This window comes from Pantherophis guttatus, chromosome 1, assembly GCF_059756535.1.
Source record: "Pantherophis guttatus breed Tessera chromosome 1, ASM5975653v1, whole genome shotgun sequence".
In the NCBI taxonomy this organism is placed as follows: domain Eukaryota; kingdom Metazoa; phylum Chordata; class Lepidosauria; order Squamata; family Colubridae; genus Pantherophis; species Pantherophis guttatus.
The window spans coordinates 27186022-27258110 of record NC_142063.1 but is presented as its reverse complement, the minus strand read 5'-3'; the positions used below and the strand labels follow the sequence as shown (position 1 = coordinate 27258110).

General features: G+C 39.1%; 2 long non-coding RNA genes across 4 annotated transcripts; both read left to right on the top strand.

Moving 5' to 3' along the window:
- Positions 1–19913: 19913 nt before the first annotated feature.
- Positions 19914–25480, top strand: LOC148116367 (uncharacterized). Of its 2 annotated transcripts, XR_015733487.1 has the most exons (3): positions 19914–19939; positions 22456–22511; positions 25315–25480. It is a non-coding gene; the product is annotated as an uncharacterized LOC148116367 (long non-coding RNA). The 2 variants fall into 2 exon arrangements; XR_015733486.1 differs by lacking the exon at positions 22456–22511.
- A 7660-nt stretch (positions 25481–33140) lies between these two features.
- LOC117675013 (uncharacterized) lies at positions 33141–49158 on the top strand. 2 transcript variants are annotated; one of them, XR_009622852.2, is made up of 3 exons: positions 33141–33537; positions 33928–34039; positions 35679–35944. It is a non-coding gene; the product is annotated as an uncharacterized LOC117675013 (long non-coding RNA). The 2 variants fall into 2 exon arrangements; XR_015733485.1 differs by lacking the exon at positions 35679–35944 and adding an exon at positions 48974–49158 and having other exon boundaries at positions 33436–33537.
- The last annotated feature ends 22931 nt before the right edge of the window (positions 49159–72089 follow it).

The window sequence follows — 72089 nt, the reverse complement described above, 5'->3', positions numbered from 1 at the left end:
AGTGAACTAAAGTTGTTCTCTACAGCTTGTTGCAAGCGGCGTTCCTTCTTAAATAGGCTAAGAGAGTGGCCAATTAGCCCCAAGCCTTACTCTTGAGGAAACCTCCTCTTGAGCAGCCACTCCTGCCTTTTGGCAGCTCTGCGTGCCCGTGCATTGAGAAGAGGCTCCTCCTCTTCGTCCTCTTCACTTAAAGGAGCTTCTGGAGATTCTGAAGGCCCTGGCTGAATCCCTGCCTCTGGCACCACATCTTCTACAGCCTCCTCACTGTCCGACTCGAGTGCCAGCTGCACAGGCTGCTGACGCAGCACCACACCAGCTTCCTCGTTGTCGGAATCAGCTACAATCTGCACAGGCTGTTGACGGGCCACAACATGATCAAATCATGGGTGACTGTGAACAGTCATTGTCAAATGATTTGCTAAAGTCAAGATATACTGTGCCCATAGCATTCCCACATACGTGTATGTACCTTTGGGTCAGTCTTGACTCCTGGCAACTACTTGGACAAGTCCATTAAATTTTCTTGGCAAGATTTTCAAAAGTGGCTTACTACTGCCTTCTTCCCAGGGCTGAGAGAAGGGAACTGGCTCAAAATTAAGTAGCTGTGTTCACGCTAAAGGCAGAACTAGAAATCCAAACTTCTATTAATTACTGCATTGTTTCAAAGATGAAACAACCATGTTACTAATTTAACAACTGCAGGGATTCACTTAACAATTGTGGAAAGAAAAGTCGTAAAATGGGGCAAAACTCACTTAACAAATTTCTCACTTAGCAACATAAATTCTGGGCTCAATTGTGGTCATAAGCCAAGGATTACTTGTATAAATTCCTTTAAAAAAACCCATTAAACTTCATTAAGTTTTTCGTGTAGGTGCACTGGCTTCTGCTGCTTCCCCTCTCCCCACTCCAATTCCTCTTTTGAAATTATGCTTTTTTTTTGGTATCTCTTTCTTTAGGAGCTCCTGCTCCTTTTAAGCTCCTTTTCTCATTAGCTTTTTCTGTCAGAGTTACTTAACACAAATTGAGTAATTTGAATTTTGCAAACAGTTTTAGTTTCTCTCAAAATCAAGAAACTGTTCCTGCAATTTCTAATTCCTCAATTGTTTTTATTATTGATTAGTATCTAATCACAGTTTCTCCTGTGTCTTACTTGAACTTTTGGAGAGAAAGTTATCAGCAGGAAAGTCAGAAAATTCCTGGCAGAGTTTGTTTCTCCCACACCCAAAAATACAATGGTGAAAACTCCCATTACTATGATGGAAGTTACCTTATTGTCACATTTCAGCAGCACAATTTTGGGGTGCTCTGGGGGCTACAATTGGGATTCTCAAGACCCACATGCAACTCAAAATGCATTAAATTCCACACTGCTGAATTGGACTCTTGGTTTCTTTAAGAATGCTGTTCCCTTGAGTTGCAAAATTAAAATAGACAGTGTGAACATCTAAAAATATTCTAGACTAAATTATGCCCAAAAAAGTTGCGGGGGAGAGAAGGGGATTATGTAAGAATGTTGGATTTGCATCACTGACACAAGCTGCAGTTTCCAATTTTTTTTCAATCTACAATTGGAATTGCCTGAGTGCACCATTTAAATACTTTAGCACAGAAATGCACAAAGAGACATTCCTTCTTTTCACTCTAAGGAGGAATACTAACTACATCCCATTTTACAAGGAATGAGTCAATAAAAAGAACATCCATTTTATGCCAACATTTATAAGTCCTTGTGTGTCTAATCACACTTGGCCAAAGAAAGTATAAGCTAAAGTAAGTAAGTAAAGTCAAAGCATGCACATAGTGGCAAATTTGATGATAATGACAATGATGATGATGATGGTATTAATTGCCTTGCGCACTTTGTTTATAATTTTGATAATTGCCTTACTTTATTTCCCTAGTAAGCTGTATATTCCATTCCAACTGGAAGTATCAAAATCCTTGAGAAAACTCATAAGGCATTGAGTGGAATTATATTGTCAACCATTACTGTGATGCAATCAGATGTTGCATTTTTCAGCACCCAGTTCTTTTTTAGCATGGTTAAAAAGAAGGCATAACAGATGCCTACAATCATTGGCATTTGATTTCAGATTAAAGTTACTTCCCCATTTGCTTCTCCTGTTTTGTTCTAAGGAGTCCAGATTGGAACATCAGCTTCCTAACGGCTCTGCAAAATAGATTAAACTCTCTCAAATTTTCCTTTTGGGATTTCAAGCTGAGACAACTTTTTGAGTAGATGCCATTTTATGCTATAGGACAATGGGATTCATATAGCTTTTATTGTTGCAACTGTCAAAGATCCCCACAAGACCACACTGCCAAAATTCAGTTACAAAATTGTGATTTCCATTGGTGTATTTTCCTGTTGTGACCTAGGCTTCCTGAGTCATTAAAAGACACGAGTAGTCCCAAAAACCTCTTTTATTGCAACAGCTGTGAATTACGTTCATTCACAGCTGAATCCCAATTAGTTGCAAAAAATCCTTCAGGAGAAGTCCTTTGGGATAATCACCAACTTTTATCTCCCTTGACACTCTGCCAAGACCTACTTTGCAAAGCCACTAGGATTCCAGAATCAAACAGAGATGCCGACTGGGAACAGAATTAAAAACGCTGTGCCTTTACTCCTCTTTTAAGCCTTATGGGAGGGGCCAATCATCTCCAGGCCTTACTCCCTAGTTGTCCCTTTTGTTTTAACTGTTCATGCCTTCTGGCAGCTCTGCGCATGCCCCCTCTAGGAACAGGCTCCTCCTGTTCCTTTGCCTCTCTGCTGTCCAACTCTGGAGGCTCTGGAGTCCGCGCATCACTCCCAGGTGGCCCTGGCCCCATCTCTGCCTCTGACGCAGAGCCCTCGTCCGAGCCTTCCCCAGACTCCAGGACTGGCCCATGTTTCTCCCCAGCCTCCTCACTGTTTGACTCCACAAGCTGCTGGCAGACCACAACATTTCCCCCATTTTTGCTCTAAAGTAGATATCTTAATCCTCTCAGAAACTTAATGTACTCAATCTTGTGGTTTTTCTGATATTCTGATATATACTTAATAGTCTCTATCAACTGGGTAGTTAAGTGGTGCTACCCAAAGGGTCAATAACCAACTCGGAGACAGAACAGTTTACTAATATTGACCTACCCACTTGGATATATTAGACTTGTCTCTTTTGGGAGGTAGATCGCAAAGCCAAGAGTGCACCATGCAGAAGGCCCAAAAATGATCTCATCCATGTAATTTTAGAATAGCTCTTTAATCCATAGCTTTTCCATTAGGAGCTCATAGTAGGTTTGAGTAAGAGGTTCGTTCCCCCTGAAAGATGACCCCAAAGAAATGTTCTAATTCCTCCCAAAGGAAGAAATCAGGAGTGACAATATTTAAAGTACTACTAATTCTGGAATCTGAGTTACTTTAAATCACTGCAAACGCTGTCGGGAAACTTATATGACAGGAATTATAGTCAGTCATAGATCAAAGGGAAAAGTAAGTAATTTACTCCTAAGTACAATGTGACTAAATCATCTCTGAAGAATGACCCTTTTATCTCGATGGGTTATTCTACTTGTCACATTATGTAAGGGATTGCTTTGAATCCACTGAGCAAGGGAAGGAAGACACTGAAATCCATGATGAATTCATCATGCAAAGGCAGAAGTACATTTCCACGTGATCATATAAGACTGAATAATAGTTTTGAAGAAACCAGGAAGATGTTTTAGAGCTGTGTCTGTCTGTCTGTCTGTCTATCTATCATATATATGTTTATGTGTGTGTACTGTATATAGCAATAATAATAGCAATAGCACTTACAGTAGACTTATATACCTCTCCATAGTGCTTTACCGCACTCTGAGAAGTTTATTCTGAGAAGCATATTGCCTCTAACAATCTGGGTCCTCATTTTACTGTGGCTGGTTTTCCTTCCTCATCGTTTAATCATCATATTCAGAAGAAAAGTGTAGCGTGCTTATTTATATTCCATATTTGTCATTTTTTATAAATAACTCAAGGCGGCAAATATGCATAATACTCCTTCCTATTTCCTTGCAACAACAACCCTATGAGGAGAGTTGGGCTGAGTGAGTATGCCTAGCACAATTGGGTTACAACACCCATCAGTCACATCCACCCAGGATGTCTGTACTGTAATGATGATGATCATCATCATACCCATAGAATTAATAAGGATTGGGAAAATAATGCAAGATATCTTGAGGGGATTAGGTTAGCTGGTTTCTTAGTTCTTTAAATCCAAAATTAGAGTGAGAAACTGTCTCAAATTTCCCCTTTTAAGTCCCCAGAACCTCCTCTAGCTAAAATGTTTTTCATTTTGATGGGGAAGCACCTGAAAAATGTAGATCCACTCAACTGTGTGTTGCAGAGCTGTTCACTCTGTATCATCCCTTTGCCCTCAAGCATCCGGGAGCCCATTAAAGATGGTCACCAAGCACCCAAAAGGTTACTCTTCTCTGGTGTTCAGCAAAACTGCTACATTACCTCAGACTACAAGCTGAGGGGTGGAATAAACATTTATGTATTTTTATTTATTTCATTCAGACTACTAGGCCATTTCAATGATGAACTTTCAGCTGCTTACGTTTCCACTTAACAGTACAAAAGATTGAAAGAATAAATTCAGATTAGATTCAGATTCAAATTAACAGAGTTGGAAGGGACCTTGTATGTCATCTAGTCCAACCCCTCCGCCCAAGCAGGAGATCCTACACCATTTCTGACAAATGGAAGTCCAATCTCTTCTTGAAAGTCTCAAGTGATGAAGCTCCCACAACTTCTGATGGCAAGCTGTTCCATTGGTTGATTGATTGATTGATTACAAAGTAACCTTAATCCTCACAGACACTGCTTCAACAACCCATACCAGGAAAAAAAAGCTTACCGTAACATGTGTTTATTCACATCAAAGCCTACATATATTGCCCAAATAAAAAATAAAATACTTCAAGGCCTGTTGGCCCAAGTTAAAAGGACTGCCCTAAAATGCCACAGGATTTGTGCCAATCAAATCTCAGATAGGAAGCTGTTCCAAAGAAAGAGAATAGCAAGAAGGACACTCAGCCAACAGCACCTGCTGTTTAAATACAGTAGAGTCTGTAAATAACTCTCCTTGCAAGCCCAAAGCTACAGTTTATCAACCTGAAGCTCCGGAGCCGCATGCAGGTACCCACCACTGGCTGGCCCCGCCCCTCACCCTCCCCTCCCAGTCACTACTTGCTTGGCCTGAAAAGGTAAGGGCAATGTTGGGGGAGAGAGTGGGAGGGAGAGACGGGGAAGAGAGGGAAGGAGAGAGAGATGTCAAAAGGTTTTTGTGGTTCCCGGTACTTTTTAACAACCAGTTCTCTGCCCTAATGGGTAGGCGTGGCTGGGGGGGGGGTCATGTGACTGATGGAAGTGAGTGACGTCGAGTTGGCCATGCCCACCCAGGTTTTGTGGCTCCCAGTGTTTTCTTTTCTGTGGGAAATGGGTCCAAATGGCTCCTTGAGTGCTTAAGGTTGCAGACCCCTGGTTTAGGGAATTAATGCACATCCTATATTGTTTTGATTGAGATTAGTATCACTATGATCCATAGTATCTCCAGCAAAAAGATCAAAGGAAGTTGGCTGAGAATACCCTTGCCGTGTGTGTGTGTGTGTGTGTGTGTGTGTGTGTGTGTGTGTGAAGCTAACCAGCTGCAATATGTGGTGTTAGGCTAGATGAATCAATGACCAGACAGAATTAAGATTCATCAAACCTGTATCATATCATAAAGCAGTGCAAAGCTAAGTATTGTTTGATATATAAGGAAATCAGAATGCTATAACTTATAAAATTGCAAGCAAGCAATTTTCAGCTTGGTGGCTGGTTCTGAAGAGCTGCTCAGTGACTACATCCTAGGAAAGTCATACTGAAAGCCAGGCACATATGGAAAGACTTCTTCTACAGGTCCTCCTCCAACAATAAATTGCAATAGAATTCACCCAATCTGATACTTTCCGTATGTATTGGGCTATAAACACGATTGGACTATAAACATGATTATCTTCAGAAGCAAAGGTGCTGCCGGCAAGACTTCCAAATGCAAGGTGTTCATGCTGGGCTGAGGTTAATGGGAGTTATAATGACATTCAAAAACCAGGAAATTGGGGGAGTCATCCATACAGCCTTACAAAGGCTTGTGGGAAGGCTTCAGCTGCAAACACAGCTGCTGAATTCATTTTCCGCAGCTGTAGTTCAACAAAGTGGCATCAGACATTGCATGAAAGCACAGGAAGAGTGGGGGAATGTTTGAAATATTTCTGCAGAATGGCAGTTGAATCCCGCTGAAGTGCCGATTCTGCTTTTCTGCTTAAGTGGAAGGAAGAGTTTGTCTCTTTGTCTGAAATAGTATAGGGTTTCCTGCTTCAGCAAGGGATCGGACTAGAAGACCTGCAAGGTCCCTTCTAACTCCATTATTTTGTTATTCTGTTATTCATTAACATATAGGAATAGCAATAGCACTTACATACTGCTTCCCAGTGCTTTACAGCCGTCTCTAAGTGGTTTACAGAGTCAGCATATTGCCCCCAACAATCTGGGTCCTCATTTTACCCACCTCAGAAGGATGGAAGGCTGAGTCAACCTTGAGCTTGGTGAGATTCAATCTGCCAAACTGCTAGCAGCTGTTGATCAGCAGAAGTAGCCTACAGTACTGCACTCTAACCACTGCGCCACCATGGCTCATATAATAAAATGTCTTAATGGATTCTCTTCATTTTTCATGACATTCTTATTACGGTCTTGCAGCTGCCAGAAATTGCACTCAGGAACACAGGGCTGCAATGGCTGGTTTATTTAGCTCATTATTTGGTAGACCAATACATCAAATTCATCCAAGACCTGCCTGCTATGTTACAGCAGGCTCCTTTGGACCTAATTTATCAGAAAAGGATGAAGGAGCAGGATCTCCACGAGGCAATCCAAATCAAACCAGGAGGCTTCATGAATAATTTGCCAAGCATGTCAAAGCACTGCAGAAAGGGAGATATTGCATCTGCAAAATACTGTTCCCATTTCCCTGTAAATCATCAGGAGGAAGGATGAACAAAGGGGAAAAGAGATATAGGACTGAACAGAAGAAAAACAAAACACATTCAGTCCCAGACCCGTGATAGCCAGCGTTTTGATTCTCAAGATGCCTCTTGAATGTGTACAAGCTAGAAATGGAGACCTATCCCTCTTCCACCATTTTGTTGTTGTTGTTAGTTGCGAAGTCGTGTCCAACCCATCGCAACCCCATGGACAACATTCCTCCAGGCCTTCCTGTACTCTACCATCCTCTGGAGTCCATTTAAGCTCACACCTAACTGATATTTGAAAATATGCTGTCCTTGATTTTAAAGTAACACTGGATCTTCAATACTAATAACATCCAATAATATGCATTGAAATCCTCCATTAATTTATCTGATTCACAGCCAAGTTAGTAGCCATTACTATATCTTGTGTTCATCAATTCCACAAGGAGATGGACTTTCTTTTTCTGTTATAAATCTCCTTCCAGTCAGCTTCATTGGGTGATGACTAGTCCTAATCAGGGGTGGGTTCTACTTACCTTTACTACCGGTTTGCATTGTGCCCCTGCGCTTGCTTTACTCATGTGTGTGCGCGCTCTTCTGTGCATGCACAGATCACTTTTGATGACGTCCAGGTCAGTGGGTGGAGCCTCCCGCCGGCTTTACTACTGGTTCTTGCGAACCGGTCTGAACTGGGGACAACCCACCACTGGTCCTAATGTTTTGAAATGGGAAGAGAAACAAAAGTTCTCTCTGATCACTTCCTCCAGGCTGCTCATGCTTTCATACATTTCAGTCATGTCCTGCCTCAGTCCACCGACATGGATTGGACACAATATTGGCAATTTTATTTTCAGTCTTTTCATTAATGATTCCTAAAATTTTGCTTTTTCCCACATCTATTGCATCCATTAACTAGGTTTTATTGCTGGGTCGCTTCTGACTAACAAGTTTACTTAGTCAGCTCCATATCTTTTCAATTAGGTTAAGGTCTGGGCTATTCCCAGGCCATTCCAGCAGTGGAATATGATTATCTTGAAACTCCAAAAAAAAAAAAAGAAAGTGTATTATTAGCCGTCAAACCTCAAAAATACACTTTCCCCAAAATATTTCCACAATTTTGGCCACTACTGTAGTTACCACTCAAGCTAGTTACCACTCAAGCCCACTCAAAACCCATCTATACATATATGAAGATAGGCTTTTTGCAGGAAAATAAGAAAAACTGGCATTTGTCATGTTCTCATGCTGATCAATAAGAGAAATGGCTGGCAATATATTCTTCTCTTTGGGATTGTTTTTTTGTTAATGGAACTGTGATGTGTTTGGGTTTATATATAAAATTTTATTAAATTATAAAATTTATAAAATTCAGCTGTGAAATAATAGTTCTTCTTTAGAATTTCTGACCTGCTGACCTACTGTCTGAGGCTTTCTGATCTTGGCTAGTAACATGACTATGCTTAACAAGCATACCATGCTTCTTATTTACTGGATATGTTAGAGTGAAATGTGCCTCTGGAACCAAGAAGCAAAGATCTCTCTCCCCATTAGCCTTGAAGGATAGCAAGAGAGACAGCGATGGATCTGAAAGCTTCCTCAGAAAGGATAGGAATAAATTGGTAACCATTTTAGGAAGGCTGGAATTGTTCAGTCTGCAAGAAGCTGCCTTTTTAAATTAATCAATAATTCTTAATATAGAATTATGCTTCCTAAACCCTTTTTTGCTTCTAATTTGTTTTGGGCTAAGTTCTCCAAGAGCTGTGAGAGCTACAAAAAATAAGTCTATGAGTGTGGTTGGTCTAGGGCAGTGGTCACCAACTGGTGGTCCGTGAGAAAATTTTGGTGGTCCAAAGAAAAATATTGCACTAAATCAAGGGTCCTCAAACTATGGCCTCTGGCTGGATACGTGCAATGAATGTTTGTGTTGCTGCAGAGAGTCTCCCCCTTTGGGGTTTTTTTGTGAGGGTCAGAGGGGGGCAGAAATTCCAACTTGGGGTCTGCTTCAGCCTCCTGGTGCAGGGCTTTGGGTGAAGGCTGGAGGGAAGCACCGCTGGTGGTGAAGAGCTGCAGAGCCTTGTTTCAGTGGGACTGCATCATGTCCTGGAAATGGTTGACCATCTCAGCCCACTGAGCCTCCAGGTGCAGGTATCTAGCCTTGCACTCCCGCAGGTCTTCCCTCTGCTTGGAAAGCTTATTCTTGTAGTCCTCAGTGAGGTGCTTCTGCTGAGCCCCCTTCTCGGCCAGATCCAATTTGAACTGAGCTGTTTTGCCAACTCTTTCTCATAGTGGCTGCTTAGCTCCAACAACTGCTTCCTATTGGGGCCCTAAGGAGCCTGGGTGGGCAGGCGAGGAGTGGCTGGAAGGGGAGGGGCAAGTAGAGGCCAGTGAGATGCCCTTCGATGTGAGTGACATAAAATTGGCCACACCCATGCAGTCACATGACCACCTAGCCATGCCCACCCAGCCGGTCATTAGGCAGATCATATTAGTGGTCTGCAGGATTTAAAATTATGAAGTTAGTGGTCCCTGAGGTCCGAAAAGTTAGTGATCCTGGTCTAGGGGTTGCCACTTCCCTAATCCTGCACTACAGGTTGAACTTGGATCGTTGAATGCAGAGGCACCATTTATTCTTGGATTTGTCTCTGTTCAAAGCTTCTCTAAATTAGAGGAGAAAGATGTTACTGTTCTCCGAATCAGAGAGGAGAGTGATGGGATGGGATTCTGAATTATTTTTTAATGGCAACTCAGCAGTTGTTTTGTTGCCCCCCTTGTTGTTTTTATAAACTGTTTACAAAAAAACAACAACTAAATGCTGTGGTGAATATGATCCAAAGCTCAGCATTCCTTCCCAAATCTGCTCTTTTCTCTCTCTCTCTCTTTCTCTCTTGAGATTGTTTTGTGCTGAGTCGTGCAAAAAAATGAACATTTATTAGTGTGCTAAGGGCATTTGCCTCTTGGACCCTTGATTCCACTGTTTTTGCCACTAACTTGGAGAGGGAAGTCACTTTATTTACTCAGCAGCAGTCTGTGATACAGAACCTTTTAAAGCAATCTCAGCTACCGTAGATCATAGTAATATTTTTGTCTGCTTAAAGCAGTTGCCATCTCAAGCACCAAACCAAGTCAGAGACCCTGGCAATAGAGTAAATGCTACTTTTCAAGGGGGAAAATAAAAATAAAAATTGAGTGTTAAGATTCAGTCTGGCCCTATGGAAAACCATGCTTCCATCTGCATTATAATTAGCCACACAATGGAATCCACTTCAACTAGAAGGTGAACAAAGCCTCTAGTTAGGGAAACAGCCACTGGAGCAGCTGTGGATTAGATGCTGGAGATGTTTTGCTAAGTAAAAATCTCTGCAGAGGGAAGTTCTTGCTTGCTTTGCTTTTTTGGCTAATGAGGCTCACTTACAAGTTGATTGATGTAGCTGTCAATTTGTAAACACAGCAAGGGAGAAGGGTGAAATGCATGGAGAAACAAGCAAGGATTCATATGGATGATATCAGAAGAAAGTTGTGTTGATGCCCCATGGTAAACACAGAATGGTTTAGCATCTTGGTTGAGTGCAGACAAATATGATTTATATAGTAAACCCTGCTTAAGCAAAACATGGCTTAGCATGTTGCAAATGTAATATGGTCAGTGTTAGATGCAATATGGAAAGAACCTGTCAGGTCCCAGAAACTTCATATACAGATCACTCACTGGCATTTTGGTGGGAGGAAGGGGCGAGGAATGGAGTGATCTGTATATGAAGTTTCTGTTTCTGTTTCCTGCATTACTGTGCTAATCTCTATATGAAGTTTCTGTTTCTGTTTCCCTCCAATGATGTAGTGTGGGAGGGGTTGGTTAGCATTGCTTCAAATAGCTGGTTTTAAGTGAGAAGCTTCAGTTCTTGCCTAGATCTCTTGTTATCACAAACCTTTCAATAAAAGCTCCTTTTGGAACAACTGCAGTTTCAAGAGTCCTGCTTTCTTGGGAAGATTGGAGAGGCAAGACCTTACAGAAACCTGAAGTGAAAGGGCCATGATTACATATATGTCTAAGTTGTAAAGCTTAGTGACATGAGTCCAGAGATCATCTTGAAGCACATGCTGAACCATACATATATTTGGTTGAAAGAATCAACCTGGGTTGGTTACTTGGGACCAGAGAAACTAGTCTTATGAGCTTTTGGACTCATGCTGGAGCCCATCCTCAGGAAACTTCTCTCTATTGGAATATGTGCTTTGGGTTATTCTATGCATTATACTTATGTGATGCCTTCCTATTGGTTGATTGGTGTGTTGATGGCTGGTGATTGGCTGTTGTTTCCTTATGCCACAAAACCTCAGCTTTTAAGTATCTGATAAGTTTTAAGAGAAGAGCAAAACAATTGGTTGAGCTCATGCAAACCTTAATCACTGGTTAACTAAAAAACAAACCATTGTGTTTTGATAAAATAGCTCATGCTATCAGAAAATGTGATGCCTGGTACATACAGTGCTGTAAGACTATGACTGGATTCCCAAACTGAACACCAAATTCAAAGCTACCTGAGCCCAGTTTATCCTAGTTTATTATGGTGTACAAATACAGTTTTTTGGGGAGAGTGCTTATGAAATATGAAGCTGGTATTAAAGTAAATACATAAGCACTGCACTAAGGGATGCGGTGGCTAAGATGCTGAGCTTGTCGATCGAAAGGTTGGCAGTTCAGCAGTTCAAATCCCTAGTGCTGTGTAACGGGGTGAGCTCCCATTACTTGTCCCAGCTTCTGCCAACCTAGCAGTTCGAAAGCACGTAAAAAATGCAAGTAGAAAAATAGGGACTCTTTGATGGGAAGGTAACAGAGTTCCGTGCATCTTTGGCATTTAGTCATGCAGGCCACATGACCACGGAAACGTCTTCGGACAGCACTGGCTCTTCGGCTTTGAAACAGAGATGAGCACTGCCCCCTAGAGTTGGGAATGACTAGCACATATGTGCGAGGGGAACCTTTACCTTTACCTTTAAGAAGTAGGAGAAAAGGTGATTGCCTAGATAACGCTAATTTTTTTTTAAGATACTGAAAGGTGTTTGTTTTAAATCCACTTTTCTTAGTTGAAAAATAGCACTGTTACTTAATCTAAAATCAGCTCTTCTTACATTTTTCAAACTCAGTCTCTCCAATCTGGTTCTTCACAACTGTGGTGGACTATGCCTTCCAAAATTCCCAGCCAGCCTTTATGCAAGTCAACGGAACCCTCCAAATGAACAAATATATGAACCCTTTCCTGTCTAGCTACAGGAGCATTTTCCAACGGTGAAGCCGCAAAATCTCTGCAGATCTCTTTTGATCCTAAACCCATCACAAAAAATTCAATGCATTTATCTTTTATTTAATCAACCAGGAGGCATAAACCTGTCAGGAGCACCATGGAGGATATAAATGACACCTTAATGAAGAAAGTCAAAGATAAGAATTGGCCCATTTGGAAAAAGCTCCTGACATGGAAAGAAAAATGATCCTTGTGTAATTGGTGAGTTGCTGGCTGGGGACTGCGTTTCAAAAATGCAGGTGTTTCTACCCTCTTAGGATATTGTCTTTCCTAATTCCTCTCTGCAGCCACAAAGGGAATTTGATCAACTTGTTGCTGAGCTTATAATGGAAAATTAATGCTTTTATTGTGTCTTTTTGCTGACATTTCTCATTAAATGAAGACTGACAGCATTACTGTATCAGATTCTATGGGGAAGCCTGACAAACCATGAGTTATTCTTAGAGGCAAGAGGCAATATGGTGAGATTTCCTTAAAAACAACAACAGCATTTAATAAAACTGTTGCAGCTAGTGATAGCTATCTGAATATTAAAGATGGCACTTTTTAAAATATCTCTATCTAGTTGGTAGGTTGATCACATATACATGTATGTATGTGAAGTCTGACACTACTCATCACAAAATCTCCAGAACTGTAAAGCCTACAAACTTGAAATTTGGCACGTATGTTCCTCTTGGCTTCTAGGTGCTTGCTAAGAAAGGATTTTTCAAAATGACCATCAGATTATTAGTATTTCATAGACAGAATTATATTCACGTGCTCTGATGCTAAGGAGTTAGATGTTCTACTCCCCCATCGCACCTGAAAGGAACTCTGTCCCAACTGCCAGTTGCCTTATATTAACATGCTCTGATGCTAAGGAGCTAGACAGTTTACTCCCCCTCCCCACCTGAAAAGAACTCTGTTCCAACTGCCAGTTGCCTTATATTAACATGCTCTGATGCCACCCCTTCGCTAAACTGGGCGTGGGCTTGGCCAGAACGTGACTCATCCAGCCTGTGGGCTAGGACATTCTACTCCTCCTCCCCCTCTATTCCAACTGCTAGTTGCCTTATATTAATACACTCTGATTCTACGGAGTTACACATTCTACCTTAAGTTTCAGGCTTCAAGTGTCAATTTATCATGCCCAATCACATAGTTTTGTAGCGAAGCACGGGTGTCCAGCTAGTAAATTATATGGCATCGAATTGTTTTCAACTCATAGTGACCACATAGTTAGATTTCCTCCAAGACAATCTATCCCTAATGTGTTCTTTGATGCCTCTCAATGGTGCATTTATCCCATAGGTAACCGAGTCGTGTTGCTGATTGTCCTTTTTTCTGTTTTATTTTCCCCAGCATTAAAGCCTTTTGCAGAAACCTGTTTTTTTGCATAATATGTCAGAAGTAGGATAATTTGAGCCTGGTGATTAAGTTAGTTAGTTTACTTTATTGTCATTGCACATCGTACAACGAAATTACATGCCATCTTCAGTGTATATTATAACTATAAAAATAAAGACACAAACACATATCCTTCACATTCTATATAATTGAAATTGAAAAGCCGATATTGCATTCATATTGCACTATACCATAGAATTCAATATAGTTACTGCCCTGGAACAGAAGCAGTTTTTCAGCCTATTTGTCCTTGTTTTTATTATCCTGTACTGTCTGCCAGATGGTAATAGTTCAAAAAAAGGGTGCCCAGGAAGAGATCATTTGTGCCTCAAGTGAGAACACCAGGCTGATTCATTCAATGTTCCATTAGTTTGTTTTCTTGACTGTCCATGATATCCTCAGGAGTCTTCTCCAACACCAAAGTTCAAAAGCATAAATACTCTCCTATCCCGCTTCTTTAAAGTCCAACTTTGGCTTCCATAGAATGACACAGGGATACCATAGCTTGCATGATTCTGATCTTTAGGGCTGCAAATACATCACAGTATTTGAATATATTGTGCAGGCCTTTGTGGCTGCTCTACTGAGTACTGGTCAGTGTGGTATTTTTTGACTGCTTGTTCCTTTACTGTTGATAGATGAGCCTAGGCAGAATCTACCTACCACTTTCATCTCTTCGTTGTCAATTATACGGCTGATTATTCTATCTGTTATCATTAATTTGGTCTTCTTTATATTTAACATTCCCATTTTTTTGCTGTCCTCTTTGACTTTTAGTACTATGGCTTACAGTGTCAGGGTTCCAGGTAACATCCCTAACAGAATCAAAACTCCGAGGCAGGCATATTCCTCAAAGTATAAATTTATTAGAGATATCATATTGGCACATCTGCGGAAAACCCAATTCTAAAAGCCCTGTGTTTACAATCTACATGTCCATCACATGGTCCAATCCAGTCACTATCTCAACTCCAGTTGGTCTCTGTCCACCCATCCCCAGCACCTGACAAGCTGTCCTTGGTTCCCAGAAAGAAAGAATTTTATTTTGGTTACTAAACCTTCATTATCTCTACCTCCCATTCCCATTCCCACAGCTCAACCAGCCACTGCTGTGGCAGCCCTGAAGACACCAAGGGAAAATGGCTCCAGGGCTGACATACAGATCCTTTGCATTCTGCCCATCTTCTTCCAATCCAGCTTCCCTTAATAAAAACTCCGTATTTAGATTGTATAAATAAAGGGAGAATATGCAGCCTTGTTGCACTCCTTTGCCAATTGGGAACTGGTCTGTTTTTCCATGTTTTGTCCAAATTGTGGTTTCCTGACCAGTATATAAGTTTCTCATGAGGACAATTAGATGTTTGGGAATTCCCATTTTTCTGAGCACATGTCACAACTTGTTATAATCAACACAAACAAATGCTTTTAAAAAAAAAAATCAATGATGCACATATTGACTTCTTTTTGATATTCTTTGACTTTTTCATTTATCCAGCATGGATCTAAAGCTAACTTGAACATCTGGCATTTCTGTTTCCATATAGGGCTCTAATCTGTATTGGATGATCCTAAGCATTATTTCGCCAGCATGTGAAATTAAAGATATTGTAACGCAGTTTGCACATTCTGTTTTTTATATTGGAATACATATACACCAACCTTTTCCAATCTGTTGGTCATTCTCTAAATCGGATGGCATATCTTGGTGAGGACCTTGACTGAGTTTTCTTCTGCTGCTTGCCAGATTTCAGTGGGTATTCCATTGGTTCCTGTTGTGTTCTGGCTTGGTAATAAGTGGAATGCTTCTTCATCCAGTACTAGAGGTTCGTCTAGTGTTGTGGCTCCGCCCTCTGAGCCTATCTCATCGGAGGAAGAAGGAAGAACATGAGGGAGAGGAGTCAGCCAGGCCTCCCTCTCCAGGCCCCTCCCCTCTGGCACTGTCTCAGGTGCCGGCCGAGGAAGGGGAGATTAGCCAGGAGCCAGGTGTCTCTGATGAGAGCGAGGAAGGAGAGCCGTCATTCCTGGATGCACGCCAACGAAGGCGTGATAAACGGTTGCAGCAGTTAAGGAGGCGTGCTAGGGATTATAACTGAGTCACTGGACCACACCCCAGAGACTATATAAGAGAGGGTGGTGGCTGGTAAAACTCTGTGATGAACAAAAACTAACTCTGGCTAGTCACTTGAACAACGCCTCAAGCTGCCGAAGGGATATTGTTTTGCTGGACTATTTACAATGCGTATGTAATTTTATGTCATCTGTTGAAGTAAAGCTCTTGGCAGACGGTGCTTATATTGTTGCCAAGTTTGAGATAACGACCTGTGTGCGTACCAAGTGCTTTCTTAACCCTCGGCTGGCTGTGTTTGTGTGTGTGTGTGTAGACGGGGGCAGAACAGTCTAGTACTAATTATCTTCTAAGGTATCTTGGATGTTGACATTTCTTCTGTGTAATGTTTTTCAGTATGATCTTTCCAGGAGAAACTTCCTAACAGTGAAAACAATTAACCAATGGAACAACTTGCCTTCAGAAATCATGGGTGCTTCATCACTAGAGGTTTTTAAGAAGAGACTGGACAGCCACTTGTCTGAAATGGTATAGGGTCTCCTGCTTGAGCAAGGGGCTGGACTAGAAGACCTCCAAGGTCCCTTCCAGCTCTGTTCTGTTCTGTTCTGTTCTGTTCTTTTGAATCAGTTCTTTCTGTTCATTGGCATCCTTTAGCATGCCAACTTGAGGTTGGAGCCGCGTTTTGAATTCAGATAGCTTTGGAAAGACTTACCTTGTTTTTTCATGTTTATTTCCATCTTATATGTCTCATCTAACAGCTCTCTGAAATTCTTAGCTAAGTTTCCTTCTGAGATTTATGTCTTTCTTGGCTTTAGTTTCTCTTTTTTTGGAAATTTCCACAGTTCGTTCATACAATATATTCAACTTGCTGAAACTAGGACTGAAGGTTTTTTTTTTAAAAAAAATATTTTTGTGAGTCTATCTGCAGTTCATTGGCAGTGAACATGGCATGTTCCCTGGCTAAGATGGCAATGCCTACATCACTGTTTGACTGGATAACTGCATGCCAATGCTGTGGGCTGCGGCTTTTAATTGATTCATTTTGTGGAGACTCGGTCATTTTCTTAACTTGCCTACACATTAAGACATTGTGTGGCTTATTTATTTAGGTACAGCACACTATATGAATATAGGAGCTGCATTTATTAACTAAATCTAAGGCTGAGTCTGCTATGTTAACCCAACAGAAGATTCTGTGATTCTAAGAGCAACCTTTGTATCCAACTGTCTGCAGCAGCACAAAGGAACTATTCTGTAGAATGAGGCCAAAGAGCCATCTAATCTTACATTTTTCATTACCAAGTGACCAAGTGATGCATTTATAAAGTTCAAAAAAATGAACAGGAAGACAATAACTCTGTTCCACTGTTGCTCCTTAGCAGCTAATGTTTTAGAAAAACTGCCTGTGAGTCTGGAAGTAGCATGCCAACCACCAGGACTAGCTGCCATAGATAGTAAGGCTATGTACTACATTGATTCCAAAAAGATGCTCCAAATTGCGCAGAGCAATGAATATAACCAATCTCTGCAATTCTGTAAAGCAGGCACATTTTTATCCTGGATCCTGCAGTAGACATCTGCAGCTGCCCTGTGATTATTTTTTATTGTAAATGCTTACTTATGAGATTATTACTCATATATTTCTTGTAGATTGCCTTTCCTATGAAACTTCTCATTCATAGAGCACTGTTCTCTCAAAATTTCTTCGCAACAGATTGAGTCTTTCATACATGAACGTGTGTGAGAAAAATGTCATTATCCAGGTTTTTCTCTGTTCAGCTACATTGTTTATTGCTTTTAAAGCAGAAAGCAAAACCTGAGGCATTTGTCTCTAGCAATCATAGACACTGTTATGTCTGTGGGGCTGTAAACTTTTTCTCATTTGGAACAAGATCTTGTGGTGTGATGGGGAGACTAAGCCAAGTCAAAGTCTTGTGTCAATGTCATTAATAGCATGGGCCATAATTATTGAAATACCCAGTTTGCTACCAGCAGGCAGGCATTGTTCTGTTAGGTATCTGCTTTCACTCAGTGAGGTCTGAAAGAATGCTGGATTTTCACTTAAACCAGGGGATGCATTAGCTTGCTATGGACTTGTCAGCTTGTTAACAATTTAATAGGGCATTTTGCCATTTCCCAGAGCAATCGGGCGGACTGCTCTGTGCAACCTTTTGGCAGGGACAGATGACAGGGCCATTGATTCCCAGTAATATTAATGCTAAAATGACTGTCTCACATCACATGTCAACACCAAGCTTCCCAAGCAAATCAGAATGGCAAGACACAGATATTTGCAGCCATTTTTATGAGACACTAATACCAGGGAGCCAGATTTTGTATGGTCTCGTTCTTAATGCATTTCCTACAGGTTGCATTGATTGCAGACTGGCTGTGAAAGCATTCCCCCATCCTGTAGATAGATTTAAAAAAAAAGAAACTGAAACGAGTGAAGTTCTAAATAACAACATTTGAACCAAGAATGGGAGATTCCAAAGATAGGATAGGATAGGATAGGATAGGATAGGATAGGATAGGATAGGATAGAATAGAATAGAATAGAACAGAACAGAACAGAACAGAACAGAACAGAACAGAACAGAATAGAATAGAATAGAATAGAATAGAATAGAATAGAATAGAATAGAATTCCTTATTGGCCAAGTGTGATTGCACACACAAGGAATTTGTCTTTGGTATATATGCTCTCAATATACCTAAGGAGAATAAAATACATTCATCAAGAATAAAAAGATACAATACTTAGTGATAGTCAAGGTTACTAATAAGTTATCAAATCGTACTAGAAAACAAATAAAAACAATATAATTGGGACCCAGTTGTGGGGGCAATAAGCTGACTTTGTATAAATATACAAAAGGATGAAGGCTATTGCTTAGCACATTGTAAGCCACCCTGAGTCTCCAGAGAAGGGCGGCATATAAATAAATAAATAAAAAAAAATTAAAAAAAATTGAAAGATACAAGCAACATGATTATAGTAATACGTGGGAAGAGATAGATACTAGTAAGGAAGAGAAGAATAATAGTAATACAGTCTTAATAAATTATTTGACAGTGTTGTGGGAATTAGTTGTTAAGCAGAGTGATGGAGGGCACAGAATTATTATTGTTAATTAGATTTATATTCTACCCTTTGTATAGGAGCTTAAAATTGCATGCATTATGCTCCATTCTCCTCCTCCTAATTTTTTTCCCATCACAACAAAACCCTATGAGATAGGTTGGCTGAGAGTGTCTCCAAAACTACTCAAGGAAATTCTGTGGCCGAAGGTAGGCCAGAATTTGGATCTTCCTATTAAGATCTTCCTATGAAAGAGCCTTGGTAGTACAGTGGTCTAAAGCACCCTGTTATTAAGAACAGCTGCCTGCAATTACTGCAGGTTCGAATCTCGCCAAGGCTCAAGGTTGACTCAGCCTTCCATCCTTTCTAAGGTAGGTAAATTGAGGACCCAGTTGTGGGGGCAATAAGCTGACTTTGTATAAATATACAAAAGAATGAAGGCTATTGCTTAACGCATTGTAAGCTGCCCTGAGTCTCCGGAGAAGGGCGGCATATAAATCAAATTTTTTTTTAAAAAGTATCTTAATCATTATACCACATTGGATCTCTGAAATGAAATGAAGGTGGCAATACCAGCACAACATTATGGAAAGGGACAAAACTGAAGAGTTCTCAATAATACATTTTAAAAAGATAGTTGGAGGGAACCCAGAAGGAAGAAGAGTGAGAAACAAGGAAATATGTCAATGTAATTACCTAGAAAGAAGAAAATACATGTGATGAAGTCCAGTATGACCAGCCTCATAACACAACTCAGGGTGGATGGCCTTTTGCTGTCTGAGGATCATGATTAACATTTGGGAGGAATCTTAAGGCTACAGCAGATAAAATGATGGTGTAAATGAGAAAGCTGAGGTTTCTGTGTTTTGCTTTATTAAGCTGTGTTAGGCTTCACTTAGGACCTTCATAAACCAAGTGGGTTCTTCCTGCCTCAAAATGGCAGGAAACCACAAAATCAGCTCATGTCAGGAGTGAAAGATCAGAACCAAAGACGAAGTTCCAATTAAACTGATTTGTTGCTAAGTGACCCAGTCACAGGAATCTTCTCAACTAACAGTTAGTACTTACTTAGAATTAGATAAAAGATCTACAGAATTCAAGGGGGGTTGGGATTGGGATGGGCTGCTGGGGATTCACAGGGGTTTGGGAGAACCTCTAGCTAAGATTCTGTGCAGTTCAGAGAACCCCCAAATCCCACTCCTGGCTGGCCCCACCCACCCTGCCCCTCCCCTCCCAGGAGTCCCCACACAGTCTGTTTTGGATGCAGGTAAGTGCAGGGTGCACACAGAGGCTCAGGGAGGGTGAAAAATGGGCCTGTTTCCTGCTTCCAAAGGGCCTCTGGAGCCTGGGGAGGCCATTTTTGCCCTCCCAGAGGTTCAAGGAAAGCCTCTGGAGCCTAGGGAGGGCAAAAAGGACCCCCGCTGTGGTTCAGGAGGCCGCCTAGGCCACGCCCACCCAGGAACCAGGCAGAGAACCCCTTGCTAAAATTTTTGAAGCCCACCCCTGGCTGGGATATGGCTGTTTGTAGCTACAGTACATAGGGATTCTAGGCTGATTCTTCTTTTAATTCCGCCCCCAGAATTCCGCCTCCTCATCCTACAATTCTCAGCAATTATGTTCAGAGAGAGTTCCAAGCCATAATAAAAAGATCGGGTGGGAGCAACTGGCCCTAGAGCCATTGCTTGCTCATCCATGTTGCAGATGATCATACAAAGCAAAAAGTAGAAAGAGGGTGGAATAGAAACCAGGATGATTGAAATATAAATTGTACGTCGAATTAAGGCTATATCTAATCAAGCATCCTGTTTGTTTGTTTTTTTAAAATAAAAAGTAGAGTCTAACTCTTGAAAACCCATAAATAGGGTACAAAGGAAAAACAATTTCCATTTTCCATCTCACTAACTATTATTCCAAGCCATGTTGTTGTCATTGTTCCTAGCATGAGTTCCACTTAGTAACAAGGTCCACTTGTTCACATTGGACTAAATAGCAAATGATGCAATAAGAGGTTTTGTTTTTCATCCACCTTATCACAGAACCTGATGCTGTGTTATTCCAAGCTATATTGCCTCTGATCCTACAAGTAAAATATAGCTATTATGACAACGTATTTGGATTGGTGGTTCACACCTTATATTTAACTTGGGAATTATCCAAACATTTTGAGTTATAGTTACATTTTATTCCGGTAAAAAGACCAACCAAGCTTAAATTGCTGCTAAAAACAAGACCACAGAAGAAATATATTACCAAAGCTTCCTATTTCCTTCACTAATTGAAGTAAATATAGTAGTAAATAAATTAAACAAGGAGATGTGCTTCATCCACCAATAAAATTAAAGAAAGCTGATTCCTAAGAAATGCTAATGCCTGATCAAGGGTGCCCATAGGAGGTGAGAAAAATAAAGATGGCAGCCATGACCTTTCAAAGTCCCATGCATATGCTCTGCATGCAAATTTTCAACCACACTGTTACAGATTCACTATGAGCCTGACAGTGTCTCCCATGCGGTTCAAAGATACCACCCAGAAAGCCCACCAAGGGACCTTTGAGTTGGCTGCCAATCCAAAAGATCACAGCAGCAGAAGAATGTTTAAGGTCATTGAAACCAAAAATAGAATGAAGAATAAACAAACTAAAAGAAAAAATTGGGAAATATGTGTGTGTGTCTGTGTAGTATCACTAAGAGTTCACACTGTTTTGATGGCAATCAACACATACACACACACAAGATCTAGTTTGCTGTAGTGTTTCAGACTTCAGGCTAGAAATCAGGAGACTGTGAGTTTCAGTCCCACCGTAGGCATGTGTTCTGCCCCAGCTATGGACCCCAAAGAATGCAGGACACACAAAGTCCATTCTTTTTCTTTTCTTTTTCTTTTATTTGAATTTGTATACCGCCCTACTCCCGAAGGACTCAGGGCGGTGAACAGCCATAAAAATAAAACATATAAATACAAAATTTAAAATAGAGATAAAACAAATTAAATAAATTTGGCTGAACCATATTTAAAACCCCAATAATTTAAAACCAAATTTAAAATTCCCATTTAAAAGTGGAGAAGTTTAGGTCAGGCCGGCTTGCTGGAATAGAAACGTCTTAAGCGTGCGACGGAAGGTATGCAGATCCGGAATCCTCCGTATCTCGGGGGGGAGCTCATTCCAGATAGTAGGTGCCCCCACAGAGAAGGCTCTCCCCCTGGGGGCCGCCAGTCGACATTGTTTGGCCGACGGCACCCGGAGGAGCCCCTCTCTATGGGAGCGTACTGGTCGGTGGGAGGCTATTGGTGGTAGCAGGCGGTCCCGTAGATAACCAGGTCCTAAGCCATGGAGTGCTCTAAAGGTGATAACCAAAACCTTGAAGCGCACTCGGAAGACCACCGAGAGCCAGTGCAGCTCGCGCAGGAGGGGCGTTACATGGGAGCGCCACGTCGCTCCCATCACCATCTTACCATTCAAACCTTAGTTTACTAAATAAATCAGTCTTTTACAACGACGGATGTTAATTAATTGCATTAACAGCCACCAAGAATTCAAAGAATAATAACTGAAAGCTTACTATTGTTGGCAGAATGCCCAGAAGCAATTTGCAGGAAGCTGATAAGATAAGCAAGACAAGACACGAAGGTATGTGAACGAAGTTGTTCCCTGCAAATTGCTTCAGTCGGTGTTCCTCCTTAAATAGACTAAGGGAGTGGCCAATTAGCCCCAAGCCTTACTCTCGAGGAGACCTCCTCCTGAGGAGCCACTCCTGCCTTTTGGCAGCTCTGTGCGCCCGTGCATCGAGAAGAGGCTCCTCCTCTTTGTCCTCTTCACTTAAGGGAGCTTCTGGAGGTTCTGAAGGCCCTGGCTGAATCCCCGCCTCTGGCACCACATCTTCTCCAGCCTCCTCATTGTCCGACTCGAGTGCCAGCTGCACAGGCTGCTGGCGCAGCACCACACCAGCCTCCTTGCTGTCTGAATCAGCTACTAGCTGCACAGGCCGCGTACGGCCCACAACAGCATGAAGCCAGCTGGTTGATCTTGGGCCAATCATTCTCCCTCAGCTCTAGGAAGGAGACAGTGGCAAACCACTTCTGAAATGTTGCCAAGAAAACTGCAGAGATTAATCCAGGCAGTCTCCAGGAGTCAATGCTGACTCAAAGTCTCCACTCCCTCCTCTCTCTCACACACACACTGATTATGTGGCATCAAAGTAATGTCACTTCTTAGTGGTCACATAGATAACAGTATATTTCCTCTTTGACAGGTGTGTCAAACTCACGTTGTCATGGCGGCATCATGTGACATATTGGGACTTTTCCCCCCTTTGCTAAACCGGGTGTGGGCGTCGCCAGCTCGTGATGCATTCAACCCGCGAGCCATGAGTTTGACAGCCCTGCTCTATGACAATGTCCTTAACCTAGTCCTTCAGGTCTTCCAAGGTTAGTGGGTACAGTATGTAGTGAAAAAAATGTGCATATCCAAAAATATGAGCTTTGTCTCAGAGTCAAATTAATAAATATGATTACTTCTCCCAGAGCACGTTAACTTTAGGACAGTACAAAAACGTGCAGCCTTTTAACATAAAAGTTATTCTGATTGCATCTCCAACAGCATAGTGATTTAATCCTTCCTTTTCTTTAAAAACACAATGGGGTCCATTAAATCTGAAAGACTATTTTTGTGGTAAAAGTCATAGACTAATTGAGGGTCTGTAATTCCTTATTCCATTCAGTCTTTAAAATTTGCATTTGCAGTTCTTTTATTGATAAGAGATATCTATAGAGGCTGATGCTGGGCTTTTTGGTCTCATAGGATTTAGTGACCTCTTCTAATTTAAAGAGTCCCTGAGGCTGAAAATGTCAGAGATCTAAATTGTTATCAATAAATTTTGTAATTATAAATACTGCCAGCAGGTGGCAACTGTCAAATGGTACGTATTTATTTTTTAACACAGAAAATGATAAGTTATCCATTAGTTGATCTAAAGTATATATAAAAAAATCAATTCCCATCCAGGTTCTCCGTAAAACTGTTGGTTGGTTGGCTGGTTGATTTAAATAAATCTGAGTTCTGGATTATTCATAGCATCAATATATCATGGGGTTAAACCCTCCCACATTTCCCCCTAAATAATATGCTGCAGTTTTCAAATTGATATAATACCATGAGATATAACAAATATTATATATTTTTTTATATTTTGAACCCAAAGCATCCAACTTAACATGTTATATATAAATATTCAAAAAAGACCCATGAAAGAGAAATTACACTAAGTGAACATATCCAGAATTCGGTACTATCATCCAGAACTCATAAAACTAAAACCCAATCCTTAATTGACAATTGTATCTTTTTCAAAAAATATCTTCAGAATTGAGGACCCCATAGAAATTGATGAAGCAATGTATTTGGTTTTTGAAAATATTTTCCAGATATGTATCTAGAAATGCCATACAAACTATAAAGTATTCTGGAAATTACCTTTATTTTAAGAAAATTTATCCTAAATTAAAGTTTTTATTGTTCCCGTCTATCAGTATTCAAAAAAAATATCTTTGCACATCACACCCAATATAATAATCTGAGAAATATTACTTGAAATAAGAATAGCTAAATCATTGATACTTTTGGTTCATATATGAAAATGGCCATCACAATCTGTTAGGAAAAACAATGAATAGAGCCAGTAAGTGAATACTAGATCAGAATAAAATTCCCCTTCACTGTTAGATTTCCAAACTGATGTCAAATTTTTAGCTGAAGCGATTTTACATAGTTAAATACCAGGCATTCAACAAAGTATGTGTTTTGCAGTTTTGCAACAATAAATCAGTGTCTCACAACAGGAATTATTAGATCAATTTCTTAAGTTACATCAATCTGTATGCATCGGAAAAAGTGACAATAAGCCATTTGCAAGATTTGTTGTGAAAGATTGATGACTGGCCACCAGAAATGATAAAATATGATACTGACAATGCAGTCTCAAAATGATACGGTGCGGTTTTAGCAAACAACAGTGTGTCATTCCTTATAGCTTTGCTGAAGGAGAAGAAATTCTGAGTTTGAATGAGATTTATCAAATTCAAATCTCAGATCATTGCCTCAAAGATTTTAAAGATTTTAGGAGAATCAATTGCACTTAATATAATTTTGGGATGGGTGGATATTACAATATTTGTACTGCAGAGCACCTCAGTCTAGAGACTTTTATTGCTGTACAAAGCAAAGTGTAGTAACCCCAGCAAATACTTTAGCTCACCTATTCATAGCCATAAAATTAAATGATGATGCACAAGTCCTCATTCCAGGCCAATGGCCAATTGAAAAAAATAATTGTTTTCAGCGCTTTTCGAAACACCAAAAGGAAAGAGCCAGGTATATATCTGAGGTGCTAGATTTGACAATGTAGTTGATCCATTTACTTCTTATCTCTCCACAGATAGGATCTTCAGCAGAATACCTGAACTGTCAGCAACTTCATAGTTAGTAAGGCAAGTCTTGATGTATTCCAGTGCCACACCATATAGGACTCAATAGGTAATACCTGGAATTGGCCAAGGAACCTATTGGTAACCAATTCATTAAAACTGTGGGTTTCCCTGCCAGTTTAATTGCTGCATTTATAAGTTGCAACTTTTAAATCATCTTCTAAAACAACCCTGTATAAAATACAGTATATTGCAGTGATCCAAGAGTGATGAACAGAGCATGAATTATCTTTGACAAGCTCTCTTGGTCTAAGTCCATAATTGGGTCACAATCTGAAGAAGAGCAAAGTACCATTTGGCCATGGACTCTACCAATATTTCATGTAAGACCCATGAATTCAAAGGGTCCCCAAATAATGGAGAACTTTTTTTGGGGGAGTGCTGTTCCAGATTGATTCCTGACTACTGCTGATTGTTTTTGGAGGGGCGTTTTTTGTCCATTAGCAATAGCAATAGCACTTAGACTTATATACCGCTTCATAGTGCTTTACAGCCATCTCTAAGTGGTTTACAGAGTCAGCATATTGCCCTCAACAATCTGGGTCCTCATTTTACCCACCTCGGAAGGATGGAGGGCTGAGTCAACCCTGAGCCGGTGAGATTTGAACTGCCGAACTGCAGCTAGCAGTCAGCTGAAGTAGCCTGCAGTATTACACTCTAACCATTGCACCACCTCAGCTCTTGTGAGTTATCAGAGCAATTTCCTGCTGAGTTATTTGAGGAGCTTTGCGGAACAAATAAGAGAAACATTTCCAGACAGCAAACCCACTGAGGGAGCAGAGCTTGGCAGAAATTGTTGAGGGGAAGCGTTCTGTTTATCAAAAGAAAAACCACTGATATGGCCTGAACTTGTGGACTGAAATGGATGTGGTATATTCATTTTCCTCTCTGATGACAATACAAGAATTATACATTTTGTTAAGTGCAAGCCAAATGCTTTCCTGCAAGGGAAGATGAGGAGGCTAAAAGTAAACTATCCATCAACTAGGTTGCCAGGGAAGAGTCTTGGTCCAGACATTCTGGAGGTACTATGGTACCAAGAAGCCTCCAAGAAGACAGAATAATGCCTGGTTGAGGGGATGGAGAGACGAAAAGACAACCTGTTAAAGAGAACCATTTCTCCTTGAAGCTTTAGAACAGGAGTGTCAAACTTGATTTCACTGAGGGCCGTATCAGGGTTGTGTTTGACCTCAGGGAGCCAGGATGAGTGTGGCCAGGGTAGGCATGGCCAGCTCAACATCACTTGTGTTGGGGGGACCTGTGGTGGTTTGAGAGCTCTGCCAGCGAAAATGGGCTCCCGAGCTATGTTTTCACCTGCAATAATCTCCTGCAACCCTCTGCCAGTGAAAACTGAGCTGGGGAGGGCCACCTGTGGCCCTCGCAAGCTCGGTTTTCACTGACAGAGGCACTCGGTTTCCACTGACAGAGGCACTGGTCCCTTGCTGTTTCCAGGGTGGCCCCACGGGCCAGATCTAAGAACTCATGGGCCAGATCGGGCCCCCGGGCCTTGAGTTTGACACCCCTGCTTCAGAACATATTCCAGAGGCTCTCTGTTTATGGTGTTTCTAGATTTCTGGTTGAAAAGCACTGTCAGAAGCCTCATGAATTGAGGAAAAGGACTATAAAGTCTCAGGAGAGGAAAGGATTTCTGCTTGCATCCTGAAAAGGAGAAAGGGATGGATAGCGGTGCTTGAAGATTCCCTACTGAGAGGGACCAAGTCAGCACTCTATTGGCATGATAGTTTGGCAAGTGTAATGCTTTGTTTTTCTGTGGTTGACATTGAGTATGTAATGGAAAAACATCTAAGACTCTTCAATTCTAGCTACAATATCCATTTGTACAGATGTTCTTGGCAACAAATGACATGGAAACACAATCCTGAGGACCCTGAAAAGCTTTCAGAGGTAGTATTGTCATGACACACTCCTCTTGAAGAACATGGTGCATAAAGGCAGGAAAAAATCTGGAAGCATAACAACTGGATTTTTCACCGGACATACTTAAATAGAGGCATCATCTTCAGGGAGTTCTAAATTCCTGTCCTGGGTAGAGAATTTGGACCAGATGAGCTCCAAAGTCTCTTTCAACTTTTGCATTTGCATTATTGATTGTATTATCTACCCCGCCCCACCTCCGTCTCAATTCTTTGGAATATTAGTTGCTTAGAAATTTATTTAGTGGAGAAGATAATTTTGAAAAAAAGTCTCAGTGTGGAACCCTTGTATCTTGCTTAGTGAAGAATTGGCCAATTTGGGGTGGCAAGAATGGTTCAATGTTCAATATTCAGTCCAATACTTGTCAGTCTCCTTGATTCCTCACATTTCAATTATGAGAAAAAGATTGAAATGTTACTATCCCTACTACTTATTCACATTTTTCTTCCCTTCCCTGGAGAAATCCAGAGAAATCAGACACCCAATATTTCTTCTGGTAGAAATCTGGTAGAGAAGTTCAAAAAGATGATTTGTGCCCAGCTCAATTTCCAGATATTACAAAACAGTCTCAATTTAGTCATAACCATGCTGCAACATTCACTGGACCATTTTCTGATGGATAATACAGTCAATATAAGCCAAATAGTCCTTTCAGATGAGAGATAATCATTGGTGTTTCACTGAATATCATTGCCTTAATAATTCACCTTGGTGAGATTTTGCAAAACACTCAAAGCTCCTCCATGTGATTGGTAGCCATCCATCCATGCTTCCAGAAGAAACTGCAATTCTAAAATGCTAACTGTAGCATGGCCGAAATGTACCTTACTCCTTGCTCAGGAAACTGACAACATTAGGAACAGTAAAATCATCATTCTTCTAGCAGCAAGAGCTGAATGACAGGCTGAACTTGGATTCTTGGAGCCGACTGCAACAGTTGAAATTAATGGCACTAGAATTCAAGCTGGCTGTAAAAGTTGGAGCCATTAATCATCCACAGACAGAGTTTCTTCAGTTTCATCTTCCGGTCCGAGAGCAATTCATTCCATTCTCTGAGCCAATGTGTGGGAGAGAAAAAAATAAGGTTTTAGATAGTTAAAGAATCCCATAATACTGTATTAGAGATTCCTCTACAATCCTCCCTGGAATTAAACAAAACAATAGCAGTAAAGCTAATCTAGTAATCAGTGACCTTGTGATCCATCGGATGATGCTATCCATTCAATTGTGTCTGATTCTTGGTTATTCTACGGACCAGCCCTCTCCACAGTTTCCAATCTTATATATCTTCTTTCAGTTGTTTTATGCTCTGGTTGGTGTCGGCTTTGATGGTGTCTATCCGCTGTGTATTTTGGCAGCCTCTTTTCCTTTTACTGCTGACCATTCCAAGTGTAGAGAGTCACGGAGCAAATTTTAAAAATGTAAATAGAAACTTTAAAAACTACATGCAATTAGATGAAGGCTACCTAAAACTCACCTAATCTCATGCAGCACGTCTCCTGATTTCTAAAACTCTCAGCAAGAAAGCAATAGTTTTCTCCTTTTTTGTTTTCGTGAAGATTGTGAACTTTCTCCCATGACCTACTTTCCTCTCTACTTTCCTCCTGTTTTCTTCATTTCATTTCCCTACATTTCACATGATGCATTTTGTAATTATCTGAAGAAACTATATCCGGCACTAAATGTCTATGGAGATTCTCAGTCATCCAGGTCATGGTTGTCCCAAAGGTGCTTTTTAAAGAGGCAACTGGACTTTCTGGGATTTTAAAAAATATATATTTTGCTTCTCATCCAAGAAGCTTCTGAAGCTTCAGAGCTGAAGAAGCTTCTTGAAGGAGAAGCGAAAGAACTTCAAAGAAAAACCAGAAAGTCCAGTTGTCTCTTGAAAAAGCACCTTTGGAATATCTGACACTATGGGCATCAACTAAGTTTTAAGCAAATAACAAAGAGCAAACCTGATGTAGTTGTTCCTCCTTATGTTTACAACTCAAACAATATGAAGGGATGTACTTTGAAGAATCATGCCTGATATGTTTGTTTAAATAGGAGATAATTGTTAGGTATGACAATATCAACATTTTTAAAATCAAGAGAATTTAATGTTTTCAAAGATTATTTCAAAGACAGAAATAGTAAAATATTCAAGTTTATTAGATGTGAAGATAATGCATCTATAAATCTCTGTTTCACTTAAAAATAAATTACAGCTTTACATACATCCATTAGAAGGATCAAATCCAATAACAAAGGTGAAATTTCAAAAGACCCAGATGCATCTGAGATTAAAAAGCTGAGATAACAGATGTTTCAACTGAATAAACTGACAAAAAGCACTCTGATATATGATATTTAGCTTTTAGTAATGAGATAATGAGGCCAAATTTAGCCTCCAATGATTTGTGAGTTATTTTTAAAATGGGATCTTCCTATATAAAGATATATTAAGACAAAGTAAAAAAGAATGCTTATAACCTAATACTTTCTACATTGTTTGATGATATTAAGAGCTGTAATACATTAGATTTCCAGGAAAAAAGAATGTAAAATTAATATTTGCCAAGATTTAAGCAGAGCTGGGCAATAACTTAAGTCAAACCCAAAGAAATCAGGGAGTTATAAGATTCTTTATTCTAGAACATACAAAGTTAAGGTAAATGCTAAATAAACATCATCAACTCACCATTCCCTGTAAATCAGTGTTTCTCAACCTTGAAAGCTTGAAGATGGGTGGACTTCAACTCCCAAAATCCCCCAGCCAGCAGCGCTGCTGTAAATGGTTATAATTAATGTGTACAAGTTTGGAGAAGTATCCTTAAAATAAAATAATGATATAAAGACAAAAAAAATTAAAGTACTAATTAGCTGTGGTAATTAATCTTAATTAAAATTAAGGTTAGGTGGCAAAATTGTAGAGTTATAAGCATAAGGACAAATAAGAATTACATATATAGAATTGCATACGTAATTGTAAACCACATAAGTCTCTATTGGTCAATATGATAAAATGGAAAAGTAGGATCTGCCTACATGCCTAAAAAAAAAAATCATACTACAACCCATTTTTTTCTATGGAAGAATGGATTGCACCATGACTTTATTCAGTTGCAAGCTTATTCATATATATATATATGTGTGTGTGTGTGTGTGTGTGTGTGTGTGTGTATAGTTAATATTTCGGGTTTCTTCCCATGTAATTGTGGATATATCCCTAAAAGGGTAGAAGCGACGTTTCGGCAGAATCCCATCTGCCATCATCAGGCTTATGTCAGCAGTCATTTTGCACTAAGTTAGTGCAAAATGACTGCTGACATAAGCCTGATGATGGCAGATGGGATTCTGCCGAAACATCGCTTCTACCCTTTTAGGGATATATCCATAATTACACGGGAAGAAACCTGAAATATTAACTATACACACATACATACCCGTGAAAACTTACATATATATATATATATATATATATATATATATATATATATATATATATATATTCTTTTAAAATTATTCACTGGAATAAATGGAGAAGAATGAAGCAGAATGAAGTGGAATGCATTATGAAATCATATCATTCGTAGATTATCTTTGAAATGCACTAAATAAAAACCAAGAGGCAAAGCAAAATAAGATCAAAGAAGAAGGTACTTCTTAGGTACAGTTGCTTTTTCAAGATTTTGTTTTTGCCTGTTCACCTGAACACATTTTCAAAGAGACACAGTGGTTCGGCAAAATCACAGTCATGGAGTCTGCACAAGAATCTCAGTTATTGCTAAAGCTGAAAGGTACTTAAAAGAGGAGAGGGAGTGGGAGGATAACCTAGGTGTAAAGCAGGGGTGTCAAACGTGATTTCATTGAGGGCTGTATCAGGTTTGTGTTTGACCTCGGGGGGCCAGGGTGGGCGTGGTCAGCTCGACATCACTTGTGTCGGGGGTGCCTGTGGTGGCCTGAGCGCTCTGCCAGCAAAAATGAGCTTCCAAGCTCCATTTTCATCTGTGATGGCTTCCTGCAACCCTCTGCCAGTGTAAACGGAGCTCGGGAGGGCTGCCCACGGTGTCTTGCAATCCTCTGCCAGCAAAAATGGAGCTCGGGAGGGCCGTGGGCAACATTTTTGCTGGCAGAGGCATTACAAGCCAGTTCTTTGCTGTTTCCAGGGTGGCCAGAACTAAGGGCCAGAACTAAGCACGCCATGGGCCAGATCCGGCCCCCGGGCCTTGAGTTTGACACCCCTGATGTAAAGAAAAGAAAGGAAAAATGGTTGAGCTCCCATTTGATGAAGTAATCCTAGTGCACAATTCCAAAGAACATAAACAATAACCTAAAAAACTGAAGCCGTAGAGCTGCATTCAGATTCTTCCAAACAATCCAATTAAATGAAAGCAAAATACAATGATTAAAGATAAATAAAAGAGAACAGATAAAAGCTTAAAAAAAAACAACTTATCAATATTATCAGGACAAAATCAATATTTTTTTTCTTCTGATTGACATAGCAGCTTACAAAACAAATTAAAATTTACATGACATGCAAAAATTTCAAAAAAGGAATGCAAAGAAAGATGCAAAGTTTGAAAGAAGCAATCACTGAGGAACAATGGAAAATAACATGGGGGAAAAAATCAATACAATTCTCTCCAAGGTATTATTTAAGACAAAATTGGTATACAATCTGAGAAAAAAAATTAGTATACATTAAATTTATTTTACAGATGATATATAATTTTATCAATGTTTACCAAGATGGACAAATCTTATAACAAATGTTGGAAATGCCATAATAAAGAAGAAACATTTTGTTATATGTGGTTGTTGAAGAAAAAAAAAACACACCTCAAAAGTATTGAAGGAAATACATCACAATAGGAAAAATTTTAAAAACAAAAATAAAATCACAAATGTTAGGAGTAATTCCAAAAACCATACATGAAAAATATCACAACTTATGCTGACAGTGGCAAGAACAAACCGAGCATAACACTGAAAAAGTGAAAATCTGCCAATTACAAGACTGAGAGGCCAAAACTGATGAATAAGCAGCAATGGCAACACTGACAATATATCTTCATAATAGAAATTTAACCAAATTGAATCAGGAATGACGTTCTTGTATAGGACATATTACACAGCGAGGCAGAATCAGACATATGGACTATGGCTTCTAGGAATAGAGTCAACAAACTAATTAAAACCACAGATGAAATTACTTAAACAGACATAAACAAAAGTCTCCAGTGTCTAATATTAAATATTAAAAGCATAGTATAAATATTTAAGTAGTGGTTAGTGGTTGGGAGGAAAGAATGGAAGGGAAGAGGAGAGGAGAGGAGAAAGTGTCAGTAAAATTCCCCTTCATATTGTTTTTCCTTATGTTCTATTTTTCATTTTGCCTCTTGTACTTTTATTCTTTACTCTTTGAAAAGCTTATGGAATATACAATTAAAAAAAGAAATACTAGCCAGACTTAGAAAATAGCTACTTGGTAATAAATGGGCTCTGATTCTACAAGAAAAGCATTGCAGCCACCTGCCTTAGAGGGGGATTGAATTCTACTAATGGCATATGCCGTTATATGGTGGAGCATATGGTATGACAATGAAAAAAATGTAAGCAGCAGTTTAGTCAAATGTTCTCACAGCACAAGAACAGATCCTCTAGAACAGGACTGTCAAACATGATTTCATTGAGGGCCGCATCAGGGTTGTGTTTGACCTCAGGGGCTGGAAGTTGGCGTGGCCAGGGTGGGCGTGGCCAGCTTGGCGTCACTTGTGTCAGGGGCCTCTGTGGTGGCCCAAGCGCTCTGTCAGAGAAAACAGGCTCCCGAGCTCTATTTTCAGCTGTGACGGCCTCCTACTGCCCTCTGCCAGCATAAACGGAGCTCCGTGGGCCGGTCCTTTGATGTTTCTAGGGCGGCCCCATGGGCCAGATCTAAGCACCCCGTGAGCCGGATTGGGGCCCCGGGCCTTGAGTTTGACACCCCTGCTCTAGAAGAGTGGTTTTCTGGCGCCTATCCTCCAATATCACTGTAGGAAATGGTTCAAGGCAAAAATTCTCTGGTGCATAGTAGAAGGGAGATGGAATAAATACTTAACTGGAACAGGTGGATTCTGTTCTAGAATGTTCCCATGAGAATTCTCAATAACCCCTAGAGCTGACAGATTTTTCCTTAAACTTAACAATGACAAAATCTGGGTGGAAAACCCACAAAAACACAGGTTTTGCCAAAACGTTTATCTTCCCTTGTGAAGGTGAGTTATCAGAAATAATTTGGGGGGGGGGGGAGTAAATAATGAAGGAAAGTGGCCATTCTTGATTCCACATTGATCAGAGCATTTTCAGCTTTTTGGCTAAGATCAATTGTAGTTTATGTTATCTTGAATTCTTAAATAAGTAGAAAGGCCAGGTGTTTGTGTGCAAGAGAAAGGGAGGGAGGGAGAGGGAGAGAGAGGGAGAGGGAGAGGGTGAGAGAGAGAGAGCTCTTGAAAATGAGCAATATCTGTACAAGTCAGTGAGTAAACCACAAGATCAATATGCTCAAGGAACAAGAATAATAATGTTGTTATCTGGTTTAGATGTCAATTCAGTATGATTGCTAAGATTCTCAATGGCATTCTTTCTTGTGATACTAATTATTACAGATGTTTCTGCCCCCCCACGCAATAAACTTCAGATATTTGAAGAGTAAAGCCTGAATCACCCAGATATGAAATAACTGTATCTCCCCAATAATCAAGTCAAACAAGATTTGCAGTAAGTCTATTTCTCTGATGCATTTATTATTGAATCCATGCAGCCAGCCATTCACATATGCTCTCTGAGCAGCTGATAGACTAAAGCACAATATTAAAAACCAAATTAAAGTAATTAAAGTACAACAGAGACAATAAAAGGCAATATTAAAAGAGCATTATAACAAATTCCCCAACAGAAAATCAAGGTTAAAAAAAAAAATCTCACTAACTAATCAGTCACCCTCTTTTTCTCTCACTTGGACTTTTGAAAAATATCTTACAGTTCTGATAAGTGTATATAGAAAGATTGTTTAGATATCCTAGTCACAGTTCATCATCTTATATTTGCCCAGGGTTGCTTTTAAAACACTTGAAGTAGAAACATATTTGAGCAGACAAGTATTTTTAAAAAATATTGGAGAAGTAACTTTCTCTTAACTGTAGAAATCAGTCATATTTAGGGGAATGGTTTCCACTGTTTCACATTGATCAAGTCAAATGGAAAAGGAAAGGGAAAACTGTTTATTTATTTAGTAGATTTTTATCCCTTTATTGTCTTATAACTCAAGGCAGCAAACTTATCTAATGCTCCTTCCTTCTCCTATTTTTCCCACAACAACAACCCTGTGAGATAAGTTGACTTTAGAAACAATAACTAGCCCAAATTCACCCAGCCTTTTACCAATAGCACCTCTCTGAAACCTTTTGAAAATCTTCCCATCCCCACCCACCCATCCAAATTGTCAGAATTATGTAAAGTCTTGTCAATCTCTTCATGCAACAGCAAGAACACAAATATGGAAAGAGGTCATTTATCTCAGCCCTTGATGCAGTTTGTCCCAATACTTTGAACATTAGACACAATTATCAGATCTTTATTCATTTCTGGACCCCCCAGCAATGATGTATGGAAAAGGGATGCTGACAGTGATGATTGGCCAATTCTGTCAAATTTTCATTGCCAGTATTCTGATATTTGGATAGGTCCAATAGTGGAGCCTCATACAGAAGTTGAGCAACTGGGAAACAATTGTATCAAAGGTGCTTTTTCAAGAGGCAACTGGACTTTCTTTGTTTTTCCTTGGAGACATTTCACTTCTCATCCAAGAAACTTTTTCACTCCTGACTGTCGGAATTGAAGAAGCTTCTTGGATGAGAAGTGAAACGTCTTCAAGGAAAAACAAAGGAAGTCCAGTTTTGAAAAAGCACCTTTGGGACAACTATGATCTGGATGTCCATAGACAAACATTTGTAGTTTCTGCTTGTGTCAATGGCTGGGATTCATTCATACAATGAGTTAGAGCTGATACTAAGTGGAGAAACTATCAAGAATTTGAATGGAGAAATGTTAGCACCTCAATGCACGCACACACAGAGAACAATCTAGGTCCTCATTTTACCGATCTCAGAAGGATGGAAGGCTGAGTCAACCTTGAACCTGTTGAGATTTGAACTGCCAAGCTGCAGGCAACTGGCAGTCAGCAGAAGTAGCCTTCAGTACTGCACTCTAACCACTGCACCACCATGGTGCGCAACCTCAAAGGTCCCCATATAAAACTGTTGGTTGGCCTATAAAGCATATAAGAAACAGCCTCATAATATTCATAGAGTTCTAGAGGAACAGTGATAAGTGAAGCATAACTTTAATCTTCTTTCAGAACAGATACCTTGATAAGTAAGTAAAAATCTTCATCTCCAAAGAGGGTTTGGGAAGAGAACTGGTCTCCAAATGTGATGAAAATCTTTGTCTGAAAGGACACTGATCCAAGAACCTCTCTCCTTTAATTATTTCATCAAACTATTGATCCAATGGTTCTACTATATAGATATATTACTCTCAGCTTCAAGAGATGGCTCAAAGTTTGTTGCCCTCCAACTATCTTCTTCTGGGTTAAGTATCTTTATTAAAGATGATGGGACTCAAGGTTGTCTTTGTATTGTCTGGCGTGAAGATCCAAGGAAGGTTTACTTTGCTGAGTAAATCTGTGGCAGAGCAGATCTACTAAGCCCTTAAAAGGAGGATTAGGAAAATGTACACGGGAAAGGGAGATGTATTGACTCCACATGGGGATAGGAAAAGAACTTCCAGAAGCATAGCAATATTAAGTCAGTTGAAACAAAACCAGCAATCTTTTGTGTCTCCCTAAAAAAGTATACATATTTTGGCCAGAGTGCGTGCTACAAGAAATAATTAAAGCATTACAGTGCTCCAATAGAAGATAATATATGTACCGTGTTTCCCCCAAAATAAGACCCTGTCTTATATTTTTTTTGAACCCTGAAATAAGTGCTTGGCTTTATTGCCATGTGCTCAAAAGCTTGATTGGGCTTATTATCAGGGGATGTCTTATTTTGGGGAAAACAGGGTAGCTCATGGTTGAACTGTGGGATCCTTGGTGCTTTCTCTGAGCTTGGTTGTTTGCTTGCAGATGTTTCATTTTTGACTATGTAACTTCATCAATGCATGGCATGTTTCAAATAATGAAATGTCTTTAAGCAAACAACCAGGCTCAGAGAGTGCCAAGGATTCACATTAGGGTGTTTTATTGAAAAGATTCAAAGGGGTTAATTTAAAAATTGCATGCTTTGAAGAAAGACGGAGAAAGATGACTTCTTTCCCTATCTTGTATCATACTATAACATCAGGAGATGGGGCTATCCAATGAAATTAATGGGGAGTTTGCTCTGAAAATAGAAGAGAAAAACTTTCTTCAAACTATGAAGAGTTAACCTATAGAGTACATTGCCATCAGGTAAACTATCATTTTAGGCATCTTTTTAAAAAGATCAGTCATGTTAAGGTAGGGATGAGCAATCAATCCATGACTAAAGCCACTGAAACTCAAGACCAAGATGGAGGAATTAGCACGATTGTCCCACCATTGTAAAGCATTGCTTTAATGTATACCTACATACATATATGCAATGCCATCATGCTATTCCCTTTTTAGGTGGGCCAGATAGAAAACAAATTAGAAATAGTAAAGTCAAAAGCTCCTGGGGAGGAAAGCTATGGCAAATCTAGATAGCTTACTAAAAAGCAGAGACATCACCCTGCCAACAAAAGTGCGTATAGTCAAGGCTATGGTGTATACAATTGCAATGTATGGCTGTGAAAGTTGGACCATAAGAAAGGCTGAGCACCAAAGAATTGAGGCCTTTGAACTATGGTGCTGGAGAAGACTCCAGTGAGTCCCTTGGACTGCAAGGCAATCAAACTGGTCAGTCTTAGAGGAAATCAACCCTGACTGCTCTTTAGAAGACCAGATCTTGAAGATGAAACTCAAATATTTTGGCCACCTAATGAGAAGGAAGGACTCACTGTAGAAGAGCCTAATGCTGGGAAAGATTGAGGGCAAAAGAAGAAGAGGACGACAGAGAATGAGTTGGCTGGATGGAGTCACTGAAACAGTAGGCGTGAGCTTAAATGGACTCCAGAGGATGGTAGAGGACAGGAAGGCTGGGAGGAACATTGTCCATGGGGTCGCGATGGGTCGGACGTGACTTTGCAACTAACAACAATACCAACAAAGTCTAAAATTTAAGGGAGGAAAGGAAAACTATTGGGAAGATGGGGGATGAATAGGACATACCATACTGAGAATTCTTGAGTGACATATCATATTTGCTCCAGCATTTTAAATTTGGGTTCTGTGGGACCACAGTGGATGTAAAAGACTTTGAACCAACCTCCAGAATGTGATGCTTTCTTCAAGTACAAAACAAAACACTTTTCCTGTTTCATGCAAAGCCCTACAGTGAATAAAAAAAGCCTAATCAACACCCAATATGCTAGGTCACACACACACAGAGACACAGACACATGTACACACGCACCCCTAGGGTAACAATAACCAATCTTAGCATATTAAGTGAATGAATATTAATTGACCTGTTTAAAAAGGTTACATGAACAACATCTTACTAACAAAGCTGTCTTCAGGTCAATCACTCATTTCCACAACCTAATCTAGCTGGAGGGTCATTGGTAGTTAAAATGTAGAAGGGAAAACATTAGGACATTTTAAAAAAGAGGCAAGATTTTCATTATTCAACTATGATTGCCCTCATGACTTTTTTTTTTTTTGACTGGCAAACAGATGCCCATGGGAGAAATTCTGTATGTCAAGAATAAACATGAACAACCAAAATTGCCCTTCGTTCTTCACTAGTATGCAGGGGGCACCACTCCAAAAATAAAATGGAGCAAAAATATAATGGAGCAAAGAATCCCTCTCCCCCCCAAAAAAAGTTTGCATTCCACATACAAAAACTTGCTTTTTGTTTCATTTACACCCAATATTTATTTATTTATTCAGTTTGTATAAGCAATACCAGATGCAACTGTGGATACAAATTTTTTTACTAACAGTTCTGTGGTTGTGGCTTGGTGGGCGTGGCTTGGTGGGCATGCCAGAGGAAGGATAGTGCAAAATCTCCATTCCCACCCCACTCTGGGAAAGGATACTACAAAATCCCCATTTCCTCCCCACTCCTGGGCGAAAGAAATTGCAAAATCTCCATTCCCACCCCACTCTGGAGTCAGCCAGAGGTGGTATTTGCCAGTTCTCTGAACTACTCAAAATTTCCACTACCAGTTCTTCGAACTGCTCAAATTTTCCGCTACCGGTTCTCCAGAACCTGTCAGAACCTGCTGGATTTCACCCCTCTGTGGGTAGCAATATAATATTTAATGAATTTATTATAATCGGCATGACTACACTCTCATATACTGTACATAATATTCAATCCTTTGAAAGACTGTCAATAGTTACAGCTAAGGCTCATAGGAAATGCTTGAATTCCTAAACAAAAAAGGAAATATGCAAGTCATATATAAAACCTTTTTATATGTTGCCATATTCATTTTGAAATACATACAATGATTTGACTTATGGAAATCATAGAATTCTGAAGACTGATGTCAGTGTTCCAAGTAATGCACCCTTAGGTGCATAGAACTCTGAGGCAGGTAGATTCCTCAAAGAACAGTTTTATTGGATACATCATATTGGCACAACTAGTGAAAGCTGACAACCACAGAAAGTTCCCGCAGCTTTCACCCAGAGGTGGTATTCAGTAGGTTCTGACCAATTCTGGAGAATCAGTAGTGGAAATTTTGAGTAGTTTGGAGAACCAGTAAATACCAGCTCTGACTGGCCCTGCCCCCATCTATTCTCTGCCTCCCGAGTCCCAGCTTATCGGGAGGAAATGGAGATTTTGCAGTAACCTTCCCCTGGAGTGGGGATGGAATGGAGATTTTACAGTATCCTTCCCCTGCCACGCCTACAAGCCATGCTCACAGAACCAGTAATAAAAATTTTTGAGTCCCACCACTAATTTTGACTAATTTTAAGGTTGACTCAGCCTTCCATCCTTCTGAGGTAGGTAAAATGAGGACCTGGTTTGTGGGGGCAATAAGCTGACTTTGTATAAAATAGAACACCGCTTAGGGAGGGCCAAAAAGCCCTACTAAGCAGGTACAGTATATACAAAAGTATGAAGGCTATTGCTTAAAGCATTGTAAGCCGCCCTGAGTCTCCGGAGAAGGGCGGCATATAAATCGAACTAATAAATAAATAAATAAATAAATAAATAAATAAATAAATAAATAAATTTTACCTAATTAAAAATAAAGTTTTCCCCTTTCCCCCAAGTCACTGGTCACACTGTCCAATCAAGATGCTGGCTGGTTGCTTTGTTACTTCATCCCTCCTCTGGCCAGCCACCTGCTAGAATGTCCTTGGTTCCCACAGGAAAACTTTTTGTTTTGGCTACAAAACCCCATCTAGCTATTTCCTCTTACCCTATCCCTTTTTCTGTCTTGTGGCAACCGTGAAGCCTCCAAGATGGCCTCTGTTGACAACTGTTTCTCATAACAAAACACCTCAATACAAGTTTGGAAAGCAAATGGATTTGATGCTTATTCTGTACTTAAATTTTATTTTGTTCTAATTAAGGAAGGAAAACCATTTAGAAGCATACAGGAATGGAGATCAAACTAAAAGATCATGAAGGTTCATGGATACCAATGGGAGTTGGGCAGGGAAAGGACTTGGACTGCTGGAGACTTTATATAGTATAATAAAGAAATCTGTGCAAGGCCGACTCTTGCTTCTAAAATCTACCTTTGTTGTCGAGTCTCATAAAACTGGAAATGGGCTGTTTGGTCCTTTGTCGTTTAGCTAGGACCAGCAAAAAACAACTCTCTTTTCCAGTGGGAAAAAAATCAAGCTGGATTGTATTTTCCTAACTCCACCACCACTTTCTATATGTGTATCTGAGAGAGAGACATCTGTGAGCTAAGTGGCTTTCTTCTCTCCTGTCCCTTCCATAAAAAAAAAAAATGCAGGCTTTTGCTTCCTTTAGCCATTAGATTTTCTCATATAATACCTTGAAGAGCAAAACCATTGCATCAGTTACGGTTAACACCTTCCACCACCCAGTTTGCTGTTTGCAAATGTTGTTCTCCATGCAGCAGATGCTTTGCCATGTGCGCTGACCTCGGAATGGATGATCGGGTTTTATCATAAAAATTCCGCCTCCGATTGTGAGAATTTCATAGTTGTGGAGCATCTGCTCCCAGGGATAACCAAACCAATGCATGGAATTCCTCAAAGAAATACAATATCAAATGATGGAGGCTTTCTATCTCTTGTAACCAGAAGAACTTCTACTTTTTTCTTCTTCTACAGCTAAAAGCAGCAAAGCTTTTACTATAACATAAATACCTATAGATTCAAAGGTGTGTATATCATTAAAAAAAAAACCAATAGAAGTTACTGTCTCATACTGACCCAATATTAAGTCAAACCATTTGTGAGACACACAGCTAATTTGGTGGGAAGCCAATGACATCTTATTCACACTGTATGCTTCAGCATTACATTACAATGCATGCAGCAGCATGGAATGAAACCTCTGTCATTATATTAAGTATGGTAGAGAAGACACAAAGAAAAGATCCCTGTGCTCTGACCCTAATGCTAACTTTTGAATCATTGATGATCCTAATTCAATTGCTCCAAATTCAATAACTTTCCTTGAATTTAAGTACCATGCCTTTCTTGGTTCACTTGATTGATTGATTGCTTCCTTCCTTTGATTGGAGAACATGAGCAGGAGGATGTCATGAGCTTCAGGTCCTCTTGAAACCTGTCAAAATACTCTGTGTGTGGAGAAGAACCAAAGGAAAGATCCCTGTGCTCCTAACCCTGCCTTGCTGGCAGAAACCAAGTCCCATGGTATTGTAGGAAGTTAGCACCCACCCCTCTCCTAGGAAAATGAGATATTCTAGGAAATATTAAAAGAATATTTCCCCTAAAAGGGAGGCAGAAACTCAGCCCCCACCTACCTTGTCAATGGGCCATTAAGGCCTGGGCCAGTCGATTCTACATAACAAAGATCTATCTCCTTCAAGCAGAGCCGTAATAGGAATTGCCCAAAGCCCAGCAGAGCCAGGAGATCTATCTCCTTCAAGCAGAGCCCGTAATAGGAATTGCCCAAAGCCTTGCTGGGTGATGATTACATCATCACCCAGCAAGGCTCAACCAAGCTTGGGATTCAAAAACATAACCTACAAAGTTACCCCTGCATGGCCTCATGGGAGCCTGACAACCAATCAGAATACAAACTCAAATTCAAAAGCCCAGAGAGGGTATAAAACTCAGGCACTCTCAGCATATCTTCCTCTTTTTTTCCTTCACCCAAGATCTTCAAGGCATGTGATCCTGTCCACCATTAAAACCATTTTTCCAAGCAGCCACCATGTTTCCAGTGTCTTTCTCCCCACTTGGGACTGAACCCAAAAGGACATTTCTTCCAACAGTATTTTATGTTCCCCTAATAGGCATGAATGGCTATAATTCCTAGCTGCGTTCTTCTCCATCAGCTAATAAAGACTAACTTCATTCAATGAAATTAATATTCAGGCAAATAAAGGGGAATACTGAGGTTTACCCTGAGTTCAGACCACATGCTATTCCCTTAAATTAGAATCAATACAATTCAACTATTGCTATCAGATAACATGCTATCCTGGCCCAAAGATTCCATATTATGGATTCAGAAATACCAGGACAATGGCTGGTTCCCACAATGTCTGAGCCATAAAATAACCAGTCCATTTTAGGACCAGTTTAGTTTCAGACGAGTTGCAGTCCCCACCTGAATACCTCTATGTTATAGAGCTTATCATCTGGAAATTAAGGTGGATGTATGGTAGTTACCTAATTTCTTGAAATAAAGATGTAAATTATTCGACTTTTAACAAAGGTCTCCTTAGTAGTCGGAATATAATCCTTTCATTGGAAATGTTTGACTTCTTTCTTCTTGTCATAATGATAATTTCTTGTTCTATTTCTAAATAATAATTTCTTCCAAACTCTCATCCCCACGATGAGAGCTTGTCAGAGGTTCAGGATTGACAATGAGACATCAATTAAAGTTCAGGTTTAACTATGAAATTCCTCTACATAGGAAGTTTTTTTCATCACAGCCTCTGATATTCCCAGTCTCTACTCAACCTTAAAGTAGCAATGGCTTGCTTTCATCTCTGAAACATTTATGACGGTATCTGACCTACCAACTCATCTTATCCTTTCTCATCATAGGTAGATAACTTTTGATAACAACAGTTATCAAATTTTCTTTTTTATACCCCCAGCTTTTATTTTCAGTAAAGTAGGAACAATAATGGGCAAAATTTAAATGCTGCTTTGCCCCAAAATAGACTTTTTCCAAGAAAAGAAAAAAACTTTTTTTCTTTTGATCAGGCAGACCAATTTTCAGAGGATTGGGGAATCACCTCTCACTCTCTCCAATAGGTGGAGGAGCATTATGCCATCATAATATCATCAAAAAGGTAGTGTCATCATAAGAAGAGGTGGGACCTGTTTGGGAAGAGGTTGTTTTTTTTTTAAAAAAAAGTGGTGTGGTAGAATGTAAACTGGATTCCCAATCAGGAGGGAGTGCATTCCAGAGGAACTAAAGACAGCAAAGTTTAAATAGTTTGTGTGAAGAAAGAAAGCTAAGATAGCTCCGCCATGGGAGTTTTCATGGTCTATGTTTAATGATGCAATTAGTTGGCTTTAATTTAGCAAGATTTATATTTATATGTGAGGAACAATAAAGAAAGCTGCTCAGAAGAACCTCAGTGTGTCTTTCTTGGTTTTTACAGCCTGGCCAAAGATCAGCCACTCCAAATACCAACTTAACCTCTCTCCTTCAAAACTGCAAAGGTTTACTACATAAATTTGTCAATGAAATCGCCACATTTCAGTGACCATGCATCAGATCAATTTAGAGGAAGGTGGCTTAGGAATGGAAATCACAGTAATTTGCTTCCTAAATACTTCTGTTCCCATTCCCAGACTAATTTCCAAGGAAGAGAGAGAAATGAAAAATCAGGAATACCAATATTTGCCAACAAATTTGTCAATATATATTTAGTGCATTAAGGGCTATTCACAAAGCATCCCTGCCCCTGAGCTAGCAACAAAATGTGTTCATTTTGGTATCTGGAGTTTGTATACAGTAAGAGTGTGTCATGGCAAAAAGTTTAGGAATACCAATATTATGAAGTGCTATATTCTAATTGTATTTCCTTTTTCTATAAAAAGCTCCTCTAAGGCTTAGATAACTTAGAACTATGCCGACTTCAGTCTGACCTAAGTGTAATACATAAAATTATCTGCCACAATGTCCTACCTATCAATGACTACTTCAGCTTTGACCACAACAATACAAGAGCAAATAATAGATACAAACTCAAGGTAAACCTCTCCAAACTCGATTGCAGAAAATATGACTTCAGTAACAGAGTGGTCAATGCCTGGAATGCACTACCTGACTCTGTGGTTTCTTCCCCAAACCCCAAAACTTTAACCTTTAACCTGGGGTGAGGTCAACTGTCTACTGTTGATCTCACCCCATTCCTAAGAGGTCTATAAGGGGCGTGCATAAGTGCACCAGCGTGCCTTCCGTCCCTGTCCTAATGTTCCTTCTTATTGTTACTCTTTTCATGTATTCAAATTATGTTTATACTTTTACCTGTTATCTTATAGATGCTTGACAAATAAATAAATAAAATAAAATAAATAAAATAAAATATTCTTGTTGCACTGTTTTTCTGTATGTAAGAGAAGCTGAGAGAGAAATAAAGAAGCAAAGAGTGAGGGACTGGTGTTGGTGTTCCCAGTTGGTGTTCCCATTTGGTCTAAGTCCTCCATCCACCTCCACAGAAGACATGAAAGAAAGAAAGAAAAAAATCAGGTGGAACCATCAGGACTTTTCTGGGAAGTTCACTTCCATTGCAGCTTGTTGTGGTCCGCCAGCAGTCTGCGGAGCTGGCAGCAGAGTCGGACAGTGAGGAGGCTGGGGAGGAACATGGGCCAGTCCTGGAGTCTGGGGAAGGCCCAGATGAGGGTTCTGTGTCAGAGGCAGAGATGGGGCCAGGGCCATCTGGGAGTGATAAGCGGACTCCGGAGCCCCCTGAGTCGGACAGCAGAGAGGCAGAGGAACAGGAGGAGCCTGTTCCTAGTGCACGCATACGCAGAGCTGCCAGAAGGCAAGAACAGCTAAAGCAAAAGGGATGACTCAGGAGTAAGGTCTGGAGATGATTGCCCCTCCCATAAGGCTTAAAAGAGAAACAGAGGCACTTGGGCCTTTGCAGGAAAGCAACGTTGCTAACTCTGTTTCCAGTCAGCGTCTCTTGTTTGTTTCTGAACTTTGTGGGGCTTTGCCAAGTAAGGCCTTTGGCAGGGTGTCAAAGAAGATAAAGGTTGGTGATTATCCCGAAGGACTTCTTCCGAAGGACTTATTTTGCAACTAATTGGGACTCAGCTGGGAATGAACATAATTCTCAGCTGTTCCAATAAAATAGGTTTGTTATAATAATTGTGTATTGTAATTACTCAGTCAGCCTAGGTCACAATACAGCTTCTCACTATGATAACCATAAGAACCTGTGCTTGAGTTTTCCTGTTTTAGTTTTCTCTTGGCACCCCCTTTCCTATTGTGCCATGCCTTGATAATGTCACCCTAAATACCAGAATGGTCTGGTTTTATTACTCCATAAGCAGTACTGAGATCTTTTCAGAATGAGTGGAGATGATCAATGTTTTATGGCAGGTCAAAAAAAGCAGATAGAAAATTGTATGCATAAAGAATCTGTCTGGGGGGGGGGGCATCCTACTCTTTCAGTTAGGTTTGGCTCTCCTGGATCACACATCTTTTCTCAGTGAGCTTCAGGTCTGTTTTTCAGTATTCCAGAGTCAGCAGGTTCTGGGGCCCGAAAGTCCAGTTAATATTCTGTGCTTCAAGACCCTGCCACTCAGTCCCTTGCTGTCTCCCTTTCAGGCCAAAGGAAATAAATAAAGGTTGCCATCCAATCTCTTTAATGAATGAACAGTGGCAGGAGAGTGTATAAAGGGGAAGATTGGAAGGTCAACCTATCTGATAAGGAGTTCCCCACACCAGTATGGATCTCAGCTGGTGCTCCAACATTTCTTTCCTTGACATTATATCTGTCCATTGCTGTCCAAACTGAACAACAACATGCTAGAATTGTTTGGTTGCTTTAGGAAGAGTCCAACTTAATTCTGAAAAAACATCACATGCTTAGTAATCCTACCAATATCTATCTGGCACAGCTTTGGAGGCAATTCATGGGAAATCCAGCAGCAACGCCTGGTGCACAGGAATAGCTACTGCTGAAAGAAAGGAAGAATGAGGAATCCTTGAATATATTTATAGGTCCTTGCATTGAATTTAGACCTTAATCACTGGCAGTGAGTGATCTTATTCTTTTGTCATGCTTTGTGTTTTTTCCCGCTTTTCATCCTTAACAGGTTAATCTGTTCTCTCCTTCAGGGTGACAAACACATTTCACTTCCCAGAAGTTCTAATATTTCAATATAATTCTCCTGAAATCGAGCCATTCAGACCAGAGTTAAATCTTGATTTGTGATCATTCAGCTGACAGACTGCCATGATCTGAAGTTTCATTTCTCTTCATCACAGATGATATTTAGTTTAGCGGAAGGCATACAAATTACTCTTTGCATTATCTGTCATCTAGGCTCATAGACTCATAATCTTGGAAGAGTTCTAATTTATCCTGCATAGTGGACTTGTAAATAATTCCTTCTATGGAAAAGAGCGGTGGAACTCAATTACTTTGAGGCAATATTGTAGAAATGAAAATTAAATCCCATCTCTGCTAGAAGATGCCATAGATTCTACTAAATATGATCCCATATGAAACTTTACAACTTTTGCCCAGATATTCGTCTCATTTAACCAAAACTATATTAGCTAATGGAGAAGAATACTGCTGGGAATTATAAACTTCCGTACCTATTAGGGTGCATATGATACCATGACAATTGAGGCTGCTATCTCTATGATGGGTCTTGGTTTCTACTAATAAGGACAGCTTGTAGACTTGTAGACAACTAAGTATAAGATAAGTTTCTGAATAGGCGATACCTTTGCCCATTTCCCAGAACAGCTTCTCCTTTGAGATATAGAGGCCCTCTATCCTGTTGGTCTTTTGGAAAGCCATGAAGACATGGCTTTTTTTCAGGTATTGGATCAGGATAAAAGATGAGACTGGTATTTCTGTTTATGAGAGGATAGTATTATGATAGCATTATATAATGCTATCATGCATTTTGTGATATGATATCATATATAATACTATCATATATTTTGTGATACGTAATTTTTTTTCAACTTATTTTATTATTTGTATATTTTTTAATTACCTCAGGGCTATTTTATGTGGTATCTAATATGGTGGAATGTGGTATCTAATATGGTGGTCATATAAATCGTGTGTGTGTGTGTGTGTGTGTGTATAGTATACACACACACACACACACACACACACATGCAAACACAGAGTACCTCATGCCTTGTTTGAAGACAATATTGGAAGAGCTGTCCACATGGAATTTAGCTCAAGACTACATTTGATTGTAATCCAATACCTATTTAATTGTGAAACAGCTCAATTAACATATAAGTTTACAGTGTTTTGTAATTAATTAATTCTACCATGGGTTTATATATCTCAAGATTTATAAACAATTACAAGAAACTTATTTATTTTTTCTGCTGGCTTTACTAATGGAAACTATTGGAAACTAATATACAATTTACTTTGGATTAATATTATTTTATGTGTGGAGAACAGCATTGGCCAAAAATTTAAACCAACAAAATGTTTTGAAGAATGTTATTCATTAATTATTATTTTTTAAAAAAATATCTGTCTTCGGTTTTAGTTGCCTCTTTAAATTAATAAAATAGTTTTTTAATGTGTTACTCCATTGACACAAAACTCATTTGGGGAAAAACATTAAATACAATTGTAAACAATTGCATTTTACAATTATGTATTTCTCCTGACATTTACAAATGTATTTTTATTTATTTATTCTCATTCCTGCCTTTATTCTTTTTAAAAAATAACTCAAGGCAGCATATTTAATACTCCTTCCTCCTTCTATTTTCCCCACAACCACCACCCTATGAGTTGGGCTGAGAAAGAGTGACTGTCCAAAGATCATCCAGCGGGCTTTCATGCAGAAGGCAAGACAAAAATTTACAGTCTCCTGGTTTTTAACCTGGTTCCTAGATCCTACTGGCTATTTTATTTTATATTATATTTTATATTATTTTTATGTTATTTTATTTGTACTCCCCAGCTGTTTTTAGCACTAGCTTTTGTGTTGTTTTCTTTTGTATTGTTTTCGTTCATTTTATTTTTAATACTTTGTTGACATACCATTTGGTTTAATAAAAAGAAATTTGCTAAGAAAGTGAGATATCCTATTAAATAAACAAAATCATACAGCATAACATCAAAAACCTTTTTTTATTTTTGCTTGATTTTCCTGCTTCTGCTGCTTTGTTTCTTGGCCCACGGTGGATCTGTAGCTGTGTGCCAACAATCAAATGCCTGATTACGTGTATGAATAGTATTTCAAGCAACTGCCACTGAATTAAAATTCAGGGAGAGGTGAAGTTTTATTACAAAGCCCACATTCATATTCAAGCTATGTTAATTCTCTTCTGCTAAGGTTCATTGGATTCAGTCACTTAAGAACAAAAGAGCGCCAAAAAAATACACAAAGCTGAAACACTGAGGGAGAAAGAAAGACAAAACACTGAATACATTTTCTACAGCCCTAAAACATTTTTCAGATACTGTTCTCCAATAAGTAGTTATGAAAGATTCACAGATATTAATCAAAATAGAATGGGTGAGCAGCAGTGTTTTTGTGAAATGCAGCTGGAAGGTAATGAAAGAACTAGAATAAAGACATTACTTTTGATCATCGGGCTTGGAGGAAAAGGGTAGAATCAACAATCCATGGACCTGTAGTAGATCCACATAAGCGAAAAACACAACCTGTGAGTCATAGAGCCTCTATCCAGAAGTCCAGCCAATTCTGTTTAGGTTCTGTGGGTCTGATTATCCTTCAGTCAAAAGGATATTAAAGTCCCAATAAAACTGGTATCTCACTGGGCTCACTGGGAACAAGGCACAGGTCTGCACGGATCATTAATTTCATCCAGCAGATCCCTTCTTATAATCATAATTGTCTATCTATGTTGTATGTACCAGATTTCTTTTCAGCTCCCAAATGCTAATGTTTGATTATATTCCACTCTAGAGCAAAATGTCGCACCATCGCGACTGTAATAAAAGGTTGTTTTTGTTATTCTTATAGTTGTAAATGTATACCGAGATTCAGAAGAATTACAATGAGTTTTTATTTATAGCAATTTTTGCAGCTTTGGTATATATCAGTACAATTATTAGGCTATTATATCTAAAAGGGAACATTCTGGGAAGGTGATTATTTTACTTAATGCAGTGCACATAACATGGTCATTACAATTGTGTACTTATTTTGCATTTTTATCCTCTCTTTTTTCTCAGAGCATACGGCATCTTACATGGGGTTCCCCCCTCACTCTATTCTCGCAACTGGAACCTGCTGAGGTGACTGGTCCAAAAGCCACACAGGAGCTGCAGAGCCAAAACAGAACATGAAGTTGGTTCAATCCAGTGTATAAACAACACACTTGTACACAGAGGGCAAATAGAATCTGTTGTTGATCTGAGTTTGTGATTAGAATGTATGATTTACCTTCAGTATTGTGGGCTTTTCTTTTTGTAACTGTTGCGTTTTTAGTCTTTGCACATGATCCAGAGTCACTGCTGTGAGATGAATGGTTATGATAGACATAGATAGATAGATAGATAGATAGATAGATAGATAGATAGATAGAGTTAGTCCTGGAGGCCATCTTTTTCTTGGGCTCTTCAGGGCTGCGACACTTAGTGCTGTGGGAAACTGGGAGGGGGGATTGCATGGAGTGGTGGAGATATCTAGCCATATTAACATTCCATCAATAAAGCCAATTTAATGCCTATACAAAATACTGGTGACACTACAGAAAAAAAAGGTTTTTTTACTTCCGCTACCCTTACCTCATATAATTGGAGTACAAACTGCTTCTTCTAGCAGGATCTCCTTGGATGGATAAACTCTGACTGAAGTAGTGATGTGGGAAGTACCTATGTGCCAAGCCACATAGGGCTTTATCAGTCAAAACTAGCACTTGTACCCAGAAATCTACTGACAACCAATGCATGACTGAAGAATAGAGTCTGACATGCCTAACGTCTGTTAATATGCAAGCTGGTGTATTTGACACCAATAGCACCAGCACTAGCAATAGCACTTAGACTTATATACCACTTCATAATGCTTTACAGCCCTCTCTAAGTGATTTACAGAGTTCAGCATATTGCCCCCAACAATCTGGGTCCTCATTTTAACAACCTCGGAAGGATGGAAGGCTGAGTCAACAGCAGCTGTAATTTCCAAGTGATCTTCTGAAACAAATCCATGGAGACTGCAGATACAGACCTGTAATTGAACAACAGAACAAACCACAAATTATTGATATCAGATATATGGGCTCAATTTAGAAATCAAAGAGTAGGTGTGCTAGGAAAATCTTACCTGCAAGACATACATTAAGATCATAAGAGCAATGTAAGGAACAAATTTATTATGTTTAACCTGTTCCACACAGACTTTCAGAACAGTGGTGAAATCCAATTTTTTTTACTACTGGTTCTGTGGGTGTGGCTTGATGGGCGTGGTGTGGCTTGGTGGGTGTGGCTTGGTGGGCGTGGCAGAGGACGGATATTGCAAAATCTCCATTCCCACCCCACTCCTGGGAAGGATATTGCAAAATCTCCATTCCCACCCCACCCTGGGGCCAGCCAGAGGTGGTATTTGCCGGTTCTCTGAACTACTCAAAATTTCCGCTACCGGTTCTCCAGAACCTTTCAGAACCTGCTGGATTTCACCCCTGCTTCAGAAGGTATAGAAAGAGGCAAAGGAAAATAGTAGTTGGGGGGAGGGGGAGAGAGAAAGTTACTGAAATATCAAAGATGGAAAATTCCAAGTGGCTTTCAGAATAAATTATCACAATAGCAAAAAAACAAAAACAAAAAACCCACCAAAAAACCCACTGAGGATGAACACTATAGGCAACAAGAAAGATGTATCAATGATGTCAGATATCCAGCATCTAACAAGACAAAAGAAAGAAGAATATTTAGTCAAGAATGTCAGTAACAGAGGAAAATAACCAAATAAAGGTTAATGAGAGATGTTTTTAGTATGATTAGTGAAATCAAGAAAAATGTACTGCAAAGGTAGGTGTATTCAGTCATTAATAAGATCTAATAGAGGCTAATGTAGTTAAAGGAGAATAGAAACACTATGCTGGGACATCTTACAAATGAGATTATAGAACTGACAGAAGTGTTTGCAGAGAGTGGATATATTTTGGAACTGAGAAAATTATATGCAGCTGACTTATCAAATATCAGATATCAAATAGAAAAGCACCAAGCATAGATGTGCTTTGTCTATGGCTTCATGAGAAGTGCCAGTTAAACTGTTAACATCTCCATGTCAACAAATATGGAACAAGATTCTGTGGTTTGGAGGTTGGAAAAGTTCAGAGAGATGCTCTCTGGAAAAGCAGATGATAGTGAATATGCAAATATTGAGTCATTACATTAATGACTCAAGCAACCAAAGTTTTGTTTATGATCTTAGAAGAACAGTGTCATACCTGAACAAAGAAAACATCTAATGAAGAGGCAGGTTTCAGAAAGGGTAGTGAAGCATGAGATCAAGACAGCTAATACGAAGTTGGAATAGTGAAGAATATAAAAAAAGAATATGAACACAGGGTTATCTTTAATTTTTTGAATAAAGCGCAGCCCTTGTGTAGATCATGCCCGAACAGGGACAATATTAAGCCTGTGGGTATGTCAGAATACTCATTATTCCTTTGAGGTGTGTTTACAATGATCAAGAAGCTACAGTAAGAATTGAAACTAGAGAAATTGAGTTCAGAATAGGGAATGAAATGAGGGGAAAATGGATACTGTTCCCATCTTTGTCTTCAATCTTATGTGGGCTGTATCAAAGACTGGTAAAATTGGTAGAGAACAGCTGAAATTGAAGTAGAAAGCTCAGTATGAAGGCTTTGAGTTGCAGAGACAAAAGCACTTTGCAAGCTGAAAGTAAAGAAAATTTAGAAGCGCTGATTATGAAAGTAATTAAATAAAGCACCTTAGTTAATAAAGCATCTTAGTTAATGCTAAATATTAAGAAGAGAAACTTGATGATGACTAGAAAATAAGGAGAAGGTGAGCTCAGAAAAAAATAAAGATGGAAGTCAATTGGAGAAGATAATTAAATATAAATAAATACCATCACCCAATTCCCTTTTTCATACATTCCCTTTTTGTAGTCATTCTACTTTCAATTCTTTTTCTTCCATGCCCTATTCCCGAGATGCACTCTTGACATAAATAAAATGTTCCTCTCATTCAAAATTTCTCAGTATCTCAATTATCTCATTATCTCAACCTTTCACTATAAATAATCAAATCAAATAATTCCTTGCCCCATAAATAGACAGTCAGACTAATGCTTAAACCATGTATTCATTTTTTCTAAGCAGTTACTTAACCCATAGTAACTCTTTTTATTCATTCTTGGGTCTCCAAAATGCCCCCGTTAGTTTTTCTGATACTTTCACATCTTGTTCCCATCTATCTGTGTAATGTCATAGCACAATTTATTCCAATATTATTCCATTAATTCATTTTCCCTCTTATATTATGAATTACATGATATAAGTATAATGAGATAGGATCACAGATATTTACCTCTGACCATCATGGCTTTGATCATCAAAGCTTTCTTATAATGCTTTCAGGTATCAGCCCTACAAGGAAGGCTAAATTAGGGAACAGACAGATTATAATAACAAAATCTTGAAATCCTGTCAGAGTTTCTCTCCGGCTCCTTTAATACAAAATATAATCAAAACAAGGATATCCTGAGTGGCTTTCTCACCCCTTTTCTTTTCCGGGTTTAAGATGATATTTACTTAATCATTCTTCCATTCCTTGTTCAAGGTTATCTCTGTACTCCTTTATATTAAGTGACTTTCAGACAGCCTTTTTCTCTTAATCCAACCTATTTCACAAGGTCATTGTCATGGGAGTAAAATAGTTGGAAGGAGTATTATTGTGTTCTGAGAGCCAAAGGGTAAAACGAATAAGTTTTTTTTTTTAAAAAAAAAGTAAAAATAAGCAGCTCCCTTGAATGATGATTAACATCCAAAAATTCACATACTTCATGAATGGACTAAAAATAATCCTGTTTGCCAAGATTGAGGGAAATAGAAGAATTGAAGGAAAATGTATAAGTTAGATTAATGCTATCAAGGAGATTACAAAATTATCCTTGGAGGAACAACATTGTTGCTCCAAGGGAAACAATTAAGAAGTTGAGTATATGTCCATGCAGCGAAGTCTATCTCAGTGGTATCTAATTTACTACAGTGAGTAGCAGCAGGTTAAATTCACTGGCCTAAATTTGTCAAGAAAACTGCAGGGACTTATCCAGATACTTACCTGGAGTCAAGATTGACTTGAAGACACAATTTAATGATAGTTCTTACCATTATAAATTTTATATTATTTTGTGTAATCTAAAGTGCAACTCACAAATATGAAAATACAAAAAGTCATTCTGATGTCAAGCAATTAGTCCTGTGGCTCTCATACCCTCTCCCTCTCCCTTCCCTCTCCCTCTCTCTCTCTCTCTCTCTCTTTCTCTCTCTCACACACACACTCATGCACACACAAAGTCTGATCAGCAAAGAACTGGAAATTGCTTTTCTTTTAACAGAACAGCTGCTTTGGGAACAATAACTGCCAGAGCCAAGAATGGAAAAAGCTGATACAAGTTCTCTAAACAGGTTAGAGTAAAAATAAGTCTCACTGTCTGAAGAATTCATTGGGAAAGGTGAGGATGAGGGAATACATGGATGTAAATGGGAAAAAGAAATGTGTACATATTATATTCATACCAATGTGGTAGAAAAACTCAACAAATAACACCACTAACTGGAGAGGATGCAAACAAGCACATAACTAACTGGAGAGGATGCAAACAAACACACATGTCCTTCCTGTCAATGACTACTTCAGCTTCAACCACAACCATACACCAGCACACAATAGATATAAACTTAAGGTAAACCGCTCCAAACTTGATTGCAGAAAATACGACTTCAGCAACAGAGTGGTCAATGCCTGGAATGCACTACTTGACTCTGTGGTTTCTTCCCCAAACCCCCAAAACTTCAACCTTAGACTGTCTACTGTCAACCTCACCCCATTACCTAAGAGGTCTGTAAGGAGCGTGCATAAGCGCACCAATGTGCCTACCGTCCTTGTCCTAATGTCCCCCTTTTATTTGTAACCATCTCATGTATTCATAATCATGTTTTATACTTATCTTATCTTGTTATTTTATACATGCTTTACAAAATAAATAAATAAATAAATAAAAATATTTTCAAAGTTAGTACACACATCCACACATTCAAGAGCAGCCAACATTTCAAGGTTACATAGGTCTTCTGGAGAATGTTAGTAAAAATAGTACAAACATAAACACAGGTAAAATGAGCCTGAATTCCAAAGGACATTCCTTTAGAATAAAATGAGAGCCAGTTGGGTTTAGTAATGAAGGCAGCAGGCTAGAAACGAGGAGACTGTGTGTTCTAGTTGCACCCTAGGCATGAAAGCAGCTGGGTGACTTTGGGCCAGTCACTCTCTCTGTCAGCTCACAATGTCAAGCTTGAGTGACTGGCCCAAAGTCACCCAGCTGATTGAGTGACAAGCTGATCCATTAATTCCTGTTTCAACCAACGGTTGCACTTGGTTGATCCAAGACTTGATTGGAAAAAAAACAATCCTAACACTAGAAATACACAAAAACACAAAACGCTTTACAACTTTTTTTTTTTTTAAGATGAAGGAACACAACACAGATATCCTTCAAAGAGTGAAAACAATTCATGGGCAATCTTTGAAATGTAACTAAGTGACTTTGATATGCAGAAAGTCCCAAGCTTCAAACTGTTGTTCTAACACAGTGAGCCTGAGTTAGTTGCACAAAGAGAAAAAGAGAGATAACACAGCAATCAGACATTCTTGAGTCTGGTGGGTTTTTTGTTTTTTTTTACATAAGATGTAAATGTTATTCAAAAAATGTAGGAGAATTAACAGGAGGCTGTTTACCACAATAAATAGAAAACTCAATGCCATTGTCAAGAATTTCAGAACCTGTGCTACTATGTATATAAAACATATATTGTTAACATTTTCACAGCATTCTCTGCTGTTTTTATTTATTCAATGGTGCTCAAAATCCTAAGGAAGTGGATGAACTGACACCAATGGGGCCTCCTAAATTGACTTTTCTGCTGGACCAGCTATCACAAGTAAGAAAAAAATCATTAAAAACAACAGAACAAATACAAAGAAGAATACCCTTTTCGACGACAAGGAAAGCCATGAAAGATCAGGCAGAAGTGATAGGACCCAGTCCACAGTAAACCGACATCCACATGTTGTGCTTTTGTGCTTAAGAAAGTCACCTGGCAATGGCGTATGTCACCATCACTTTATACCCAACTGCGATAATTTATTCATACATAACAAGTGAATTGTCCAACTTGAATATAGGTAAAGATTAAAATTAGGAACTAAAATGTATCAAGTGAAAATAGATATTATAGCTATCTCAGGGCATGGACCTCTACGTGCTAAGGTGACCCCCAAATTGCTTACAAATGGTAGATATCTGTTAGAAGTTATAGAGAAGAAAAGAAGATTGAAGAACGTAGCCATAATTACCTGAGCTTGATAATTAATAATGTCTACCAGAGCCAGAACAAGAACATCAAAAAGATTATTTCTGTTTGTAAATTATGTTTGTAAGTTTGAGACTCAGAGAAAACATGAACATGAAACAGTCACTGAATACAAAGAATTCAGCCAATAATCAAAACACTGAATTCAAAAAAGAACCTCAAGTGTTTCCTCTTCCCCTTTTCAAACTGCAACCTTGTTGAGTATTGTACCACAATTTTTCAAGGCTCCATGAATGAACTTTTCCCCCCTTTCTCACCCTTAATAAAAAGATAAGCAAATACATTGCTACATAGGAGAGGGAGAGAGAGACTATCTGTCCATATATATATTTCTGTATATTTGATAGTTTCCAAAGCATTCATCATAATAGCCCAGTATGAAACAGTTAAAGGGGAAAATTCACTACTAAACAATTATCAAATGCACTGCTCTCTGTGAGGCCAAATCAGTTTAGCAAAATAAAACTGTCAAGATGGTGTTTAAGCCATCTCTATACATCCTTCCAAATGGAAACGAAATGGCCTTAAATAAAGCGGAGGAGTTATGTTAGTCTATGGTGGCAAAAAAAATAAAATAAATCAGGAGTATGGTAGCACCTTTTCCAACTAATAAATACTATTAAAAGGCATAATTGGGGTGCTGTAGCTCACTTTATCAGCTGCATCAGACTTCTGATGACATAAGCACAGAGCAAACTTGCTAAAAGGAAAAGTTTTTCTCTTTCTAAAAGAAAGAGCAAATATAAACTGTTTCTCCCAAATTAGCTTAGACTTGGGGTTTTTACAAATGTGGGTTTGTAGAAAATGTCCCACCATCAAGGACAGTACATAGAGTTCAAGAAGTGGGGAAAATCAGTGTCTTCAAGCACTAAGAGCTAAACCAACATGAAAATAATTTGCTAAGATCAGAATGTATAGATACTATAAAAAGAATCCATCTAATATGATTAAAGATAATCTTTGATAAGCGAATTTCAAAAAGATCAGTTTGTTGGTTTACTTTTTGCACAATCTCATATATGTGTATGCATCTCAAATTTAGAGATACTATCAATAGTTCTATTTTCCCTTTCCAAATATCTTCTGTTCACCTTTAATCCTGTGATGCATTTTTGCAAAGCCTGGGGGGCAAGGCACTTGTCAAAAGGAAACTCCAGTTTTTATTAACATTTATTAACATTTCAAGGAGCAGCGTATGAAGCCAATTATGCTTCATGGATTAATTTCACAAATGGCCCATATTTTTTGCCAGTTAAGATGGAATGATGCCTTTTGAAAAGCAGCCATTATCTTTGAAATGCAGAAATATCTGTGAAAGTTTCTGTTGCTTTGTTCAATATTTGATTTATTTGGGATTTTCAAAGGGCCTGAGAGAGGAAGCATAACAAATCACAAATGAGATAACACAAACAATGGAAAACTTTGGAGAATCCTAGAAAAACTGTCATTATTTAATAATGTACCTTGGCAATCAGGAATGTCTAGAAACAGATTCAACAATATCAAAATGGTAGGTATAGCTGGGTGTTGCATGCATGACACATTAAAATGGGCTGAGGTTCTTAGTGCCTAATCAAACTCATCATTTTGTTATAATTGATCCACAGAAGGCGTGAAATCCAGCAGGAAATTTTGAGCAGTTTGGAGAACTGGTAGTGGAAATTTTGAGTAGTTTGGAGAATTGGCAAATACCACCTCTGGCTGGCCCCAGAGTGGGCTGGGAATGGAGATTTTGCAATATCCTTCCCCCAGGAGTGGGGAGTGAATGGGAATTTTGCAGTTTCCTTCCCCTGCCACGCCCACCAAGCCACACCATGCCCACCAAGCCACGCCCACAGAACGGGTAGTAAAAAAAAATTGGATTTCACCACTGATCCACAGGTATGCAGGTACCCTGTTAGTAGTATCTAGGCATGGTCAGCTACTTCTTGGACACCTATTCAAATCTGTTCTTTTGCATGTCATTTTCTCATGAATTTTTTCTCTTAGTTTACTACTAACAGAGGTAGATGTACATTTCTCTCTCCCTCATTGCAATGACAACTCTTCCTCCAAGTAAGACTCCTCTCAGGAAAGAGGGATCATTGCTTACTCAGTCACTAAAGTGATTTAATCAGGCATATATTAAACAAGGATGTAAAAAAGATATTAAAAAGATGTTGAGATTCTGAAAAGAGTGCAGAGAAGAGCAACAAAGATGATTAGGGGACTGAAGGTTAAAACATATGAAGAACAGTTGCTGGAACAGGGTATATCTTGTTTAATTAAAAGAAGGACTGGGGCAGGGGTGAAATCCAGCAGATTCTAACAGGTTCTGGAGAACCGGTAGCAGAAATTTTGAGTAATTTGGAGAACTGGCAAATACCACCTCTGGCTGGCCCCAGAGTGGGGAGGGAATGGGGATTTTGCAGTATCCTTCCCCTAGTGAGGTGGGAATGGAGATTTTGCAATATCCTTCCCCTGCCACACCCACCAAGCCACGCCCACAGAACCAGTAGGGACAAAAATTGGATTTCACCCCTGGACTAGGGGTGACATGATAGCAGTGTTCCACTATCTAAGGGGCTGCCACAAGGAAGAGGAGGGTCAACCTATTCTCCACAGCACCCGAAGGCAGGACACAAAGAAATAAATGGATGGAAACTAATCAAGGAGAGAACCAACCTAGAACTTAAGGAGAAATTTCCTGACAGTTAAAACAATTAATCAGTGGACTGACTTGCCTTCAGAAGTTGTAGGTGCTCCAACACTGGAGGTTTTAAAGAAGAGATTGGACAACCATTTGTCTTAAATGGTATAGGGCAAGGGTCTTCAAACTTGGTAAGTTTAAGACTTGTGGACTTCAACTCCCAGAATTCCTGAGCTAACATGACTGGAGGAGTAATTCTGGGAGTTGAAGTCCATTAGTCTTAAAGCTGTCAAGTTTGAAGACCCCTGGTATAGGGTTTCCTGCTTGAGCAGGTGGTTAGACTAGAAGACCTCCAAGGTCCCTTCCAACTCTGTTATTCTGTTACTCTGTTAAATGTTGGAAAATCTTCACCCAAAGGATAAGATACAGTCTATGCATCAGACTCACTATAGCCTTCATGGAATCTCTTCCTTACCTCCTTGAAAAATGAAAATCCTCTCCCTTTCTTGATATCCAACTCCTCTGGCTAAATGATTCCACATTCTTCTATGCATGGAGTAAGGGATTGCCTCTTTCCCTGTGCATGAGAACGTATACATGATCTGTTGCATTGGATTGTCTGACTATTCAAGCTGAAGAGTTGACCAGACTAAACAACAGCCTGCTCTACAAGAATTAGTGAAAGAACTTCCCTAGTCTGAGCTTCAGCTTGCACTTTGCACATCTGACAACACATAGGTGCAAACTTAATCAGCTGATTCAGAGCCTGAGCTAAGCAAGGTCCTGAGGCAGCAACATATGAGTAATTAAGAAAAAGACAGGAAGGAAGGAAATTAGCTGAGCTGCTACTAAAGACCCTAAAGGAAACTGCAGGTTGAGTGGCTTTTTGTTAGCCATTTGTGTTCTATTTGCTTTAAATTCCTTAGATTTGAGTCAGCTGAATAGACTGAAACCTGACCTCCCTTGTATTATTTTGGAATGAGCATTTTTCCTATCTGGAAAAGTAAGCTTTTGTGTTGTATCAGAAACTGCCCATGTGTGTAATTGGTGGCAGAGAACATGGATAGAACTTGGGAAGTGGTAGGCTCAATGCTCTGAGAACAGTGGGTCCCTACATATATTCCAGCAGACAGTCTAGTCCAGATTTGTTACCCATTCAGTCTTTTCCCACTTTTTAGCTTTTCTGAGCACAGAAGACACATTCATTAAAATTGAGTAACAGGCTTCCAAACAGCTACCTACATATGTTTTGGTTATCCCCTCTTTCTAATTATCTTCACAGGGAGTTTTAATAGCAATAGCACTTAGAATATACAGCTTCACGGTGCTTTACAGCCCTCTCTAAGGGGTTTACAGAATCAGCATATCGCCCCCAACAATCTAGCTCCTTATTTTACTGACTTTGGAAGGATGGAAGGTTGAGTCAGCCTTGAGCCTGGTGAGATTTGAACTGCCAAACTGCTGGCAATCTGCAGTCAGCAGAATTAGCCTGCAATACTGCATTCTAACTACTGTGCCTGTTGCAATATTTTCAGGATCAGACTCAATAAGATTAGCAAGAGTTAAAGATTTAACTATATATTCTTTTATTTACATTAGGCATTCTATATTCACTGAATATTCACAGATAGAAGCAAGGGAAAGGGTGTAGGAAGCTCCTTATATATACAATGGGTGGAGCTATATGTGGGAGTGGTGAATTATGAATACATTAAGAAGTGAAGAATAAGTTAACCCCTGATACCCTGTTTGTACACTATTTACACATTAGAGAATAAGGCATTTACATCTGACAAATCCCCCTCTAAATGCCGATTCGTTATACAACACCAGTTACACTCAGATTCAGGACAATACAAAACATACAACTTAGAGGTTAAATATTTATGCTGCTTAGAAGGTAAAGGCTTTGTCAATATATCAGCTAATTGTTCTGAAGTGTCGCAATGCACTGCTTTAATAAATCCATCCTGAGATAATTGTCTCACATGTTTAAATTTTATATCTATATGTCTGGACCTTTGTCCAATGGCATCAGATCTAGATATTTCAATGGCTGCTTTATTGTCTTCATGCATAACAAAGGGCAGAGCTGGTTTTTTCCAGACATCTGAAATTAAATCATTAAACCATACAAGGTTATTTGCAGCTTTGGATAAACAAACATATTCCGCTTCTGTCGTTGAAGTGGCCACTAGTTCTTGTTTACCAGTGTACCAATAAACTGGACAGTCATTTAAGAGAAATACATAACCAGAAGTACTTTTTCTGCATGAGGTGTCTCCAGCCCAATCTGCATCTGCATAACACGTAAGCTTTGGTTCTTTAATATCATTAGGCTCTAACATTAAACAAAAGTCTAGTGTACTTTTTAGATATCTTAAAATTCTTTTAACAGCTTCCCAGTGATACATTGTTGGTTTGCTGACATGCCTAGATAATAAATTGAGTGGTAAAGCGATATCTGGCCTAGTCCAATTAGATATGTAAAGGAGTGAACCTATGATTGATCTATAGAACGTATTGTCCTTGAACTCAGGAGAAGATTCATCAGAATTTCTTAGAAAGTCAGTTTGCATAGGGGTATCACAAGGTTTGGCATTGTTTAAGTTGCATTTATTTAAAAGTTCTATGATCTTATCTCTCTGGGTAAGTTTGAATCCCCTTTTTGTCTTATTAATTTGGACACCAAGGTATTTGTTTACCTTGCCTAAAGATTTCAATGAGAAATGCTCATTCAGTTTAGTTACAAAAGTTTCTCTTCTTTCTTTATGTTTTCCTATGTATAAAATGTCATCCACATAAATCAATACAAATTCAATGTAATCATCACCCCTCTTGACAAAGAAACAATTATCAGCAGTGGTAGCGTTGAAGTCCATGGTCTTAAGTACTTTTACTAAACAATCATACCATCGTTTACCAGATTGCTTTAGCCCGTATAAACTCTTGTTTAACAACCAAGTCTCATTTCTGTTTGTGTATTGACTATGAGGTGCTCTCACGTATATTTCTTTATCTAATTTTGCGTGTAGGTACGCAGTCTGTATGTCATATTGGAATACATCAAGATTGAGTGCTGATGCTACCACTAGAGCTGTCTTGACACTCTCTGTTCTTACAGTGGGGGAATACGTGTCAGTATAGTCCTCCGGATATTTCTGTGCATAACCCTGTGCAACTAATCTAGCTTTGTATAGAGTATTTCCTCCCTCTAAATTCTTAATTTTATATATCCACCTGGTACCAATAATTGTCTTATCTTTAGGTGCAATTGCAGGTGTAAATACATTTAGTCTTTGTAAACTTTCCATCTCTTTCTTCATTGCTAATTCCCATTTTTCTTTTTCTTCGTGAGGGAGTTTTAATACTTCCTCGTATGTATTGGGTGTTGTTGGTTCACCATCCATGTGCATTACATAATCCTTGTATTTATTTGGCATTTGGTTTCTGGTGTTTCTAATGATTTTTTCTGGTTTACTATCGTTATCATGCAAATATCTTGCTTCCTTTTTTGTTAGTGTGTCTGTCTTTATTTTGTGTTGGCTATTTGTCCAAGTTTTGGTTTTGTTTTTATATTTGTTGATATTTTGCTTTTCTATAGTCCCTTTCTCATGAGGTTTTGTATCTTCATGTTTATTTGGGAATATCTCATTAAGATGTAATTTAGACCAGTTAGCTTGTTCATGGAACACAGCTGTTCTGGAGACTATAAATTTGTTGTTACTGTCAATGAATCTGTATCCTTTAGTGCCAGTCTCATATCCCATAAATCTGAGTCTTCTGGACACATTTTCTCCCTTTCTTCTTAATTGTTTAGGTATGTGTACGTCTGCTGTGACTCCAAATATATGCATGTGTGCTAATTTTGGTTTTCTATTATACATCACTTCATATGGTGTCTTATTTACAATGCTGGACCATGTTCTATTTTGTGTGTAATTTGAATAATGTAAGGCTTCTGACCAGAATTGTTTGCTTAAGCCAGCATCTTCCAATGTGCATCTAATCATGGTTTGTAATGTGGAATTTTTTCTCTCTGCAATCCCGTTTTGGAACGCAGAAAATGGACTAGATGTGTAATGTAACATTCCTTTGTCTTTTAGCCATTGTGAGAATTCTTTAGACATGAATTCGCATCCTCTGTCCATCATAATTTGTTTTATTTTGATGTTGTGTTGTGTTTCTATGCGTTTGTAAAATTCTTTAAATTTTTGAAATGTTTCATCTTTGTGTTTTAATGTATAAACAAATCCATAGCGGCTATAATCGTCCACTATTGTCAGGAAGTAACGTTTTCTATAAGTGATTGATGGAGTTAATGGACCAACTAAATCCATGTGTACTAAATCAAAAATTTTGTTAGTTGATCTGGTAGATTTTCTTGGCCTGGGACTAGTTTTTAGTTTTGTAGATTTACATACTGAGCATTCCAGATAATTTTCACAATTTTTTATTTTAACACCTTCTGCGTGTTCAGTCATTTTTTGCACTACAGGAAAACTGGCATGTCCTAACTTCCTATGCAATATGTGAGCACACTCATCATGAATTGGTTTACCTATCTTTGGCTTCTTATCGTTGTGTGCATCTGTGTGATCATGAGATATTTTACATTCATCATTGTCACTGTTGCTAACATTCTCATCATCTATTTCAATACAATCTTCCATATTTGAATCAATGTTATGTAACCATTTTTCTTTTGTTATCAGATAAGGTAGGCCTCCTTTAGTCACCACAGTGCCTACATTTATTTTATTCTTTTCCAAAGTTGCCTTTCCTTTTGAAAAGACAATGTTAATGTCAGAATCTCTGCTTAGTTTTATGACACTTAATATGTTATGAGGTATTTCAGGTATTAATAATGCCCCCTCTATTTTTCCTAGACCAGGCAAGGTTACATTTCCTCTACCTAATACTTGAACCTTTTCTTGGTTAGCTACCTTAATTACAAATTTATCTTCTGCAAATGAAGATAATATACTTTTGTTATTAGTGGTGTGATTAGTTGCTCCAGAATCAATAAGCCAATTATTGTTCTCACTTTGTTGTGTGTTAGTGTTGTCTTGTTTATTTAATCCATTCAGTGAACCAGACTTTCTATCCTTTGAATTGTCTCTGCCCCCTCTATTCTCTCTGTGATTTGGTGGGCTCCTATATCTATGCCTTTCTAAGGAAGGCTGTCTATAATCGTATTTGTTTCTGTATTCTGATCTATATCTTTTTTTTAAGAATTTTGGGCAATCTCTTCTATTGTGTTCCCTGGATCCACAATTATGACATTTAAATGTTCCACTATATTTTTCTTGGAAAGCTACTTTCCTATATGGTTTATGTTCTGTGTGATTGTTAGAGCGATTCCTTCTAGAATTATCTTCTGTTATCAATTTGTTAGATAGACTTTCTATGGATAAGTATCCTAGATTGATTGTGTCTAAATGTGACATAAAATTGTCCCATGATGGATCAAGTGAGTTGATAATAACACTTTTCATTGTTTGGTCTGAAATCACCTCCCCCCTTAAATGCAGTTCAGCTCTTATTTTGTTCAAAGATATTAAATGTTCACTTATGGAAACCCCTGGTTTTATCCTAGATGAAAAGAAGTCTTTAGATATCCTTGTGGTGGTAGCTACACTGTCACTGTGAAACAAATTAAACATGCATTGAATAATTTCTGAAACAGTCAAATTTGGCTTAATGCTGTGATACATTGCAGGAGACACACTAGATATTATTAAGAAAAAAGCTCTATGGTGTAAGCAATCTATTTTTAGTGTCCAAGGTCTTTTTGGGGGACTAGTGATAAAAAACAGTAAATTTTCCTTCATAAAGACAACCTGGAGCTGTTGATACCATTCTTGTAAGTTAATGCCATCAACCCTTAGTTTTGGGAAGTCACTGGGTAAATTTCCGACACTATTGGGCCCATTACTTACAACTTGAGGTAGTCCGTGGTCTCGTAAATGCAGAAAATTGCAAAACGGCGTGGGGATGCTCGCTACGAGTCTGCATGATCTTCTCTCCAGTTCATGTCTTCCCGGATCGTCAGCGTAGTTTCGCGCATGCGCGTTGCTCATTTCTTCTTCGGCGTCGTCGTGGAAGGTTCTCCTCATTGCGGCTTGCTCGCTCTGCTCTTCTTCAGACGAGTCGGTCTCTGGTTCGACTTTGGGGGTTCTGACGACGGTGGCTGTTCTTCCTTTTCTATTGAGAGCGTTGGTGCTTGCTTCGGTCTGCGGCGTAGGGCGGTATCGGCAGGGCTCTCTGGGTTCTGGCGTCAGCGCTCTAGTAGTCAGGATGGGAGCGGGCAGGTCTTGAGGCATTGGTTTGCTCGCTCGCTTTTTCGGCATCTTTTTAGTAATTTTCAGTTTTGGCCCAAATGCAGCAAAGAGCGTTTTCATCGCTGATTTTATTTGGTGTTTCGTTGGATCTTCCTCACTTTCTGGTTCTGATTCTTCTGAGGTGTTTGAATCTTCTTTTTCGTTTTCGTTGTCTGATAACATTTTTCGCGCCAGAAATTTTGAATTAAGCTTGCTGATTGGTTCTGCTTCGTTCATCTTGGGGGCCGGTTGAAACCAAGATGGCCGCCATTCAAATTTTCGCGCGGGATCATCGTTTTTCTTCTTTGTAATGATTTTCTCCGCAGTCATATCACTCACAATTTTTGGATCTTTAGGTTTTTCATTGGTGATGTTTTTCTCTCTCGCTGCTCCGCTGTTCTTCAGCATATCTTGGAGGTTCGCGATGAGGCTCTCATCATTCTTCTGGCTTTTTAATAGTTTTAATATCTCTGACCTGAGTTCGTTATTTTCTATTTCGATTTCCTCCTGGTCATCAATTATTTCTTCGTCTTCAGTGGTGTATTCTTCGGATTCTCTCGAAATTGCATTCGTGGATTCGTTGATTATTTCTTGTTCCGTTTCCATTTCTTTGCTGTAGGCCCTGGTGTTGGGCCTATCTTTCTTAGACATTTTAAAGTTTTTTATTGAGTCAATTAACCATCCTCTGCTACCAATCTGTTGCAATATTTTCAGGATCAGACTCAATAAGATTAGCAAGAGTTAAAGATTTAACTATATATTCTTTTATTTACATTAGGCATTCTATATTCACTGAATATTCACAGATAGAAGCAAGGGAAAGGGTGTAGGAAGCTCCTTATATATACAATGGGTGGAGCTATATGTGGGAGTGGTGAATTATGAATACATTAAGAAGTGAAGAATAAGTTAACCCCTGATACCCTGTTTGTACACTATTTACACATTAGAGAATAAGGCATTTACATCTGACAGTGCCACCACAGCTTTAAGTTGACAAATAAGACTTCCAGCCTAGTATTTTTCCATTGTGCTGTACTACAATTTCAAGTCTCCCCCCTCCAATAGCTGGGGGTGAAAAATATTACAATTCACTCTACCTGGAAGGTACATAATAAGAGAAACTGAATATTTATAGTGTGTATTATAAGACATGCAGATATACATGCTCACTCTGGCTGTAATGCAAAATATATCTCATACCAGTTCTGACATCAATTTATGTCCAAAACTATATTTTTTTAACTTTTGGGAACATTAGAATTATCAACTGAGCCAGGTTTCACATTTCTTTAAATATTTTTTAAACTATTTTTTAAAGTATTTAACTGGGAGCATGCTTCATGAAGATTACTTCAAAGTAAGTAGGAAAGAAAAACTGAAAAATGCTAAGAGCTCACCTTTTCTGAAACAACACCCTAGTCCAGGGATGGGTTCTATTTACCTTTACCACTGGTTCGCAGCGTGCGCGCGCTCTTCTGCAAGCGCGGAAGTGTTTTGATGACATCGGGGGTTGGTAGGCGGAGCCTCCCGCTGGTTTTACTACCAGTTCTATAGAACTGGTGCGAACCAGGGGCAACCCACCACTGCCCTAGTCTTTAAAGTAGATGAGAACACTAAAAATAAGGGAGCCTTCTTCTGATACAAAGCTAGAAGCTGAATAAGAAATGGATTTGCAGCCTGAGGTAAGCATCTAGGGGTTAGCACGCTTAATAATTGGAAAGACAGATTTCTGTATATTCTGTATATTTCTGTTGAAAACTCTGTTAGTAGATTTACCGCTGTCCTTTAGGAAGCAAAAAGAACCCCTGATAGAATAGAATAACAGAGTTGGAAGAGACCTTGGAGGTCTTCTAGTCCAACCCCCTGCTTAGGCAGGAAACCCTACACCACTTCAGACAAATGGTTATCCAACATCTTCTTAAAAACTTCCGGTGTTGGAGCATTCACAACTTCTGCAGGCAAGTTGTTCCACAGATTAATTGTTCTAACTGTCAGGAAATTTCTCCTTAGTTCTAAATTGCATCTCTCCTTGATTAGTTTCCACCCATTGCTTCTTGTCCTAACCTCAGGTCAGTGGTGGGATTCAAGTAATTTAACAACTGATTATGATGTTTCTGATTTCTTCCAACAATCAGTTTGCCAAACTGCTCAGAAAGTTAACAACCGGTTCTTCCGAAGTGGTGCAAACTGTCTGAATCCCACCACTGCCTCAGGTGCTTTGGAGAATAGCTTGACTCCCTCTTCTTTATGGCAGCTCCTGAGATATTGGAACACTGCTATCATGTCTCCCCTAGTCCTTTTCTTCATTAAGCTAGACATACCCAGTTCCTGCAACTGTTCTTCATATGTTTTAGCCTTCAGTCCCTTAATCATCTTTGTTGCTCTTCTCTGCACTCTTTCTAGTGTGATGGTCAGGTCCAAGGACATATTTCGGTTGGACATCATGAAGAAGAGATGCTAAACAGAGAAGACAATACAAGACTGGAGTAGCAAGGATTTAATTTGCTTTAAGTTAGGTGACCATTTGTAGGATGCTAGGTTGGATGAGAAGGAATAGGTTTTCATTGTATGGCAATCTGGTAATCCACATTGTATAAATGTCAGTCCCACCATTGTAAATTTAAGGCCATTACCTACATTACATTGTGATCAAAGGATTCAGGGTATTGTATACAGTATGTAAAAGGAAGGATCTAAATAACTATATGTCTCCATTTTGTGCATTTAATTATACAATGCAGATTTCTTGTAAAGATTTTGGAGATGCTCTTTTGTAACCTGCAATGGCATTAAGTTAACCTGTTTGGTGCAGTCTTTATTAACATGCCTGCAAGGTGTTTTTAATAGGTAGTCTACTGTCAACCCAGCTTGTTAAATGTTACTGCTTTTGTTAAACCCCATTGAAATGCAGATAAGCAAACATTCACATTTTAAGATTGGAGAAACCCTAAAAAGGGGGGGAGGGGGGATAAAATATATTTCATTATTTGGGAGCCACATAAAATATCATCTGCTTAGACTTACTTGTGGCAGTGGGGGTGGGGCGGGGTGTGGATCTGCAGAATGCTAGTAAAACAATGCTTTTTCATTTAAGGAGTATTTTATGGCAACTCATGATAATCTTTTGAAAATGTTTGGAGAATTTTAAAGTATGCGCATGATAGAAAAACGTGTCTTTGTGTTTTCAAATGATAAAATACTATTATGTGGGATTTGCAGATATCAAACCCTGCTGAGTGGAATATAGTATATCAGTAAACATACTATCTTTGTATTTAGTAAGGGAGATATCAGTCAAATGATTCTTAGGTCATGGCGATGGAAAATCATACAATGGTTGTGATTTTGTCTTGGGTCAGAAATATTCAGCCTGACCATGGGAGTATTATGTTCCCTCCCACCTTCCTAATGACATAAGAATATAAGATGGGCCAAATGTTCATCTAATCCAGCTTCCAGATGTCTCTCAGAAGTACATAAGCCCTCTCTTCCTCATTTGCTCTACTGACAAGTATTTAGAAGCATCTCGTAGTATTATATTCTGGAAATGGCATATATTTACGGGAGCAAAATGAACCAACACATGCTATGATCATATATAATTTTATAAATGATCATAGCATGTGCTGATTCATTATGTTCCCTTAAATATATGCCATTTCCAGGATTAATAATTCATATTGATTTATTGATTCACCAAATAAAGAAAAAAATATATCTGGAGAAGAACTAGATGTAGTAGACCATTATATTTACTTGGCCAATAGATCTCAGTGGAAAGTGATAAGAGAAAAGAAACTGAATGGCATGTTAAATGTGGCTGGCAGGCATTCGGCAAGCTAAGCAAAATTTCAAGAACAACCTCTTCCCTATGCCTGAAAAGTTTTCAATCAGTGTGTGTTACCTGCTCTAACATATGCCAGTGATACATGGACACTAACCTCACAATCAATACAAAGCTACGAGTGGCGCAAAGAGCCATGGAAAGATACACGCTTGGCATCACGAGACAAGATAGAAAGACCTGCACACGGATTAGAGAACAAACGAAAGTATACAATATCATCAAGAGAGTAAAAGAATTAAAATGGAAATGGGCTGGTCACATAGCAAGAAGAACTGATGGCAGGTGGACCAAGTCAGTCATAGAATAGATCCAACTTGATAAAAAGCATCTACGAAAGACACCAAAAACAAGATGAATTAACAACATCAGCAAGTACCCTGTTTCCCCCCCCAAAAAACATCACCTGATAATAAGCCCAATTGGGCTTTTGAGTGCATGGCAATAAGGCCAAGTGTTTATTTCAGAGTTCAAAAAAATATAAGACAGGGTCTTATTTTCAGGGAAACACGGTATTGTGGGCCCAATTGGCAAAAGAAAGCTCAGGACCGTATTGGTTGGAAACATGCAGAAGAGGCCTTCATCCTGTAGTGGATAGACAATGGCTAAAATGATAATGATGATGGTTATTGATTTATTGGTAATGGTTTTGTTTTCTTTCATTCAATCATTCTCAGAGATTGCCTGGACGATCTTGACAACCCCAGAGTATTCTTGGCAAGTTGCCTATGGAGATTCTTAGTCATCCAGGTCATGGTTGTCCCAAAGGTGCTTTTTCAAGAGGCAACTGGATTTTCTGGTTTTTCTTTGAAAATGTTTCGCTTCTCATCCAAGAAGCTTCTTCAGCTCTGACCGAATAGGAATCCTTCTATTCCCCACCATCCAGTCAGAGCTAAGAAGCTTCTTGGATAAGAAGTGAAAAAGCACCTTTTCTTGGCAAGGTTTTGTCATTTCCTCCTTCCTAAGACTGGGAGAATATGACTGGCCCAAGGGTTATAGTTATAGTTATGTAGTTGTAACAGTTATAAAGTATTATGGAATAGAAAAGTGGATTACTACTGACTTCTTCAAAGACTTTTTTTATTACCCCCATCCTAGTATTTACTGGAGATCTCTAATCTGAGCACTAACCAGTTGGCAACGTATATTTATCTTCCTATCTTACCAAAGTACTATTGCTTAGCTATAATAAGTTAACAGTGATTTTAACTCTGACTGTTCTTTGGAAGGAGACATATTGAAGTTGAAGCTCAAATACTTTGGCCACCAAATGAGAAAGAGAGAACTCGTTGGAAAAGGTCCTGGTGTTGGGAAAGGTTAAAAGCAAAAGGAGAAGGAGACATCAGAGGATGAGATGGTTAGATAGTATCATCAACACAATGACATGAATTTGGGAAAACTCTGGGAGACAGTGGAGGACTGAGGGGTGGTGCGTGCGTGCGTGCTCTGGTCTATGGCAAAGGTCTTCATAGTTATGCTGGCTGGAGAATCCTGGGAGTTGAAGTCCACAAGTCTTAAAGCTGCCAAGACCTCTGGTCTATGGGGTCATGAAGAGTTAGACATGACTTAGTGACTTGACAATAACAACAAAAATAAAAATTCCAATCTGGACCAGCCCTTTCTTTTGTAACAAAAGTTACAAAAAAAGAAAACCACTCTTTTCTTCAACATTGAATTGCTCACTATCCTCTAACTACTCCACAGTGCAGCCTTGATGAGGACAGTAAACGGTAATAAGCTACACTTACGCACAACAATAGATATCACACATAGTTCCCGCTGAGAGCCCTATCCTCTGAATTTAAGTGACAAGTTCAATTGCAAGTCAATTAATCTCACATTTCAACAGCAAACTTCCGCACAGATTCACTAGTAACAGAGATTCAGAGGTGTGTACCAAAATTCATCCCCCAAAGTTTCACTCCAGTCATGTTTTTCCAGCACCAGGTGACACTCTAGGAATATTTTTATTTTTATTTATTTATTTCATCAAGCATGTATATCTGTTAGATAACAGATATAAGTATAAACATGATTATGAATACATGAAATGGATATGAATAAAAGAAAACATTAGGACAGGGATGGTAGGCATGCTGGTGTGCTTAAGCACGCCCCTTAAAGACTTTTTAAGAATGGGATGAGGTCAACAATAGACAGTCTAAGGTTAAAGTTTTGGGGGTTTGGGGAAGAAATCACAGAGTCAGGTAGTGCATTCCAGGCATTGACCACTCTGTTGCTGAAGTCATATTTTCTGCAATTGAGTTTCGAGTGGTTTACCATAAGTTTGTATCTATTGTGAGCTCATGTATTGTTGTGGTTGAAGCTGAAGTAGTCATTGACAGGTAGGACATTGTAGCAGATAATTTTAAGTACTGCGCTTAGGTCAGACTGAAGATGGCAAAGTTCTAAGTTGTCTAAACCCAAAATTTCAAGTCTGGTGGCATAAGGTATTCTGTTGCGAGCAAAGGAGTGGAGGACTCTTCTCGTGAAATACCTCTGAACTTGTTCAATTGTATTAATGTCCGATATGCAGTGCGGGTTCCAGACAGATGAGCTGTATTCAAGAATTGGTCCAGCAAAAGTTTTGTATGCCTTAGTTTGCAGTTCAATATTACCGGAGAAGAAGCTATGCAAGATTAGGTTAACAACTCTTAATACTTTTTTGGCAATGCTGTTACAGTGAGCTCTGCAACTTAAATCATTTGAAATGAGTACTCCAAGGTCCTTGACAGAGTGAGGATCATCTACTACGTCGTATCCGCCCAGCTTGTATTTTGTGTTCTGATTTTTTTTTTTGCCAATGTGTAAGACAGAGCATTTGTTGGTTGAGATTTGGAGTTGCCAATTGTTTGACCATTCTGACACATACAGTAGTCAAGTTTTGTAAGGTAGCAGCATTGTTGGTGGTGTGGAATAGTTTTACACCATCAGTGAAGAGAACGCAGTTGCTTATAATACGATCACAAAGATCATTTATGTAAAGTATAAAGAGTGTGGGTTCTAAAACACTACCTTGGGGGACACTGTTGTTAACAGGTGCAGGGTTTGATAGGGCATTCCCTCTTTTGACTACTTGTTGCCTGTTTGATAGGAACGAGCTATCCACTTATGCAGGGATCCGGAAATGCCATAAGATTTCAGTTTTAGAAGTAGTTTGTCGTGTACCACTGAATCAAAGGCTTTACAGAAGTCTATATAAATTGTGTCTATTGCTTTAGCCTGATTGAGTTTTGAAGTCGATATGTTTTTGCAGTGTAAGAGTTGCAGATTGCAGGACAATTTTTTTCTGAAGCCAAACTGCTTGTTAGAGAGTAGGTTGTTTGTCTCTAAGTAGAGGGTAATGGATTGGTTTATGATTGATTCCATGACTTTGCAGGTGACGCAACATAATGAGATTAGTCTATAATTATCAAGCCGTTGAGCCGTTGCTGTTTACAAAGACTGAACCAAAAAATGTGTTGAAGAGGTTGGCCTTAACGGTTTTATCATTACAGTCTTTCCCGTTTGGTCCTTTTAGTGATGGGATGGATCTTGAGTCTTTACGTTTGTTGTTTACAAAATTATAGAAGGCCAGGGTGGATTTCATGCTGCAGGAAGTTAGCACTCACCCCTCTCCTAGAAGAATTAAATATTTTAGGAAATATTAAAAAGGCAGAATATTATATTTCCCTGGATGAGAAATGGAGAAACATGTTTTAAAGACAAAGCAGCTTCCTGCCTCCCCCCACCTTTGTCAATGGGCCATTAAGGCCTCAGCCAAACTCACTCATTTCCCCCCACCTTTGTCAATGGACCATCATCTGCAACACAAAGGACTCATCCAGCAACAGAAACTCCCCACATGGCACCTGGGAAGATTACATCAGCCAGCAAGGCTAGTTAAGACCCCTGCCCCCTGGGAGTCTTTGCATGGTAGAAT